The sequence below is a fragment of the Mustela erminea genome, chromosome 5 (genome assembly GCF_009829155.1).
Source record: "Mustela erminea isolate mMusErm1 chromosome 5, mMusErm1.Pri, whole genome shotgun sequence".
In the NCBI taxonomy this organism is placed as follows: Eukaryota; Metazoa; Chordata; class Mammalia; order Carnivora; family Mustelidae; genus Mustela; species Mustela erminea.
In genome coordinates this window covers 80,166,119-80,238,207 of record NC_045618.1, presented here as the reverse complement: position 1 = coordinate 80,238,207, position 72,089 = coordinate 80,166,119, and the positions used below count along the sequence as shown (strand labels likewise).

The 72,089-nt window shown below is 35.1% G+C and overlaps 1 long non-coding RNA gene across 1 annotated transcript; it reads left to right on the top strand.

Moving 5' to 3' along the window:
• The first annotated feature begins 17,175 nt into the window (after positions 1 to 17,175).
• On the top strand, positions 17,176 to 44,666 carry LOC116591231. Its single transcript, XR_004285892.1, has 3 exons — positions 17,176 to 17,363; positions 42,053 to 42,380; positions 44,587 to 44,666. It is a non-coding gene; the product is annotated as an uncharacterized LOC116591231 (long non-coding RNA).
• Positions 44,667 to 72,089: the final 27,423 nt, after the last annotated feature.

The window sequence follows — 72,089 nt, the reverse complement described above, 5'->3', positions numbered from 1 at the left end:
AGTAAGACACTGAAATTGAGAACCACTGCTCCTGAACCCTGAATTTTCAAATATTTAACAGAATACCTATTTCACAAAGTCATGGTAATCATATAAGGCAGATGGAAAGTTACCTAAAAAGTTTGCTCTTCTGGCACAGAGATCTTTTGTTATGTTGTAGTTTGAGGATCCTTTTCCAGACTTTCTTTCATTATTCCAAATGGCAAGGCTTTACTTACATCCCATGAGCTGATCTGGATGTGGGGACCATTTGCCTCAGATTAAGGCTGGGGGTCTAGATGACTTGGATTGTGCGTAGCCATACCACTGGTCCTTGACGTGTTGATGCTAATACTGCAGCAAAGCTGATTAGGCAGTGATTCACAATCTTTAAAATGGATCAAATTGAATTGGTGTTGCTTCAGTAAATATTTATTATGTGATTTACTCTCTTCTTCCTTTCTTTCTCTCCTCTCTTTTCTATTTCTAGTCATTCCTTTAACTCTCAGACTAAATTCCTCTTTTTTTTTATTTACACACTTCAAATGTTTGCAGATGTTGGCTTATTTTATACAGATTTCACTTAACCAGATCAGGATCTCTAGTTCTTTATCCTAATCCCAGCACTCTTGTCCCTCACTACTTGGCACAGTGGTGTTATGTCTTCTTCCTTTACATTTATTTTGTTTTCCAACTAATTTTCTTGTCTGGGGGTTCCTAAGCACCTACAAATAAGAGAAGTATTTCCATTAAAATGTCCCCAGTTCCTAGCCCCCTTGTTATAAAGACAACAGTTTCTCCTCTGTTCCACATCAGCCTTTCTGTTTGTAGTTCAAAATAGCTTTGACCTTTACGGCTGTGCTGTCACACTGTAAACTCATATAATAATATTGAACTTGGATCTAGCACTCCATGTTTTCATAGCATTTTACGATTATTGATTGGTTATTTCACACAATATCCAAGCAAAGCAGTCTGGATGGGTCTGGACAATAGTAATTTTATTGATGAGGAAACTGACAGAAACACTACCATTTTGTCTAGCTATCAGCAGCTTAGTGGCAGAAAGCATAGAGACATGCCAAGTAGTGCTGCTTTCATTCCACTGAGTGGATTATTTATGAGAGAGGCATTGCCAATGACCGAGCAGACCTTTTGTGCGTGTGGAAGTCAGATGAGATAAAACGTGCATCCTGGAGCCACGTGGCCTAAGTTCAAATCCAGGCTTCCCCCTTCCTAACTGGGTCACCTTGTGCAAGTCTCTCAAGCTTTCCCATGCCTCAGTTTCCTAATCTATAAACCAAAGGAGACTACCTTGTTCTCTAGTTATGAGAAATAAAGGAATGGTGATGCTCTCAGATCAGCACCTGGAAAACAAGTACAGATTAAAACATGCTAGTTATTTTTCTATGTTACCTGTTTCTTTTGCTTTCTTAATTTCCTCTGTAGGCTGATACTAATATTTGGTGTCTTTCAGGAACTATGTTCATTTGCATTTTTCAAAACTAATGCTCAATTTTAAATTCTTCCCTGACTGCCCTCTGTCCCTTTTAAAAGAATTTAGCCAATGTTTCTCTGTTCCTCCTGGCACTTGCAACCAGCCTTTGCTCTCTCATTATTGTTCCTGCATGGCTGGAGAGTCTTTCTTGGTATTGCCACCTTTTACCAGCCACTCTGTCTTCATAGGCTACAGTGAGGCTACAGATTCATTTATTCATTAAAAAAAAAAAATCTAATGAGCGCATTTATGCACTACAGATTGTTCACTCTATAAGGGCTACAGCATTGCACAGGATAAATAAAAACATTTGTTTCCTGGAGGTTTTGATCTACTGAGATTATATCATTTCTTTATAACTCCAAAGAGTATATGACAGAGTTTCAGCTACATTCAGAGTTTCTTATATCAGGAACTTCAAGTAACTGGATGGATAAAAAATGCTTGTAATTACTGAAATTCCTGCCTGGAAATGCTAGGAGTGTGGCAGGCAGATCTAGATACTAGAACTATACCTATACATATACGTTTCTTCTGAAAGTCTTATCATCCAAATTGGTTAAGACTAACCGATAAAAGTTTATATTGTATCCTAAAAGTGACTCTGTGTGAAAGGTCACTGGATAGCAGATGAAAATCCGATTATAGATAGTTCATAAGAGTATTTACGAGTATTAATACTGATTTCTCATAGACACAATTGTCTGCCTCATTTTCTCATTAACATACATCTCTTGTAATATTCTGATGTAAGTTCTACATCAGCACAAATTCTTTCCTCTTTATCACATACACATACAGTATTTTTACCCGTTTCTACAGAACATCCTAAACTTTGCACTTGTCCACATTCTTTGTCATTTTTTTTAAAAAGATGCTTTGCTAGATCAAGGTCAAAAGATTTTTCTCAGAGCTTATCTTCAATTCATAGAAGATTGTACCCTCTTTCTTATTTTGGTTAGGAAGTGAGTGACTGGAAGTTTGAATAGCAAGCCATATCTTCATTGAGAGAGTGAGTATATAAGATGATTCATTCTATGCAGGAATGTTTACATTATTTTATTACGGTGGTTAGTAAATCATAATATTATTTATTTGAGTTTTTACTATGTCAACGGTTGTCATCAACATTTTACATGAATGATCTTTTCTTTTCACAGTAACACTGAAGTAAATACTCCTATCAATCTCATTTTATAAAGAAGGAAGCTAAGGTCATGCATCCGTGGGTGGTGGAAGGATGACTCTACTCTAGGAATGTTTTAACATTATAGTCTCTACTTTTAACTGCAACACCACACAGCCTCTCAGCTGATCTATTTTGAAAAAATATCTGGATTTTTTTTTTTCATAGCAGTGTATAATAATAGCTTTAAGACTTCTCTGTGTCATTCAAAAAGGTTTTTTTGTATGTAGCAGAGGTGAAATTAGAATTTCTGGTTTCTGGTTTTCTAATTTGCAAGCAGCTCTATGGATATTAAGTAGGTGGGCAACGACTAAATGATTTATATTGTAGTCCATAACTGGCAAATTTAAATTGGAGTATGTAGTTCAATCAAAATTCATATGACTAAAATATATGAGAGATAATTACTTTTGTGGCTACTTCCTACAATTATGTTTAGATAATGACTAAAATAAAACTAGGGTAAATTATTTCTTAAAGTGTATGATTTGGCTAATTTTAACTTAAAAGCAGATACAGCCAAAGATGGACATTTCTATCAGTGGATAACTAATGCAAAGGTCTTTCAAAAAGATAACTTCACCAGCATAGAACTAAACTGTAGATAAAGGCTCTGCAGAAATAGGGAAGATTTGGTATGTAATACTCTATACTTGCTGTAGTCGAGCATGTTAAACAATGCAAGGGTTGATTATTTTAGTGTTCATCATTTTAAAACAATGTTTTTGCATTTATAACCTAAGTGTTACTCTAACTAGGGACTAAGTGTTACTATAACTAGGGATATTGAGAATGGAGGAATACACAAGCTGTTGTTCAGTCTTGACCTTACCTCTTGCATCTCCCATTGAGAAAATGGATGCTGTCAGAGTTAAAATCTCTCATTTCTCACCCTGGAGCTATGTGAGTTGTACCTATCCTTACTGCCTTCTGTTCTCCACAGATAAAATATCCTTTCCTCTAGACAAGGCAATTCCTCTCTCTGTATATTTGATGCCACCCTTCCTGTTCCTCAGGCACTCCACTCCGTCACCACTTTCTACTGCCTTTTCTAGCACACAGGCAAGATCAAACATCTCCTATCTAGGAGTCGACAAAAAATGACTAAGCCCTTTTTAAACTCCATTCCCACTATAACCATAGCCTTGTCTTTCTCCTTTCCTTTACTAAACAGGGTTTTAAACAGTCTAGCCTTTCTTTAACACCTAAACCTATTCATTTCACAACTCTCTCATAATTGGACTTCCTTCTTCGTCACCCCACAGTTAGTAGTTTCCCTAGGACATTCACCTCCCAGTTGACAGAGTCATTGGGTAATTTTCAGTATTCATCTGTCTTACCTCTCTAAGGCTTTGGGCACTAGTGGTCACTCTTACCTTTATTTTCTTTTTTCCCTTAGCATGTGCCACTGACCTCTCCTGATTTTCCTCACTTTCTCTCCCTTGTGAAATCTTTCTCTCCCTACCTTCTAAAGGTGTTTCTGTAGTGTTCCATCTTCTCTCTTCTTATTTGAAATACTTTCTCTGGGTAATCTCATTGTTTGAGAAGGTTTTAATGTCCATTTATATTCTAAAGTCTCCCAAATGTCTTTTTTTTCCCCCAGAACTCTCTCCAAAATTCCAGACTCACTTCAAACTACACCACCCTAAGACAGAACCCATTATCTCCTCATCTCTACCCTTGTATCTCAACCGCATTTCATGACATGACTCAGTACTGACTCAAGTTGGGAATGAAGGAGTCATTGTAATTATCCCCTCTTCTTCATCCCACAGTCCAATGAATAGTCAAGTCTCACATTAATTACCTTTTGAATAACTCTAAAATATGTTCTCTCCTATTTATCCTGATTGTTACTGGGTAGGGTAGTTCTTGCCCTTTTCACCTCTCAGTGGAAAGTCTGCCTTCTAAGTTTCTACTCACCTCTATCATCATCCCTTCAGGATCATTATTTGCATTGCTGCCAACACAGTCTGTCCAAAACAATGCCACTTCTCTGCTAAGATTCTGCCAATAACTCCCTACTACCAAATGAATGAAAATGAAATTTATTGGCGATTGCTTGAGGAAGCATCTGGCCTATCCAGAACTCTGGGATCTTTTTAATAAGAGGAGGTAGTGTGGACTGACCATCAACAACCTTTAAACATAACGGTGATCTAGACTACGTGAGAGATGAGAAGGATGCAGCGGTGGAAGCACGGGACTCTTCCTGCCAAAGAAAAACCACGGGGAAAATCAAGGAGATAGGAATAGTGACCAGTACCCTAAACACCCAAGCTAAATGGGTAGGAACCTTGCTTCCTAGAAGACTGGATTCACACACAAATGGGTGATTTTTAATTTTTTTAATGTTGCCTTCTTTGTCAAGACCTAGCTTGGGTTTGTTGTCTTATAAATTCCATTACCCAAAGAGTATAATCGAAACTTCCCTTTGATCTTTTAGAACCATATCCCAGAAATTGAGAATGAAAGCTATCTATAGAACTCTTATCAAGGTGGACTGGCCCAGTATGGCCAAGAAAAAGATACATAAATGTTAAAAATTGCACTAGCCATAGAAGTTATTTGCTTGACAAGCTGATCACTTCATAACACAAATGCAAAAAAATATGATAACAATGAGTTAATAAATAAGTGAAAGGCCCTGAACAGCCATAATATATGTTTCAAGACAATGCAACAAGGTCATGGCATGTAACTGATCAGAGTCTCTCAAAGACTGTTTTAACTTTTTATATTCATAATAATTCTATGTCTCCATTATCTATTTTTACAGCTCATAGCAGAATAACAGAAGATCACTAGAGGGAGAAACTCTCTAAGGCAGGTTGCAGCAAGAAGGGACATTAGAGAACAAAGGCTAGGATAGAAGATTAATTAGACATTGAAACTCAAATATCATAAACTGGGGATGCTAGTGTAGAGGCAAGTAACCCCAGTAATATCCTTGTCCCTTTGAAAGTGGAGAGTTTCTGACATGGTATAATAGAAAAAGCGATGGATTAGAGTTATAAAGTTCTCTGTTCTTGGCCTAACCAGCAGTGAGATCTTGAGTCTTGACATATAAGCTCTGGTGGATCTGGGTGCTCAATTTTCCCATCCATACAGTGGTAAGAATAGACTAAAATGAATACTTAGCACATTTTAGTTTCATATTATGTACATGACAGAATATAAGAAAAGCATTTTGTAAATAAGAGTAAAAAGTGGCATTTTATTTCATGATCAGAATTACTCTTAATCATCTATTGTCTTTTAAATTAAGTGTGTTGTTAAAAAAAACTCTGCCATCCTTTTCTCATTCCTACAGATACTTTCTCCCTAGATGATCTCATTCAGTACCATGGTTTTAAATATTAACTATTTGCAATTGACTCAAACATTTTTATATACGGCTCCTGTCTTTCCAAATGTCATAGCCAACTGCCTATTTAACATTTCCACTTGGAGATACTCAAATGTAATTTGCCTAAAACAGAACTCTTAATTGCACCCTTACTACTGTTTTTCCTTCTATCTTCCCAATTCATTCAGTGCCAGTACCACACTTTGTTGCCCAAGCTAACAATGTAGGACTTATCCTTGATCTCACTCTTAACCACATACTCTATATCCAGTCCACCAGCCTGGCTTGTTAGTTCAACCTTTGAAAGTTATTTTGAGTTCATCACCTTCTGTCCATTTCCATTGCCACTGCCCTAGCAAGCCCTAGCAAGCCAGCATCATTTTTCACCAGCACCACCATAACAGGTCCTACATACTAGTTTGGTTCCTTAGTGACAGTTTCAAGACCGTAAATTAGATCATGTCGCTCTTCTTTCTACCTAATCCCAGATGTCCCATCATACTTAGATAAAGTTGAAGCTTTTTGCTCTGGCCCACAAGGTTTTGCAGAGTCTGGCTTTTGCCTCTGTCTACAACCTCATTTCCTATCACCTCAACACCAATTATGCTCCATTTACACTGGACTTCTTGCCCTTCTTCAAACACATGTGACCTCAGGCACATTATTCTGATTGGCCAACCTGAGTGACATATTCATTCCTATGGAGGAGAGATTCGGCCAAGTGATTAACAGGTTTATTGCCATACTGGCCTGATGGATTTGTCATCGTCAATATAGCCTGTGCCACCAAATACTACTTAAATGTTCAAGTGAAAGGGAGCCAATAAAAAATTACATGGTTAAAATTACATTTTGATTCAAAATCAATAGGTACAGGCAGAGCCAACATAAGTTTCTAATTAGGTACTTAAGTGGGCTAATACAGTCCTGTGGAATTAGGGTACTCACTTATGTCCAAGGATCATCTAATCATCGTTGACCAGTAAAACATGTCTGTTTTATTTTAATCTTTGTGAAGAGTTGCCAAGATTGTGGTCCTGTCATTTTGAAACACAAAAAAGGAAGTGTCAGGTTGTTTATGGCACTTGAACTTACAAAATCTTTTTAATAGTTATTTCAAGGGACCTAGCTACTTGTTCCTTGACTTTTATTATTTGATTATTAATCTTTTTATGACTCACATGTCTTTCTCTAAGAACTAGATATCCTTAAATTTCACCAACAAGGTTATTTTCTTTAAATGAAAATTGTAATAACTCTTTTCTTTTCATAGAAAGCTACATTCACATCTTGAATTTCAAGCATTTGAAATCCAAGTAAGTAATAAATAGGAAAAGCTACTAATGAAAAGTGTTATTTTTAAATGATAAATTCAAAGATCAAAATAAAATGATTATTCATTGTACTATACAAATAGCCCATCTTTGTACCAAAAAAACCCTTTCATCTTCACAACTAAATTGACTAAAAGGCATGGTTTCCTAGCAACATTCATTGTGTTTATGACCTTTCCTCCAATCTGAGCACACAGATGTGGTTCTGAAGCTAATAAATATACATCATCCAACCTAGACTATTCCAGTTTCCCTAGAACAGGTTGAGAGAAATAGCAAACCAAATATGAGAGCTAAGAAAATAAATATATATTCAAAACAATTCTGAACATTTTGATATGGATGAGTATATTTAGCTGAGGTTAATAAGTCAAGGAATAATCAAGTAGTATTTTATTGTGGCATTCTGACATGCAATTAGAACAAAACATATTTAGAACAAGTTATGATATAATGGGGAGGTTTTCCGTATATACCAAAAATATATATACTCCATCTCTCTGCATCTGTAATTTAGGATGTTAGACTATCTTCAGTCTTTTGAGAAACTGTATGTTTGTACACCATTAGAATTTGGAAAATGCTTAATAAAACAATGTGTTACATGTGTTTTAAGCATTCTCCCAAGACAATTGTATGAAAATCATATTCACAGCTTTATAGTAGCAAAAATCTAGGTAATACTTCTTATCTGTGTGTCTAATAACTGTATCATCTTATTACCTGTTTTTTTTTTTCTACAGGAACTCAGAGATGGCAAAGACATTAAGAAAAAGTACTCGCATTTTGTAACTTTCTTATATGTCAATTTCTGTATATTAAGCACTCCAACAAAACTATAGCAGAAAAAAGTCAAGCAGCACTGCATAATCTGTGTAAACTTTTGAAGAGAAAAAGGCCTTTCCTGCTGGCTAATTCATGAAAAGTAGAGGAGTTAAATGGCATTGAGCCATTGGTACATTTTCTTTGGCATTATCTAATGAATTCCTCCAAATTTATATGTTTTGTATATCACCACCACAGATGCAGGGTTTAGTGAGTTTTGCTTATGCAAAATGAAAATAATTACAGGGAAGCTTTTAAGCCAGATGTTGGAAATCGCTAGAGACGTGTTTGGGTCAGCATGTTTGACAGAGTTTACACAAGTGGCTACTCTAACTGGCAATTGACTGCCCAGTGGACAATTAGTAATATATCTTTCTTGTTTGCTAAGTATATATTTATTTCATTTTAAATAATTGTGTCTGTGGTTAAGATGGCAATAAGAGTGATAAATTCTCTATCTTAAATCTTTTAATAGGTATGAGTACAGTTTAGCCAAAACAGTAACTGTTTAAAAAAGAAATACTTTATTTATTCTGACATCCATATAAGATTTGTTTTGTTTACAAGTCAAAGGGATGATTTTTCTAACTGCCAAATCTTTGATCTCAACTTAAGAGTTAAAATTCCAGCTGTGTTCTTTATGACTCTCATTTTCATTGTCAACAGTGATGAAAAGTCTACAGTTAGGACACAGCTGAGGGTTGTTTTCTTTCTTTCTTTCTTTCTTTCTTTCTTTCTTTCTTTCTTTCTTTCTTTCTAATTCTTGTATTTTTGTTATGATCAACTTAAAGTCTTAAAGTCATTTCAGTTTCTTTTTGATGAGAAAGCCCTTGGTTAATAAGCAAATAAATTATTCTTAAGCTTATTAGTAGTTATAGTTATCAAAATCATCCTGAAATTAAAGCCTGTAATTTTAGGTACATATCTAGGCAACTGACTTTTCTATTATTGTATTGGTCACTTACAAATCAACTTCATTATGAACTTTGCCATTATTAATGATCTAAAAATCTCTTTTATACTTTCCAGGGCCCCAACACCCTGTGAGATCTCAACCGTCAAATTGGAAGTGTCAGAAAACCAAAGGAATGAGTATTTGGCTGCCTAATTTCTTATTCCTTATTCATGATAGTCAACAACCTTACCCACTGTTTTCCTTTTCCCTCATTTTATTGACCTCACTTCTCCATTCAAACCATGACCCTACATCACTTACACTAGAAGGGATTTATTGACCTCACTGCTCCATTCAAACCATGGCCCTACATCACCTACACTCTTAAACTAGAAAGGAGAAGTGCAGGTTCAGTAGAGCTCCCATGAAGAACTAGAGAAACCTTAATTTCAGGCTAATTTATGTTCTTGGCATGTGTCTTTGTCTTTTTACTTATAGATCTGAAGAACTGAATAACCTAATTTTATAAATCATTTCTAGTCCAAAAACACTACAACTCTTAGAATAAAATGAAGTTTCCGTCATCTTAATGATGAAAACAGTAAACCATATCACCTGAGATTTCTTCTAACACCTAATTCTTTCCTTTTCTCTTTCCTGTTTACCCAAAGGCCTTCTTCACACTCTAGCTGTGCCACTCCAGTTAGCAATTCCCATGAAAACATTGTGAAGTCTGTGCTCCTGACATAATTCAATTCTCATGCCTCCTAAGACGTGTCAGAAGTATCATTATATAGTGATGGAAAGTGCAGGTGTTTTGAGGAAAAACAAAACAAAAACAATACAAATCCAGCTCTTTTGTTTGTAGCTCTAGGAACTTGAATAAATGACTTAACTTCTTAGAGCTTCAGATTCTACATCTATAAAAAAGAGATATTGGTACATATCAAAGAGTTGTGAACATTAAGTAAGATGTAATATATAACTCTAAGTAATAGCTGTTATTATTATTAATTACCCTGTGCTTTATTACTTCTCTTTTTCCCCGATTTCTTTAGCTAGAAAAAAATAAACTTAACCTTTAAGATTGATTTCAAATGTTATTTGATATTTCTTGATTTCTTCCAGTTTAGTGGAATTCCTGTATTCCCATAATAGTTTTAAAAATCTGATGTATTTTTTTTAGTTTATCTCCTTATCTTCTCACAACTGTAGCTTGGACGTTCTGCTGTTAGACTGATACCTTAACATTTTTAATCCTACTAAGCTCAGGGTCTTGACTATAGGAGAATCTCATTAAATATATGAATTTTTGACTGAATAAATCATTAATGAGTAAAATATAAAATATGCTCTTCATACTTCCTCTTCATGGCTTCTTCTGGATCAACTTAACTTCCATATAAAACCATGAATCTACTCTAATATATGGAATTTGACCCAGTCAGTGGAGAATAAAAGAGTTCTGGTTTAGGAAATCTGCATTAGGTCTAGCTGGCTATTTCCTTAATGATGAGCATGAGTTCTAGATCCCTTATTCCCTTAATCCTGTGACCGAGTCTCTACCTTCAACTGCGATTACAATGACGAAGTACCTGCACTGTTTCAGCTAAGCTGTGGCTTAAAATCTTTTATCGATAACCTGCCTAATATTGCATTTCTTCTATGCAGGGAACTCTGCCTAATTATCTCAATTCTAACTAAAGTTGGAGTTCTATCAACCTTGCAATCCCAGACCAGTTTCTAGGTCCTTTCTGCCTATAGCCATTTTATATGCTGCCAGTGCTTGAGTCCCTGATTCTCTTTGTCTGGCAGAACCCGACTCTAAATGTGGCTGCTTCACTGGTTTGCCTAATATTAAAAATCCAGACTTCTTACCAGCTCTTAGAATTCACTTTGTCTCAACTACTTGTCTCATTCCAATGAATATGTCTGATGTCTAGTCCAGAGTTCCTAGACTAATTGCATTTTTTTTTCTTTTGCCTCTCTTAGTCGGTTCTCTTAGTTGGAAATGTCTTTCTTAGGCATATTCACACATTCTCTCTTTCCTTTTCCTTTTTTCCAATCTAAGGCCACTTAGGCCAGGAAAAGCTTCTTTTCTTTTTTCTTTTTTTCTTTTATATGAGTCAAGACAGATGGTAATCATGTCTGCTAAACATCTATTGCAACATTTGAAGTGAAATTAGACATACAGATGAATCACTTCACCGCTATCTATTTAAATGCCCTTGGAAGTGCCAGGGACTCTCTTTCCAGATCCAGGGGTAGCCATCTTTATAGTTAAAATTCTTGAACCCACTTTTCTTCAAGGAATTAGAAGGAAATGCTTATCTAAATCCTAATTACATTTCTATTCACCTCAAACCCTTCGAGACAGGATCCATAAGTAAATAGCTTATTGTAACATTTGCTCAGGGATACCTCAGTCCTCCAATCTGTAGATGAAAGTTTGAGATGTCTTCATTATTGTAACTCTTGGAACGATTATGTGCAAACAACTTTAGACTTCTTCCCTTAGTGGAGAGGGGCCAGTGGAACTGTTTTTTCTCCTTCGTATTCTCACATTTACTCCTAGACAAAGACCTGGCCAGGAGGAGTCGTTGAGTAAAAGCAGAGTCACATGGTTAAAAAGTAGATGTAGAAAATGAAAAGTTCCCTATACATGAGAAGGTCACGTGCTAGGGAAGGGAGAATAAGACATTCTAAATAGGAAAAGCTAGCAAAATAGATGAGAAATAAGATAATGGTTGCTTTGCACTCTGTTGACATTAGCTCACATTCATACCACCTATTTGAAAGGGAAAAAAAGAGCAACAATCACATGGTGTTGTTTTGAATGTTTAGTCATACCAACAGGAACTTCTGCCTAATAAATGTGTCAGCATTTGGGGACCAAATTTAAATTCATCATGTGTTTGGGCCATATTTATTTTACTCATTTGTGTATGTTTAGCTAGCACCCCATAGAGATAGTTTTTGAGGCTCTTCAAAATGATAATGTGGATTAAACATGTTAGAAAATTTTGTTTCATTCTGCAAAGTCAAGTCACAGAATCACTTCTGTAGGAAGTATTCAGTCTGGTTAATCTGGAAAAATTTACGAGTTTAATTAGCTTTACAACAAACTCAACAATGGTATGTAGGTCATGGCCCCCAAAGTCTAATTTATTTTGTGTATTATTTAAACAAATCACATTGTAAGCCCACAGGGACTAGGATTGGGGGTATTCTGTCATTTTGCTTCTAGTGCTAGGAAGGAAATTGCCCAAGAGGGACAATAATTCAACCATTTAAACTATAAAGTTAAATGAAGATTAAAACTAGAAAGTTTTGATTCTTCAAAGTTAGATATAGTCAATCACACTTTAAAATGTTTATTATTAAGTTAGATAAACTATAAACATATAGAAACTATCCAATCTATTATAATTTATGTTTTTATGTTCAATAAAAATCCAATTTAAAAGAAGTTGGATTAAAATGACTGCTGACAGGACCAAAGTAGACCAATCCCTCAACCCTTGTTTGGTGACAATAATAGATGGGATATTGGTGATACTAGTCATACTGTGTTTTTTGTATAAGTTCTAATTTTTAGTCAATTCTAGATATAAGCTGCAAAAACAATAGAATTTGATTATAGTAAAAGCCGTTGACTAGAAAAAAAGTGTGGTAAGGAAATATAATTAGATATTTTGTTTCTGAACAAGATTAAGAAATAAAGCAACTTATGCTCTTTTAAAATGCATTTGAAACTTGCATATGGTATATAGGGTTTTTTTTTAATTTTAATTATTTATTAACATATCATGTATTATTAGCCCCAGGGGTACAGGTCTGTGAATCGCCAGGTTTACACACTTTACAGAACTCACCATAGCACATACCCTCCCCAATGTCCATAACCCAACCACCCTCTCCCTACCCCCCTCCCCTCAGCAACCCTTAGTTTGTTTTGTGAGATTAAGAGTCTCTTATGGTTTGTCTCCCTCCCGATCCCATCTTGTTTCATTTTTTCCTTCCCTACCCCCCAAACCCCCCCCCCCCATGTTGCCTCTCAAATTCTTCATATCAGGGAGAACATATGATATGGTCTTTCTCTGGTTGACTTATTTCGCTTAGCATAATACCCTCTAGTTCCATCCATGTCATTGCAAATGGCAAGATTTCATTTCTTTTAATGGCTGGGTAGTAGGTGTACAGGTTTTTAAGATTAACTTACTACTACATTATCCTACAAACAGACAAAGAATGTTTGCTCCTATTGAAAATTCAATCATCGTCTAGGGGATATATCTTTTTTTTTTAATTTAGTTTAATTTAAATTTTTTATGTGTTCCAGAATTTATTGTTTATGCACCACATCCAGTGCTCCATGTAACAACGTAAAAATGGCACCTAGAATCTACCAAAATGATTTCAATAAATGTCACAGATGGTTATTGGAACATGTGTCTCTTGTTTCCTTTTATTTAGGGGGAGAGTTGCCTATAAACCTTTAACTTCATATTGTATATTTTGCTCATTAAATGGTCCAGTACATTAGAATCAGATGGTCTTGGTGATTTCTCAGTTAATCCTTAGTATGTGTTAACAACAGAAAGGAGTATATTTAAACATCTTCAGGTATTAACATTTCTTCACTTCCCATGTTATCCAGTACTGACATTGATGCACTATATATTTACAGCAACACAGTTCAAACTGCAGTAACTTTTTTTCATTTCTGTGTATCTTCTTTATCATTTTAGTCTAGTTTTATTATTTCAATGATCATTTATATGAGGCCAAACTCTTGATACCTTCATCCTAGTAAGCTCCAAAGTCTCATTTTCAAGTGTCCAGAGAATATCTTCCTTTAGATGTCCCACAAATCTGTAACCCAATATGATTAGAATGGAACAGGTTATTCTCCATCCCAAATATTTTCCCTTCTGTGTTTCTGGTTTATTTTGAAGTAATCACCTTAGTTCAAGATAAGCAAAAATTATAGTATGATTAATTAACAACCAAATCTCTCTCACAACTCTTGCTATCTCTTCCTGGACATGGGTAAGATCTAATATGTAGCTCCTGCTTCCTCACATGAACACAATTGCATTTCTTATCTCCTGGTTCCAACCATCTTCTACCCTGTGGTTATATTGTACTTCCAAAAGCACAGCTCTGATCACTTCATAAAACTCTTCTAACACTTTCAAAGTCTCTCCAGGGAAAGTAGCATTTGAGATTGACTTCTGAAGATAATATTTTCTTAGAGGAGGTAAGGGCATTCCAGACATTAATGTGAACTGAACTCTAAAAGAGCCTACAGTGTTTAAGGACTAGTTATATAGTTTGATGTCTCTAGAGGGTAGACCAGAAAGAAAAGGGTGCACAAAGAGCAAGCTTAGGATTTTTCTTTTGTTACTTCCTTTACCTCAAATCTTTTTATTTTCCATATCCATATGTCCAGTCTGCTCAAATGTCCCCTTCAAGACATTTTTCTCCTGCTACCAACTGTAAGTAATCATTTCTTTCTCCAGATGTACTCTGTATGCCTGCATATTCCGTGGTAGACACTGTGTATGGTCTTCATGATCATGGTGGTGCAAGAAGCTGTCTACAGGGGAAATGTGTGTCAAGTCAATTTGTTCATTCCCTAAAGTTACTTTTCAAATGAAAAAAAATGCAGTCATTAGAATTTATACAGTGAATAACCATCATCTTTGTAGGAAAGAAATTAGTAAACATGTAAGTCTGACCTAAGATAAACTGGGACTTTAAAAAACTCAAAATATTTTTAGTGAAAATTTTAAAATTTACACATTATATTTTAGTTTTACAATCCCAAAATTTTTAAAATTTATGATTTTACACTTCAGTTTTACATAAATACTAAAGAAAATTTTGTAGAAATGATACATTTCAGTAGTAAAACCATTAGAAACTTTTCTTCAGGTTTCCATTGATCATTTATTATAAGTTGTTGAATAAACCTTTAAGGAATTAAATTCATATTAGAAAAGAAAGAAACATTTCTGAATACAGAATTCAGTCTAATATAATAATGATTATCATTATGTATAAAGTATGAAATTTTATCCTTTTGCATTACTTTTCTTTCCATTTTTGCATTTAGGTTTTCCCTGTGTAATATGTTGGTTTCAGTTTTTGAATTGCTTTGAAATAGAATGTTCTTGCTGGGTTAAAATAGTCCTCTCATTATACTGCAGAGTAATTCAGTGTCAGGAATGTGAAGCTATAACTTATTTCCCATGTTTAATCAACCCTTGGTTATCTCATACCAGACTATTCACACTTTAGGGAATTGTGCTTCAACATTTATCAGTAGTGCTTGTAGTATATGCTCTGCTGAAAGCACATATCCAGCTTTGTTGGTTTTTGTTGTTGTTGTTGTTGTTGATCCAATCTCTCTTCCTATTTTTATTTTACATTCAGCCTGCAGCACAGTACAGATATAACATAATTATTTAAACAAATGTTTCAACCACAGGAAAGTTGAGAGAGAAAGAGAGTAGCTCTGATTTTAAGTGCTACTCTGATTCACATCGTCAGTTGATTGAGTGGTGAAGGCAGCCAGGAACAACTAAAGGAATAAGAAACATATATGTTATACATATCTTACTGCCTCCTCAAGTGACGTAACATGTATGGAAATGCTCTATAAATTGTAAATAATTATCCTAATATAGTGCACAAAATAAGCACAGGGCTCTTCCTGAATCAGAGGACATTATGGTATAATAAAACAAGCCCTCGATTTAGAATCTTAAGCTCAAGGTCTGGGGCCATCCCCTACCACACACAAGTTATATACTCTGGGAAATATTCTTTTTATTTTATTTTATTTTATTTATTTATTTGACAGAGATCAGAAGTAGGCAGAAAGGCAGGCAGAGAGAAAGAGGAGGAAGCAGGCTCCCCGCGGAGCAGAGAGCCCGATGTGGGGCTGGATCCCAGCACTCTGGGATCATGACCTGAGCCAAAGGCAGAGGCTTTAACCCACTGAGCCACCCAGGCGTCCCCACTGGGAAATATTCTTAACCTCCAAGAGCACTCTAAACACTCAACATCTCTTGTTCTTGCCTAGCCTCTTTCCCCCTTTCTTTAGTTGGTACAACATTCTGACTTTCCTTGAGGCACTTTCCTCCCTGCCTGTTAGGGTGGAGCTGACCCCACTTCCCTTATACAATCAGTGGGCTCAAGACCCATACTAGCCAGTTATTCTCAGTTATGTTTCAGCTCAGAACTACAACTGGAATTACTGGAAAAGAGATGTGAGATGTCTGGAGAGGCTGGTAGCCATCTTGCTCTTTCCGGGAAGTACCTGCCAGAGTACAACAGAATACAGAAGGCGTGACAGAGCAGGTGACTCAGTGGCCTGAGGCTGCTGTTGGATGCATAGCCATAACTAGGAAATGGATGCCTTGCCCTTTCCAGTATATGAGTAAATAAGTTACATTTTAGTGCTTAATCTACTTCAAATGCTCTGTGCAACTTTCACATGTTAAATAAGGGCAATGGTGCATTGTAGTGCACAAGAATGCAATTTGTGAAATTTTTATGAAAAATGAAATAAATAAAGGAAAAATTAAAATGTGTTACAACATTTAGCTGAAAACTTGGCCCATTTTAAAATAAATAAATAAATATATATTAGCTGTTTAGTAAAATCTAAGCCATCATTTAAATAAAAACTAGTATAAAAATAATATTAGTTCAGACAATCACTCCAGGATAGATTATTAAGAATTAAAAAGACATTTCCATAAAACATATTTTTAATGAAAGCATTGAAGGAATGTTAATTTTGTTCAGTATTTTTTCCTACCTAAAAAGCAAAAGTAACAGCAATATACCTTTCCTTCCTCTGTACCTTCCTTTAAGAGTTGCCTTATCTCTTTGTACAGTCTAACTTTTGGAAGGACTGGTGTGCACATCAGGTTTTCATTTTGTCAACTCCAAATTATTTCTTAATCCAATTAAGTATAGTTATAAAATTACATGAAGTTTTTAAAATCTTCAACTTAATGGAACTCTCCACTTCATATGACATTTCTTCTTAAATATTCTTGTGTCTCTTACTCCCTTGTTGATTTAGAGGAGACAAGTGGCCATATTGGGGAACCCAAGGAGCAAGAAACCATGAGTGGCCTCCAGGAACTGAAACCAATAAGAAACTAAAGTCTGCAATACTATAAACACAAGACCAACTGCTACCTGTGTTTAAAAGAGGATTATTACACTCCTAGTAGAATGGCCAAGATCCTGAACACTGACAGCACCAAATGCTGGTGAGTGCGACCAGAACTCTTATTCAAAGCTGATGGGAATGCAAAATGAATCATTTTGGAAGTCCATTTGATGGTTTTTCATAAAACTAAACATTTTCTTATCATATGATCTAGCAACTGCACTCCTTGATATTTACCAAAAGGAGATGAAAATTTGTGTCCACACAAAAACCTGCACATGAATGTTTATAACAGCTTTATTCATAATTGCCAAACTCTGAAGAAACCAAGACGTCCTTGAGTAGGTGAATGGGTTAATAAACTGTACGTCTAGACAATAGAATATTACTCAGGGTTAAAAAGAAATAAGCTATCAAGTTATGAAAAGATATGGAGGAAACTTAAATGCATGTTACTGGATGAAAGAAACCAACGTGAAAAGGCAATTTACTGTACGATTTCAACTATATGACATTCTAAAAAAGGGCAACACTGTGGAGACAGTAAAAAGATCAGTAGTTGCCAGGAGCTGGTGTGGAGCAGGAGGGATGAATAGGTAGGACTTGAAAGATTCTTAGGGCAGTGAGAATACTGTAAATAATATTGTAAGCATGGCTATACATCATAATACATTTGTCCAAACCTACAGAATGCACAATACCAAGAATGAACCCTCATAAAACTATGGAATTTGGATGATCAAGATGTATCATTGTAGGTTGATCAATTATAACAAATATAGTTTAGTTGGGGATGTTATTAATGGGGGGTACATGTGTGAGGGAAGAAATGTATGGTAAATCTCTGTATCTCCCTCTCAATTTCATTATCAACTTAAAACTGCTATTTTTTAAAAAAGTCTTAAAGAAAAGGAAAAAAAAAAAGTTGGTTCTCCAGGCAAGCCACTGATAAGAGCCCAGCCCTGGTAAACACCTTGATTGTACCCTTGCAAAGAACCTAGTTAAGTTGTGCCCGGAATCCAGATTCACAGATACCATGAGACAATAAATACATTTTTTAAAAAGATTTCATTTATTTATATAACAGAGAGGGACACAGCGAGAGAGGGAATACAAGCAGGGAGAGTGGGAGAGGGAGAAGCAGGCTTCCCACCAAGCAGGGAGCCCAATGCATAGCTCGATCCCAGGACCCTGGGATCATGACCTGAGCCGAAGGCAGATGCCCAACCATCTGAGCCACACAGGTGCCCCAATAAATACATTTTTTGAAGTCACTTAACTTTGTGGTAATATTGCTATATAGCAATAAATAATACAGATTTTGGTGGCCTTCTTCAGGGCCCGAAATATATTTCAAATAGGGTTTCATTGCACCTGGCTGGCTCGTTTGGTATAACATGTGACTCTTGATCTTGGTGGTCCTGAGTTTAAGCCCCATGCTGGAAACAGAGATTACTTATAAAAAAATAATAACAAATTATATTTTCCTCATGACTTTGGACATCCCATTTACATCTGGACATCCCATATATATCAAGTTTCTTTTCTATTAAAAATGTGGTATCCCTCAGGAGAGAGAATACCTTTATCCACTTCTAACATTACTAACCCTTCTTAGAAAATCTTTTCCACTTTCTTTAATTTAATTTGCACTAAGATGTTGGTTATAAAGCTTAGACTTCAATTTCTAAGAACACTACATCTTCAAAACTATACATCTGATGAAACTGAGACTCACAATTTTTAGTGACATTCATTATACCTTACAGAGAACATTATTAAAATAATTACTTATTATTCACTTAGTTAACAAAATTTCTAACCTGAAGTGAAATGGTAATGTTTCTTTGGCTATACAAGTATTTACAATAATCTTTTCCTTATCATCTTGACCCACACAATAATTCTGTGAGGCAGACTATTCTAGTGGTAATATCCCTGTTTATAAATTAGGAAAGGAAGACTCACCTAATAAGTAGCAAAGACAAGAGTTAACACCTGGTAAAGGATCTTAAGAAAATTATAACCTAATAGAAATGCATGAAATGCCAAAATTGGTGCAAGAAAAAATTACAAAGGTGTCAATAGACCATATAGAATGGTAATAAACAAATGAAATCAGTAGTCAAAGATGTCCCCTCTTAACACAAAATTATATATGGCATTATAGGTCAATCCTACAAAATTTTAAACAATAGTTCATATAATAGTTTATTCCTGATCAGGTTATACTAATACACAAAAAAGAATAAAAACATGCCAGGTCAATTTTTAAATCTTATTTATATTTATGCAATACTCTATAGGGAAGTTACAAAGAAAGGGAAATACAGGGTAATTATGATTAAAACACTTGATGTAAAAAACACTAAATAAAATAATAGTAAATGAACGCATCATCTAAAAATTATGAATCACGAATAGGTAGAATCAATCCAAGGAATGTATGGTTGATTTAACATCAGAAAATGTAGCAGTGTACTTTATTATACTAATCATCTAAAACAGAAGAAGCAGATAATTATCTCCTTAATCCAGGAAAGAAAACATTTTATATGGTTCAGCAATTACTTATAACAACACCCAAGGAGCTACAAATAAGAAAGAACTTTTTCAATGCATCAAGCATTATGTACCAAAATTCTACAATCAATTTATATTTACTGGGGAAACTCCAGAAGTTTTCCTCTAAGTTTAGTTCTAGAGGTCAAGGCCAGTGCAATAAAGAAAGGAAGAAAAAGACTAGGGATTTAAGAATTGGAAGGCAAGTGAAAAGAGAGACATTTTTTGGAATGATATGATCATCTGTCTATCAAAAAAAAAAAAAAATTAGAGGCACCTGTGTGGCTCAGTTGGTTCAGCATCTGGCTTTTGGTTTCAGCTCAGATCATGATCTCAGGGTTGTGAGATTAAGCCCTGCATCAGGTTCCACATTGGGCATGGAGCCTGCTTAAGATTCTGTCTCTCTCTCTCCCTCTGCCTGTCTCTGCTCACACTCCTTCTCTCTTAAAAAAATAAATAAATAGCTAAAAACACTGGAAAAAGCTATTAGAAAAAAATCAAACCTACAAATATCAACAACATTCATCTCAAGTAGCAGTAATTGAGTGAAAAATACAATAAATATAATGCAACATTCATAATAACAAAACATAACGTACATGATAGTTAACCTATAAAAATAAAACAAAATTTTAATAAAGAAAAATTGAGAGGTAGGCCACATCCTTCAACAGCTTATGTTACTCAGTTTATATAGATATAAGTTCTCCTAAAATTGACTGAAATCATAATCAAAACTCCAATTAACATTTCTTAAGAACTTTATATATTTAAATTTTAAGTAAATAAAAAATTTTATTACAAAATTTTAAAATTAAAATACTTGAATCACCAATTCAACATTATAAAGGGAGAATGGGACTTTCCTACCATATATTAAGACTCATTTCAAAGATTTGGTCAAAATTATATATAATGTAAAAATAAAAAATTATATATAATGTAAAAAATAAAAAAATTAAATGGACAAACTAGAGGCACATTTTTTATAACAAATGTGTCTACAAAATTAAATATTTAATAAATGTGAAGTCACAAATCAACAGGGGAGCATGGATTGTTGAGTATATGGTGTTCAATGCATGAAAAAAAACATAACCAGATACCTTACCAAAATCATATACAAAGGTTAACTTGGTTATACTAAAAACCTATGTTACAAAACACTGGTAAAAGAAAAAAGAAAATATCTATCTAAATGAGCAATGTTCCATGTTCATGGATGGAAGAGTCAATGGTATAATGATGCTAATTCTTTCAAAATCAATCTATTGATTCAATACATCTCAATAAAAATCTCTGAAAGCTGTTTTATAGTTATTGACAAAATAATTCTAAAGTTTATATGGAAAGGCAAAATAATTATATTATTCAACACAATATAATGAAGAACAAAACTGGAGACTCTCCCAACTTAAGACTTATTATAAAGCCTCAGTAATCAAGACAACATAGGACTGGAGAAAGAATAGACACATTAATCAAAGGAGAATAAATAGCCCAGAAATAGACTCACACAAATGTAGTCAACTGATATTTGTTAAAGATTCAAAGGCAGTTCAATGGAGAGAGATAATCTTTCCAACAAATGGTCCTAGACATTCAGATATCCAAATGCAAAAAAAAAAAAAAAAGACTGTAGACACATACCTATACTGTTTTTACAAACATTAACTCAATATAGAATCAAATATAAAATAGAAACCTATAAAACTTTTTAGAAGAAAATATAAAAAGAATTCTACATGACTTTGTGGTTGGTGATAAATTTTTAGGGAAAACAAAGCATGATCCATTAAACAACTTTTAAGTTGCACTTCAGTAAATTAAAAAGTTCTTGTCCTTGAAAAATACCTTCAAGAGAATGAAAAGATACAGATGAACTGGGAGAAAATATTTGGAAATCACATATCTAATAGAGGACCCGTATCCAAAGTATATAAAAACCTCTTAAAAGTCAACAATAAGAAAACAAACAATCCAATTAAAAAAATGAATAAAACATTTGAACAGACACCTCACCAAAAAAGATATACAGATGGCAAATAAGTATATGAAAATGTTTCCCACATTATTTGTCATTAGGGAAATGCAAATTAAGGCAACAATGGGATACAACTAAACATGCATTAGAATGGCTCAAATCCAACAAAGACTGACAATATCAGTTGCTGGCAAAGATGCTGAGATGGAAACTCATTCATTGCTAGGGGGAATGCAAAGTAGTACATTCACTTTCAAAGACAATTTGGCAGTGTCTTACAAAGCTAAATATTGCCTTACCATATGATCTAGCAATTACTGGATTTGATTTGAAACTTACGTCCACACAAAAATACAGCCCATGAATGTTCATAGCAACTTTATGAACAATGACCAAAAACTAGAAGTAATCAGTATGTCCTTTGAAAGGTGAACAGTTAAACCATGGTACATTCATACAATGGAAAACTATGCACCAATAAAAAGGAATAAGCTATCAATATACAAAGACATGAATGTATCTTAAGTGCATATTGCTAAGTGAAAGAATCCATTTTGAAAAGGCTCTATGCTGCATGATTCTACTAATCTGGTGTTCTGGAAAATACCAAAAAAATTGAGGCAGCAAATAAATCAGTGGTGGTCAAAAATTCAGGAGGAGGGGGGTGGGGCAGAGGATTATATAGGGAATTATTTAGGGCAATGAAATCATTTTGTATGATAATATAATGGGGGATACATGACATTATGCATTTGTCAAAACCAATAGAACTTCACATCACAAATAATTAACCTTAATATATGCAAATTTTAAGAAATTTAAGAGGTCAGGATGAAACGCAAAATGTGATAAAATAATCTAACTGTACTACAAAAGTGTGAAACAATCTCACTGAAGGAGATGGGTAAGAAGGTGTTGACCTAACTTTGGAAGTTAATGGAGTATGTAAGACTAAAGAAAAAAGTGCAGTAAGTAAGTACAATACTTTAGTTGATAGAATCATTTTCCATGGACCTACAAGCTAACGATTTTGAAGCATATACACATTTACCAGAATTGAGCAATTAAATAAATAGATGGTAGATAGTAAAGCCAGGTTTCTCATTATTGGACTAGGAAATTACAAATAAGAAAGAAGAGGAGGCTTAGAATGATGCTTGTGGTAATGGACTATAGTTGGAGACATCAGTGTAAACTCATGTTTAGCTCATATAGGTACACATGATCATATATAGAAATACTTGATACTATGCAGTCATCAAAAATCCCACAAAATCTTGGCATTTGAAACAACGTGGATGGATCTAGAGGCGTATTATGCTAAGTGAGATAAGTCAATCAGAGAAAGACAATTATCGTATGAACTCTTTGATATGAGGAATTTGAGAGGCAGGGCAGGGGGTTGTGGAGAGGAAGGGAGGGAAAAAATGAAACAAGATGGGACCAGGGAGGAAGACAAACTGTAAGACTCCTAATCTCAGGAGACAAACTGAGGGTTGCTGGGGATGGGGAGGAGGGATGGGGTGTCTGGTGATGGACATTGGGGAGGGTATGTGCTATGGTGAGTGCTGCAAATTGTGTAAGACTGATGATTCACAGACCTGTACCCCTGAGGCAAATAATACATTATATGTTAATAAAAAAAGAAATACTTAATTGCAAGTATCCATAGAGATTTTATATATATATATATATATATATATATATATATATATATATTTATATTTCCTTGGTTTGTCAGCTGAGAAGGCCTAAAACCAGTAACAGTCCAGTAGCAATGAGTATATCTAGTGCTAAGATACTGGTTTCTAACACCATTTTCCAATAAGAGGAACCGAAGCTCTACGGAGAAATGGCTGATTTGAGAACAGGGGCAGAAAATACTCAAGATATGCCTGGCACATCTTACAGTGCCAGAAAATAAGGAAGTACTGAAAGAATTCACGATGATTGGAACATGTCCAAGGGGTGTAAAAGCCAACTGAAAGAGTTCCCAAAGATCAAAGCTGGCAGAATTTGAGTATCAAAATACATAGTATTAGCTTATAACTCAATGTATAAATAAATACCCATAAGTCCATACCACTAAACATAAATGATTGAATAAATGAATAATAGGAGGAATGGACAAATTTCCTATATAGATGAATTCCAAATAATTTTTGTTAATAATTCACCCTCCATAAGATTGAGTGTAAGTCTCCACTTCTTGAGTGGTCTGAGCCCAATGCCCTCCTTTATAAAGGGTAGAGTATGAGTTGGGGGGGAGACAGTAAACTCCTTAGTGAAGAAACTTGATCAACACTGTATTAGCCAAGTGATTAAGGTTAACATCAACACTGATAAATCATTTGAAACTATTTACCCTTGATATAGTGTGATGAAAATGATACTTTATCATGGCAGTCTTCTTCCCCAAAACTTATAACCCCTACCTAAGCATGAGAAGAACATCAGAAAAATCCCGAGAGGGACATTTTATAAACACCTGACCAGTATTCCTCCAAATTGTTAAAACACGGAATGTCTGAAAAAGTATCTCAGCCAAGGGTCTAAGAAGATATGACCACTAAATGTATTTTGGTATCCTGGATGACATCCTGGAAGAGAAAAAGGACACTTAGTAAAAACTAGAGAAATCTGAATCAGGCATGAACTTTACTTAATGATAATGTATCAGTTTTGTTCATTAATCATGTCACTTAACATTCTAATACAAATTATAGAGAATACTGGCTGTGGGATGTATTGGAACTATGTGAATAGTTTCACAATTTTTCTTTATGTTTAAAATATTCTGAAACCAAAAAACATAAATTAAAAACACCCATATTTGAAAGGCAAGATTATAAAGTTAATCAAGTAAAATGTGGGCAAATATCTTTGAGACCCAAGGTCAGCAATGACTAAAAAACCCAGAAAAACAAAATTTAAAGAACAAACCATGAGGTGGGTGAGGAGGAGGCGAAATTCATTAAATCAATATTGTCTTTCTGTTCAATGATGGAAACTTTTTCATTTTTTTTAAAGATTTTATTTGTTTATTTGATAGAGAACACAAGTAGGCTGAATGGCAGATAGAGGGGTAGGCACAGGGAGAGGAGAAGCAGGCTCCCTGCTGTGCAGAGACCCTGATGTGGGTCTCTATGTGGGGCTCAATCCCAGGACCCTGGAATCATGACCTAAGCCAAAGGCAGATGCTTAATCGACTGCGTCACCCAGGTGCCCAGTGATGGTAACTTTAAACAAAGTTAACATACAGAAGACTAAATGCAGAAGATACTTTGTAATATACTACATATACAAAGGGTTAATTATAATATATAAGGAATTCGTACAAATAAACAAAAGACAGAGAACAGCTGTTATAGAAAAGCAGGAAAGATCATGACCAGGCAATTTATCTAAAAGGAAACCCCAAAATGTAATACACAGGAAGAAATGTTCAAAACCATGAATAATCAAATAAACATAAATTTAAATTATAATGTTATTATTTCATAGCTAAAAGACCAGAAAAAAACCCAGAAAACTGATGATACCACTGTTGCTGGTGAACTAGAGTACACACTGGGTAGAGATTGCTGATATATTTTAGCCAATTATAGAAGATGAATATCCTGTATTTCTGAATTTTTGCTCCATGGTATGTATTCTGAAGAAATTGCTAATATGCCCTACATGCTTAGTCAAATAAGTGTCCATGTTTGTTTATGAAGAGGTGACAGTAGAATCATTTGTGTGGTGAGAGTTAGAGGAGATCACCTAGATGGGCATCACTGGGATGGCTGAAATCTGCAGGGAATGAGTGCAGGGAGTGGATACAGCTGAAAAACAGAATGTTTAGTGAAAAATAAAACATAATTAAATATGTAATTCTATACCATTTAAATGAATTTAAATTCCCTCGGGGGAAAAATACTCATTTTAGCATGAACACATACAAACTAAACAAATCAATAAGAATAAGAGGGCCTAGTCTCTCATGGTTCACCTCCCCTTCCAATTTCCCCCAACTCCCTTCTCCACTCTAAGTCCCCATGTCCTCCATGCTATTTGTTATGCTCCACAAATAAGTGAAACCATATGATGATTGACTCTCTCTGCTTGACTTATTTCACTCAGCATAATCTCTTCCAGTCCTGTCCGTCCATGTTGCTACAAAAGTTGGGTATTCATCCTTTGTGATGGAGGCATAATACTCCATAGTGTATATGGACCACATCTTCCTTATCCAATCGTCCGTTGGAGGATATCTTGTTTCTTTCCAGTATGGCAACCATGGCCATTGTTGCTATAGACATTGGGGTACAGATGGCCTTTCTTTTCACTAAATCTGTATCTTTGGGGTAAATACCCAGGAGTGCAATGGCAGGGTCATAGGGAAGTTCTATTTTTAATTTCTTGAGGAATCTCCACACTGTTCTCCAAAGAGGCTGCACCAACTTGCATTCCCACCAACAGTGTAAGAGGGTTCCCCTTTCTCCACATCCCCTCCAACACATGTTGTTTCCTGTCTTGTTAATTTTGGCCATTCTAACTGGTGTAAGGTGATATCTCAATGTGGTTTTAATTTGAATCTCCCTGATGGCTAGTGATGATGAACATTTTTTCATGTGTCGGATAGCCATTTGTATGTCTTGATTGCAGAAGTGTCTGTTCATATCTTCTGCCCATTTTTTAATATGATTGCCTGTTTTGTGTGTGTTGAGTTTGAGGAGTTCATTATAGATCCTGGATATCAACCTTTTGTCTGTACTGTCATTTGCAAATATCTTCTCCCATTCCGTGGGTTGCCTCTTTGTTTTTTTGACTGTTTCCTTTGCTGTGCAGAAGCTTTTGATTTTGATGAAGTCCCAAAAGTTCATTTTCACTTTTGTTTCCTTTGCCTTTGGAGACGTATCTTGAAAGAAGTTGCTGTGGCTGATATCAGTGGGGTGCCTGAGTGGCTCAGTGGGTTAAAGCCTCTCCCTTCAGCTCAGGTCATGATCTCAGGGTCCTGGGATCTAGCCCCATGTCGGGATCTAGCCCCATGTCGGGATCTAGCCCCATGTCGGGATCTAGCCCCATGTCGGGCTCTCTGCTCAGCGGGGAGCCTGCTTCCCCCCTCCCTCTGTGCCTGCCTCTCTGCCTACTTGTGATCTCTGTCTGCCATATAAATAAAAACTTAAAAAAAAAAAAAGATTTGTTTTATTGGTTTTTAAAGCTATAGCTGCGGAACAAACCAAAGAGTACTTTCCTGCAGAAGACTCATCCTCAAAGGACCATTTAAAACAAAACAAAACAAAACAAAACAAAAAAAACTCTTCTGAATACTAATAAATGATTTTAATATATAGAAACAATTAAGATTTAACAAAAAGTTTTTCCTGTTTTTTCTTTCATTTCCCTTCATAAAAAATTCAGTCCAAAAGCCATTAGGGAGGTCCAAGGGTGAAGAGTCAATTGGGGGGCTGTGGTAGTCCAGCATAGGGTGTGTGGATCAAGTGTGTAGAGGGAGTGACTCCCAGATGGTACAAATCACACTGAATTGTCAGATCCCAGTCATTGGGGAAGGTATGCATGCAGGAAGGCAGGAAGTTGGCTGAGCACAGGTGTTGGTGCCATCCACACTCATAAAAATACAAATCAGGTTTAAAATAACTGGTGAAATAAGTCATATAAATGCCACATTCAAGTTTAGTAACCTGAGACAGACAGCAAAACCTTCTCATTTGCTTGGTAATTGGGAAAGATTTATAAATGTTTCAAAGCCATGGGTTCCCCTAGAACAAAGTGCTTACATATTTTTCTCACTCTCCCCTAGTAGCTACTTGCATGAGAAAACACAGACCAGAGGTCGGTCTGGAGGAACTTCCTCTATTGGTCCGACCCTGGAGAGAACTCTGATTCTTGGTTGAGATTTATTTGACAAAAGAGATGGTGCCAACCATCCCATGAAAGCATTTGGAATTTCCTCTTCCTTAGTGTTAATGTGCTACCTGATTATTCCAAAAAGATATCATGCCATAAAATGAAGAAAGAGGGAGACAGTATGTCTGTCTTAGTGAATTCAACAATACATGATTTATATATCTTGACATGTACTTAACCTCCTAACATTTTCTGACCATACCTCAGAATTTAAGTGATTTAAAGATAGTCTTTATGACAATATCTAATTATGAACTTTAGGAACCCATCAGGGCATTTCCTTATTTTTACCTAGAAAACAAGAACATCTCTTCAATAATCAAACATTTTGATGCACAGGAAAATTAGGAAATAAGCAATGGACACCTGCCATGGCTGAAACCAAGCCACTGCTCTTCTGTAGTTGGCTTAAAATACCAAGCATTGCAAAATAATTTTAGTGTTTACCCATATGTCTTTATGCATCTATGCATTCGTGTGCTTCCCTCTAAACAGTCCTAATGAAGTAGAAGTCTCTTAACAAGTGCTTGTTATATTAATTGAAGTGAACTGAACTCAAGATTTTTTTTGTTTTTTAATTTTCTTGTAGAAGTGCTGCTATTAAGCTTTTAAGAGGAAAGAATAATCTTGTATATCTTGTTGCGAAATGGGCACTAGTGTTATTTGTACCTCAGACTTATATTGGGAAAACATAGGCAGTAGTGAAGCATTCGTCTTATGATATATTGTATCATATAATACCAGGGTCCAAAGATTAAACTTCCTTTATCTTTCAGTATTTTTCTCTTATCTATTATTGAATTAACACTGATATGAAAGATACCTTCAGAAATCATACTGTACAAACTAGAGCTATTGCCTCATTTGAAAGCCAGATTGGCTTGGTAAATAACAACATGCATATAAAAATGATTTATGCATCTGAAGAAAATAAAAACTTAGATATTTTAATATCTCAACAGAATTTTTAAATGTGGCAATTTTTACTGTGCATTATCAGTCAATAAGAACAACAGCAGATTCTGGAAGTGAATTCTACAGAGTGGTATGACAATTACTGTTATATATCTCAGCAATCTTCTAATAAATAATATGAGTCTTGTTTGCATTTATCAGAGAGATCCTTAAGCAAATACCCATGTGAGAAAGAAAGCTTGCATATTTATAAGAGTAAATTTACATATAACTACACATAAAATATTCTGTTCCTTTGTAAAATACTTCTTTATAATTTCCATTAAAATCATCATGTAATTATACCAGAGATACAAACCTAACAAAAATTATGCCAAGCATTATTAGAGGGAGTGCTTTTCAATTGCAAGGGCATCTGTTCTGTGAGAATTTTCTGGTTTCAATTTCTGTTGCATTGAAAAAAAAAAAGAAGGAGAAAAATAAAATAAGGGCTTTGTCCCTTGCAAAGGACTACGTTCAAAGGTCACTCATCAGATTTATTTTTACACAGTGATGAAAGTGATTATAATAAAGTATTAAATTGTATATTTTATAAACAATAAACAGATCTATACAGAAAGAGGGAGGTTCTGTTACAGCCCGAGGGAATAAAAAGAACTATATCATAAACACATAGCATTGTTGATGCTTCAGCAAATAGTTTTTCACTCAGCAAGCCTTTGTACTCTTTCCTATGTTTTAGCACCTATGCTGGGCACTAGGGCTGTGGGGGCTGTGAGGTGGGTGGGTGGGGATGCCTGAATGCCATAGACTGCACTCCAAGAAAATCACATGAATAAGACTGAAAAGTAAAGTAAATAAATAATTGTTTCATAGTATAGGGTATTCAACTCAGGGACTTAGCCAAGTGAAGACCAACTCTTGAGGGATTAGTAAGAATAGTCAAGAAAATAATAAGTGAGAAAATTCTAGGCAGAGGGAAAATTTTACTAGAAAGTGGCTGCAGAGAGTAATAGGTTGTTATCTGCAAACCACAGACAACTGAGTGTGTCAGGAACTTAGGGTCAACATGGAAGAAGTACGAAAGGCAAAGATGGAGAAACAGATCTAGATGTCTTTGCAGGGAGCTTAGCTTTTGCTCTGAAGGGTCTTGGTGCAGTATTAATGTATTTTAAGCAATGATTTTCATTAAAATTTATATTTTAGAAAAATCATTCTTCTTAGCAATGGTTCTCAAAGTGTGATGTCTGGACCATTAGCGTCAGCGTCATCTGAAAACTTGTTAGAAGAGCAGTTCTCAGATGCCATCACAGACCTACTTTGGACCCAGTAAACCATGTTTTAGCAAGACCTTCAGGTAACTCCAGTATACATGAAAGCCTAAAAATCACTAGGGTAGGGCATGGAGTGGTGGGGGGCTGTTTCAGTAGAAATATTTTCAGCTCCCAGAAATTGAAAATCTGATCCACAGTAGCTCAACTGAAGAACTTTTTTACATCCAACACCAAGAATTCCCAAGAGCTACAGTCCAGGGATGGCACAGTGGCCAGATGATGCCATCAAGAACCTAGGCTCCTTCTAGCTTTCTACTTCATCATTCTCAGGATGTGACCTTTGTTCTTAGGGTTACATACTGGCTGTTTCACTTCCGGGCTCTATACTGCTAACCTCATGGAAAGGAAGTGGGACAGGGTCAGAGCAATAAGATTTGTCTTCCTGTACTTTGTTCTTATTTTATGGTAGAATGAAACAAAAATGGACTCCTCTTCAGGCACTTCTTATCAGTGAGAACCATATCATGCGCCTCTCCAGTGACAAAGGTCTAAGTGTGGTAAATAGGAATGAGCATCCAGTTAGTGAGCTCTCCTTTATTGGGGACGCATTTTTTCCTCAGCTAATAGCTCCATGAAGTACATATATTTTAAGTTGTCTTTTACAGAAAGAAGAAAATAAAACTTGAATTGTGAAGCCCTAATATCCTTGCTAGATCCTTAGCAATCTTCAATTATTAACCACTTATTCATGCCAGGATTCCTCTGTCAGATCCCTAGGCAGGGATATTAGAGAGCTTCTAATATGTATATGCCATTTCATTAGAAGAGTGTAGACCATGTGAATCCATTCTTAGGAACTTGAAATTACATTTGGTCTAGACCAAGGCTGGATGTCTCACTTTTGTCTTAAAGGCTGACAAATGCACACAAATAAAAACACACAGTTGAATCAATAATCTTTCTTTACCTGTTTCTCTATAGCCTTTTGCATGACCTTCAGCATTGGTTTCAAGCACGAGACAAGTACAATTATCATCACTTATTAGCTAGAGGAGCTGTTGTGATGAAAATGAAAGTCATTTACTCTTAGAATCTGACATTTGTACACTAAGCAATTTGCATATTGGTGGAAAGTGAGAATCCCAACTCTTTTCTTTTCACATTTCTCTTTCAAGCATAATGTGAGCAATAAAAATTTAAGTTGCTTAATGTTAGTCGAAGGCTGCCAGGAAGAAAATCCCAAAGTCCTGTGCTGTGGGTCCAACCTGAATCTATCACAGGCTATGATGATTAGTGTTCCTGGCTTAGGAATCGGGAAGAGGAGAGATAGGAGGCTCTGAGTAAACACTATTTAATCAAGAAAACAAGCAACATCATGAATAGTCTCTGGTGAATAAATGCAAATACCTTCAGAAATATGTTGTCCTGGACACAATTCAAAAGCATTTGGGAGACTAAAACCTTACATGTTATAATTACACACATACACTGACAGGCGGGATGAACATAAACAACAGCACTAACCATTGCTCTTTAATTGAAATAAAGACAATTTAAAAACTTCATATCACTGAGCAAAAGGCAAGAGTACCAACTTCAATTTCAAAATCATTATCAATAGTGTATAACACATTGTCAAACAAAAGCACTTCTCTTGCTGTGCAGTCTGCTCCTATTGGCATTTGGCAGTCTGAACACACAGTCATGCTATCTAATGCTCATATTTTCCAAACATAACAAAAGGAGAAAAAAATTCTGCAGATTATTAGAAAATATTAGCCAGCACGAATATCAGTGGATCCATTTCAGCGAGTTTGGATAAGAGACAAACCATAGGTGACTTATTTAATCATTGTTATACTTCCACGTATATTCAATGAGGTATGCTTTAACCAGATATACTTAGTGGAAAGATAAGGAGTTTTAAAAGAATATTTTATCTTCAAGTATGCAAATATTTCATTATGCAAATTTTTGAGAAGAAAACAAAAGGCAAAAGAAGAAAGGAGAAAATACTATGGATTTTCATCTAATCAGTTTTGACTCTCTGCTATGTGCTAGCAACCATATGAATTTGTGGATATTTGACCATTTTGCTCTTCAGAACTTAACGATTTTTTTTATGGCTCAAGCTATTACCGAGTGCATTCACATATACTATTTTACTAACAGGAATATATATTACTATCCATAGCTTTGTGGAAGAGGAAACTGAACTTGACCAAATCATAGAATTTGTGTGTAGGGATGCTAGATTTAAATAACAGAGTATTTCCTCTTTTTTTTTTTTTTTTCCATCTTAGTGGGCTTTCCCAAAGGATCTAAACCTCTCCCAAACAATTCTCAGAAACAAAATGATGAGCAATTTACCTTTTCCATGTAGCACAGTCCGGGTTTTTATTCCCTAGGAGATAAAAAGGGCCTCTCATGCATGGTCAGACACCAGTTAATATACAACATTTTCTCTGACACATTAGAAACAATAATAAACTTCCTCCTAGCATTCAGATGAGGTTAAGAAAAAAATTGCTCAAGGTGTTTGTTTAAGTAATAGATATAAAACATCTCTTAGATGAGTCCAAAAGCAAAAGAACTCAGGTGCCCAAATTCCTTAATCTGGACATTAAGAAAACCCTTTTTAAAAGAAAAAAAAAAAAAGCAGCTAAAATGTTGCTCTATGCATACTAGGCTTCATTACTTTATTTATTTTATAGGGTTCCTTTTTTTTTTTTTTTAATGTATCTGAGAGAGAAGGAGCCAGAGAGAAAGCACAAGCAGGGGGGGAATTCAGGTGGAGAAGAAGAAGCAGACTTCCTGCTGAGCAGGGAGCTAAACATGGGGCTGGATCCCAGGATCATGACCTGACCCAAAGACCATGCTTACCCGAATGAGCCACCCAGGCATCCCTGTTTCATGGCCTTAAATTAGAGATCTACTCTTGCTCTTTAGCACTGTCGTAAGCAGCAGGTTATACTCCCTGCTACTATGGGGAGTATAGGAGTATGAAGCAAGAGTGAGGGAAATGAAGCCATAAAAACTCTGCAAATGTTTGTTGAGTGCTGTTTATCTGCTTATGGACATTTGTAGAAAGAACTTTAAGAATTCTGTGTAATCCTGGTCTGGGAACTGGGGAGACATATGGATTCTCCTGGATTGGGCCATACTTGATAGCAATTAGTAAATTCATGTTTTATGAGTGTTTGAAATGATTCAATCTTGACATTAAACTAATTGACAAAAAAAAAAAAAAGTTTTACTTGGCACTAATACTGCCCTTGTTGCTGTTATTCAGCATTTATGTGTGATGTTGTTCTTGCATATTTTTCCATGGAGTTTTTCTTTCTTTTTTCCTTCATTCACTGATTAAGATTTACATGCTTTCCTGCAATTAAAAAGGCCACGTCTTTTACCAAACCAAATATTGAATTGAGCATTTTCAGAGATTGTCGTGTATTCAGTTTCCTATTTTAGGAGCCAGCCAAGATGACTGGTTCATTCAACCGTAATGTTCTTAAATCTAGTTTAACTCTTGAAGGCCACACATTTGTTTTGCTAACTGCACAATGGTTTTTCATTATTTCATATGTATCTCATAGTGCTTTTTGATATATATATATATATATATATATATATATATTCATTCATTCATCATACAATTTATTAAAGAAGTATTTCCCAAGTATCCATCAACCTCTCCCAATGAAGACCCGGCAGAGTGGCTGTTTGAGTGCACCACTTGCAACACTAACTGCCATGGGCTACCGCACTCTGGTTCTGGAGTCTAACAAGCTAATACTGTATTTCACCCGTGTAAAAGAAGTGCAAAGTCTCTTCCACTCTCAACCTTTTTATCTAGAAATCTCCAAGAACCTTTTCATCTTCTGATTTCCTTCCTTTTTCCTGTGCATAAACCACATTTCAGTATTTCTAATCTTTTAAGGAGAATCCTTTGCTTTGTCCTTTGGGCTGTAATATCGAAATCTAACTAGATTATAGTTCCTTTGATATAGCTTTCATTTCTTGGTTTTGATTTTGGTTTGAAAATTAGGATTAATAATCTAGCACAGGCATCCAGGTTACTCTGGGGCTGCCATATAAGAGTCATCCTCATAGGACAGGGCCAGAAGGGGGATGAACGCTCTAGAGAGTTCTTTAGTTCCACCCCCTCAAAGTCTTATTCTGTATTTTGTTTATAGCCAGAGAGCATGTCAGAGACACTAAAGGATTTTGTCTGTCATGGAGAGGCAACCTCTATCCCAACAAGAAGGCTCTGGACTCTTATCATAATCCTGGCCATAAACTGATCATCGCATTATAAGAAACACCACAAACACAAGGGATCTAATAAAACAAACAGATTCCTTAGTCCCTAGGAAACCTCTTCTTAATGGAGCAATGTGAAAACGGCACAGTTTGAATATCAGAACAACTTGTCCTTAACAATCATAAAAATAGTTTAGGGAACATAGCCCTGAAAGTAAATTGTGGGTAGCGATCTGGGGGAGCAAGACTAAAAGAATAAACTCTGTGGATGACAGGATCCTGCAAATTTTCTATTCTTATGATAGTGATGTGCCTCACTAGAGTTTCCACAATTTCTAAATGATTACAAGTAAAGATTATTAAGAAAATATGTTTTCGATATACCATCTTGGGAAACTAGAAAGATTTTAGTGCATTTGTTAGCATCAAAACCCATTTTTTCTATACTTCCTTTTCCAAAATAATGTGAGGGAAATACATCAAACATGCAAAAAGCTATGAAGAAATTACTAAGGACAACAGGAGTTCAACAACATATTTTATTATGGATTTCAATGTCTTGTTAATCTAAACTGAATTGAATGGTTTATAAAATCTCCTTAAAGTGGGCATATTTGTTTAATTATGCTTAAAAAATAAAACTGTAGCCCAACAACTGTGTGAGAAGAAAATGTGAAATTTTCAACTGTGCTTTTTGGACTCTTCCTCTAGGAGATAGAACAAATATTTTAAACTCAGCAGTTTTAATGTTTTGTGGTTAATAATCTTTGACCTTAAGATATGACATTATTTTTACTGCTGAAGAGAAAATCACAGATGTAGAATTTATCAATTTAACTGTATCTACCTGATTCGCATCCTGATTTTGAGAAATGAAACATTATATTATGGTGTCAAAATGAAAGGAAATAAAAAGGCAGCCTTAAGTGCATTTGGATAACTTAACTATAAGTCACTACAGTCAAAGCTGCTAAGATTTTGTAATTTTTTTTTCAGTTGGTAGATTTTTTTTTTTTGCACTTTACTATCTTTCCTAGTTTCACATAAGTACATAAGTGAGAAAAAGAACTATCCATTACAGAACCTCTCAAAAAATCATGTTTTGTTCATCTGCCAGACTTTTTCAGCAAATGTGTCTATGATGAATTTCTCTCTCTCCCCCATCCTTCTCTTTTATTCTATCTCTATTTGAGAAAATACAGTTGCAGGATTCGTCTTAAAGAATTTTTTTTTTTTTTTTTGTACTGAGAGATCTGGAGGGCCAGATGAAACATACTTATTACTATTTAAACTGTGTAGGAACAGGAAAATTTCGGAGAAGATGACATTTATTAAGACCAAATATTACACTCCCTTTCATTATTTTTTCTACTCATTCTTTGTAATGAGCTGTTTATTTTCCAAATTTCTTTCATAGGCTATTTTTGTGTGTGTATGTTGATATATATGAGAGTCTTCTATATAGTCCTATGGAAATAATTTTTAAAACTAAATTTTGTAAGCCCAGGAATTGTATCTTAGACCACAATCCTTAATTTTTCCATTCTTCCCATTCCAACTGGACCTACTCTTCACTGTCACCAAGGCCTTGTCCACAAACCTTCCATGTTCTCTTTACTCAATTAATCTCCTTTCACTTTCCCCCTCCATGCTATATCCTGAAATTGTGTCTATTAATCTTTTTCTACTGCAAATTTCCTTTTTAAACCTTATATTCTTACCCCTATCAATCCTTTCAATACTCATCTCTGCATTAATCCATAATCTTTCTTTCTCTTTCTTTCTACTGTATGGAGAATTAAATAAAACTATACAAACAAGAGAATTCACAACATTTCAAATATGTTATTACTAACAACATTGGTCTTTGTGGTCACCTCCTCAAAAACATCCTTTCAGCTTTACTTTTATGAAGCAGTTAAGTAGCCTCCAAATCTTTATCTGACTGTTTACCTGAATTTTCAGAGGAGCTACAAAATCAAAATGATAATGATCCAAACATATTTATTATACTCCTCTCAAATAAAAGATATCCACTGGATTTTCTCACACTTTCTTTTGAGATACCTGCATATTATCAACTAGAATATGAGGCAGAAAGAACAATGAATGTGTCTAAGTTGGAAACTTCAGTTTCTACTACAAAAAAATGTGTCTGGAATGATCTCCTTATGTAATCTCCAATGACAATGTCTTAAGTCACGCACTTTTCATTTCTTGCCTAGAATATTGCAATAGGTGCCTAATTCTTCTCCATGCTTCCAATCTTTGTCTTCATTTTTCCCCCCACATAACCAGCACATTTAATTTTCTATAACCTACCCACGTAAATTTTTAATGATTTCCTATTTTTGACAGCAGGGGTCTACAAATTTGGGGGCTATGTACTCCATTAGTAAAAAAATGTTGAACAGGTGCTACTACAAATGTACATATAGATAATTTACTAGTTCTATAATGTAAATATAGACTTTGTATGCTACAAAACATACTTTCAAACATTTCTTTAAATGAGATAAAATAACTGTAAAATATTAATATTTGATTTTTTCACCCTAATGTGCTATCTTGTATCACCTGTCAGGTTCAAGCATCCTATTTTGGAGACCACTGGTACAGTCCAGGATTTCAATCTTGGACAACTGACATTGTGGCTGGAAAATCTTTTTTTTTTGGTGAGGATTCTGTCCTGTTCATTCTAGAATATTTAGCAGCATCCTTGCCGTCTCACTAGCTATGGTGGCACTCTATTGCCAAGATATTTGTCTCCAGATATTACCAAGTGTCCTCCTGAGGGGCAAAATTGCCTCCAGTTGAGAACTGGTCTACATAGAGGATAAAATAGAAACAACCCAGCCAAATTTTTTAACCCATGTATGATCTCATACTACCTGTCCATCTTTGTCTCACACTACACCCTCCAGATATAGACCCTCCATTGCACATTTAACACCATTCCATCTTTATTCGTGTTATTATTTCTGTGCACATGCAGAAACCACTTTACCCCTCTTTCTTTGAACAAGAAACAAATAACACCTGTCCTCTGTAGAAGATGTTACTTCCATCACACTTGGAGTAGTGACATTGTACCACTGTCTGAATGTCTGTCTCTCTGCCTATCTATCTTCGCTCTAATCAATTCAGGTTTCCTCTAGATTGGCTAATTTTACCAATTTTCTGACACCTGAGCATAGTACCTGTCCCTTACTTATCTGTTCCCTGGTCCTGGGGCAATTAATGGTCCTGCAGAGTGGTCTTGGTGTGTGGGAGCCCCAGAAAGGAAGTTGTTGGGTTCTGAACTTAATCAGTTGATTGGAGGAACTGACTGTCTTCTAGTCAGGGCCTCCAATTGGGTCAAGACAGCATTTCAAAACAAAACCAACACAAACAAAAAACTCTACCGAACTATGTTATAGGGAGATAATGTATTTTCTTCACATCTTAATAAACTATAAATATAAGTATTTTGCTACTGAAGGGAAATCACACTAGGAAAACATGTTATTCTGATTAGGAAAAGAGAAAAAAACAGTATCATTATTATGAAAATATCAGAAATGGGAAGCTGAAACACCAAGGAAAAATTTGCTACCTCTGAGTTTTGCCTAGACCTAATTAAAATCATGTGTTTTTCTCATAAATGAGTGAAATATTGCTAAGGTTATTAAACTAGGATCTTTGATCTCTACCTCATGTTTATGATCTATTATTCTGAAAATGAATATTGTTATTAAAGAATAAGAGTAATTCTTAAATTTTATTGAGCATTTACTGTATGCCAATATGCTAAGCTCTTTACATGAGTTATCTCATTTAATCTTCATAATTCATAATTCATCTTCATAAATCATTCACTTACCTAATGAAATAAATATTTCCACTGCCTGGTTTAACTGATAAGATAATTAGACTAGGAAAGGTAATTAATGTAACTAAAGCCATTCAGTTTATAACAAGTTAGACGCTGCCTTCAAAGTCAGGTTTAATGGAATTCAAAGCCCATATTCTCAAACACTATGCCATAGGTTGTATAAATAGATGATTAATAGATGGTTTGTAGATAAATTGATAGATATATTATTAATTAATTAATGAACACACAGACATATTAGAGGAGGGAAACACATTGAAAATTTTGTTTCATTTCATCTAAGCATTCAATGTTATGATGGGAGGGAAGTGGTAAGCAAATACTTGTCTCTAGCTACTGTGAACATTCAGAAAAAGAAAAAAAAAGGAATACTTATGATTTAAAATAAATTCCTAAAAATCATCTGCATGTGTTATATTTGGTTCATCAACAGGGGAAAAAATAGACACATGCATTGAAAATGAAATATCTATGCTAAATGTCTTTGATACCCTGCCAGATTTACCCACAGAAGGTCTTGACTATAAACAAACAGCTACTTACACATGTATGACCCTGGAAAGAAGACTGAGTGGGCACAAAATGGTGTCTGTTTTATCTTGAGTTTTTGCTTCATTTTGAGCTGTCAAATTTTCACCTCCTTTCGCGGAAAAGAAAAACAGGAACTGTGGTTCTGCTTTTAGCATTGAAAGAAAGAGTTGCGTAACCATATCTAACTAGCTGACTTAGACCTTTCCTAATGGAGAGTTATTTTCCAAGGTGAATTACCATTTTGTGGCAGTGTGACAACTATCACTTCAATGAATGTAGACCCTTCCTACACTTAGTTTTAATCACATCTCAGTCAGATCCTAATATTTATTAACTATTCAGAACACCTCCGAAATCTTTAGTGTTCTAGCTCTTTTGGTTTCTCTTTTATTCTGAGAGGGATTGTGTTTTCTTGAAAATGGTTTGAAAGAGTTGTGTACCAGTTTATATAGGGTTGCAAATAAAAACCTAGGTTTTTACTCCTCTTAAAAACAGACCCCATTGGGGCGCCAGGGTGGCTCAGTTGGTTGAGCAACTGCCTTTGGCTCAGGTCATGATCCTGGACTCCCAGGATCGGGTCCCGCATCGGGCTCCCAGCTCCGCGGGGAGTCTGCTTCTCCCTCTGACCTTCTCACCTCTCATGCTCTCTCTCACTGTCTCTCTCTCAAATAAATAAATTAAATTAAAAAAAAAAAAACAGACCCCATATTCTCTATTCCTTCAATATCTCTCCATCCCCAAGCCAAAAAAAACCACTTGTTCAGTATTAAGACTATAACAGATGGTCAATAAATATTGGTTGATTGATTATACTCACAATGAATTTTTCCCCAAATAAAGATTTAGATCTTTTAATTATGATAACACAAATATCTAGCTACAAAACAGTGTCAGTCAATATTCTATCATCTACTTTCAATAGAAACATTTGTGTTTGCACTATTTTGCATGGAAATTTAAAAAAGAAAAACTGCTTATATAAAACAAACAAACTGATCTTTAATGTTTTCTCTATCTCCAAATGAATGTTTTATTTGAAAACAGCTTTATCGATTATTCAGAAATACATCTTAAATAGAATTTGCTTCAGTACAGTTGAAAAATTGAACTATTAACTATCCTAATTTCACTGGATTTTTGTTGTTGTTTTGGAGGGGGAGGGTCATTGTTTATGTAGCATTCTGAAATTTAAATATAAGGTTTTCTCATCAGGGTAATTGGTTTCCACTTTTGTAGATTTAATGAAGAAAAAGGAAAAAGGAAGGAATTAAGACAGGCATTTTAAGATATATTTTTAAGATCTATTTAAGAATTTATTATATTTTATATGGATAATGAGTCCCAATATATTTGGGCAAAAGTAAGAAAAAGAATTATTTTTTAATTTGTCAAAACAGTTTTTCATGGGAATCTTGGGGTCATATTACAAAAATACGGTTAGGTTAAATGTTCTTATTCGTTATGATGTGAAATATATTTTAAAAGCTAAGGAACGTTATGCATATTTTAAAAGTTCATCACCTGTTACGTCGATAATTAATTTGGCAGAGCAAATTCTAAAGTGACCCTGAAAGGTGCCAAGGGATGGAGGGTATACATGTGTGGCTCATTTTAGAAACTTACTCTCTTTAATTTAACACTCAAAATTCATTAAGACCTTCTGATTAACAGCTATTTAGGTTTTAGTGACTGCTATATGAGGATAGCTATGAAAATGGAAGACACCAATATTTTAAATTTCTGTCACTATGAGATTTATGATTATGCATATAAAAAAGCTGAGTTCTTTAAACCCACTGGCCGGTTTGATTTAGCTGTTAACACATGTAGCCATGAAACAACCAACCAGTCAGCAAATATTAAGTAATGTATATCGCATGCCTAGCATGACACCCTCCATCTTTGGCTTCACTTTCACTGCAGTTTCTTTATCTGTCTGGTTGTGTCTTTGTGAAATGGGAACAATGAATTGTCTTATTCTAATTCACAAGATAATTTACTTTAAGATTAAATAACATTATATTATTTACATATGGTATACCACATCATCTCTTTACTTGTAAAAGTGACATAAAAGACAATTGCTCTCATCATCTTTGTTGGAAAGAATTATGAAACTGGTTTTGCAGATTACCTCTTAAGCTTAGGCATTTGATTTCCAAAAATCCTATGTAGCAAGCTACATTTTGAGCTCCTTGCTAATACTTTTAGAAATTAATTCTTTCTGGAACCTTTGGCATTATAATATATTACCCAAAGTTAAATATTCCACAGTATCATTATAATTCATATTATTGTTTTTTTTTAATATTTTATTTATTTATTTGACAGAGTGAGAAAGATAGAGAATGCACAAGCAGGGAGAGAGGCAGGCCAAGGGAGAGAGAGAAGCAGGTTTCCCGCTGAGGAAGGAGCCAGATGCAGGGTCCATCCCAGGACCCTGGGATCATGACCTGAGCAGACGGCAGATGCTTATCCAACTGAGCCACCCAGGTGTCCCTCATATTATTGTTTATATATGTTACCTCCCTGAAAATATCTGTTCTGAGATGTCTTCTGGTCCCTCAAGATCTTTGTCAGGTTTGCACAATAAAATTTGAGGAACTAAAGAAACCAAAACTTATGCCTTAGAGAGAACCCCCAGTGGCTTATTGATACAAGCTCTCAGATTTTGCTCTGGGCCACTGTGAAGTCAGTTTTGCACCTCCAGGTATCTCTGACTTTTGTATGTTTTAGGGATCATTTTCAAAAGCCTTCTGAGTTTTCCTGAAAGAATGCCAACTCTTTCAGCTACTTATCTAATTTCCAAGCATATATGGATTCAATCTCAAACAGCAATTCAGAAGAGACTCCAAAGGAGAGAGAGTCTTTAGTGCAAGTGCCCGGTATCCTTTCACAGTCCCCTTCGGCAACTCAGCTGGCAGTTACCATCTGAGAGCGTGTGCTGGCTCACCTGGCCCCACCCTGTTCCAGGCTTGGCTCCTGCTTTTATTTACAGTTTTTCCTTGTCCTATCTCTTTACCTTGTTTACCTTGCATTATTATTCTGTTAGATGTATAAACTGTTTCAAATCATTTGTGAAAGAAGGCAGAGTATAAACAAACAAGACCCAGTGATATTACACATGGAGATATTTTGAGTCCTTCCAAGAAAAGGTGCAATTTAAAGTTCAAGGTAGTATTACAGGCAGGCTACAAATAAATGAGTTATGCTCCAAAACCACATTTGTAAGCAGTGCGTTGGAATTCAGACTTTTTTTTTTTAATAAAAACAGAGCTATAGTAATATTTTTTTCAATGTAAACAGTTGCCAGTTATCACACAACCTATTTAACCTGTGATATGACTTCGTAAACTTTATTTGCCCTGAAAAAACATAATTAAACAGTATTGCTACAATAAATGTTATTAAATAAATCAAGTGGAAAAGTAAGTCCTTATGTAATGTATTTATTTTCCTCCTCTTCTGGTCAGGAACTGTACCTGGCTTCTTACCACATTGCCACTAGGTAACATAATAGGAATGCATAGTGCTTCCGAAGTGTTCACTGAATGACGAAAAGAATGAATAACTGCAAGCAAGAAAACAGTTCCTCGAAGCTTGTAAAAGATTCTGGGTATTGTCAGTTACAGAAATCAATGACACCGATTCTGGTTTGTTTCATTGTAATGGAACACCAGACTTCCATTTCCTTGACCCTGGACGCCTTATGCACTGATAGACTACACTAGATTTGTTTGGGTGGAAGGGGAGAGAAAAGAAGTGAAAGTTGAAGAGAAAAGTGAACGGAATTTTTCTTAGGTAAGTATGTGAGATCTGGGGGAAAAGGGGAGAAGTAAGATACAAAGATATACATGTTTATAGGATTAAAAAGATTTCATAAAAAAATAAACTGACTTTTAAGTAAATTGTGGAGAAAGAAGTGGGAGCATTTTTGTATGATTCCTTTGAGGAGAAGGAAGGCAACACTAGTCAAGACTTTGATCTTGTAGGGTCCTCTACTGACCACAGTGAAATGGTACCATCACAGAAGCAGTTAGGTGCATAAATTTGTGTAAAGATTACAAAGATAAAGAACAAATTTAAGATGAGGGAAAAGAGAGGAGGCTATATCATACGCTGTCTGAGTTCATTAGGTATTAATGAGAATGTGTTCCCATTGCCATATTTATTATTATAGGAAAGGAAATTTTATTATCATTATCTGCTTTTCAGCAGAAAATGAATATTTTCAGCAGAATATATATATATATATGTATATATATATACATATATACTCCATGTTTTTCTTATAGCAGTACAAAACAGATTCAATTCGTTAAAAACACTTTTCATTTCATATTAATATTTAATATTATTTGAAGCCTAAAAAAGAGGACATTTGAACAGAGATTTGTCTGATCTGGTCAAGCTGATGAGCCTTCTAATCTTGAGTCTGAAGGTCAAGGTTAGAAGGCTCCTGAATGCCCAGGTTGTGAAATGGCATTGGCATTTGGTCCTATACTCCTACTCCTTCAACCCTCTGGCATTCCTCCTTCTCCCACGACCAAGTGCACACTCTAATTATGACTGTGCCAAGGAACCTATTCCGAATCTTTAAATCTGTGTTACTGAAGTCTACATTTGCAATATTTATACATTTTAAAATAGAGGCACCAAGTCATTTTCCTAAAATACACTGTTAGTGACAGAAGTAGGGCTAGTATTCTAGATTCCTTAGAATCTTATTTAACACTTCTAAAATTACAAATAATTGATAAACTACCCTATATTAAATAAATGTTGAAATAATCTTCCCAAAGAGGAAATAATTTTTAAATTGTTACATTTAGCAATTTGCCTGCCCTGTGAAGTTTTCTACTTATAAAATGAGTTGTTCATTTCACATTCAATGCCAAAAGTTAAAAATATTATAACTAAAGATGTATGAGTTAAAGAGATAAGCTCTCCACTTACTTTCAACTTCTATTGTAAAAAATTTTAAACAATTATGAATACTTCTTTGTGTGGGTAATTGAGATAGTCTAATACTGGTATAAGGCAAATATAGAGAAAATGAAAATTAAGAAAATATTCAGACTTTGATATTTTTATTTTAATATTATTTTTTAATCCAAAGAAATGAGAGGTAAACATTTCATCCATTCCACAAACTATTGCTACGAAGACCATCTTAAGATGCTATGCACTCTATTTTGTGCTCCTTGCATACAAATTCCTACTTCGAAATTAAAAAAAGATTGTAGTGCATTCCTCTGTAACAAGTCATTGAATCTTTTATATTTTTAAAGCATTTATTTCTCTCTTTTATAATATTATTTAAGATCATTGCGATAATTCTGCACACCTGACTCGGGATAAATGGCACCTATGCTATGAATGGAGGAGAGGGCACGATCAGTCTTTCCTTTGTGGTTTGATAATAAAACAAAAGAATACAGAACAGTAGACAATTAATTTAACGGATAATATAAGGGTGGAAAGAGACTCGATGACTTCATTTGTGTTGCTAGTTAAGAACAATTATTTTTGGGAAAACAGAAGGACAAAAACATTTAAAGCAATGAATTGCATTGCACAGATTTTAAAAAATAACAGATGATGGGCTTTCTTGAATGAACAATTATACTAAATGGAAAGAAAGGCAATAACACTTCTATGTCCTAAACATCTGAGTTATACCTCAGTGTCTAAAGTCTCTAATGTAATGACAGTATACCGCTGAAACTATCGCTGATTTAGCTTTTAAAAATCAGCAATTTGCTATTACAATCATTTCAAGATACTTAAAGGATGGGATCTGCATAGAATAGATAATATACAGAAAAAATATGCATATAGGTCTTTGAGCAGTAAGCAAGGTAAGGTAGAAAAATTGTTTAGAAAAAATCTTGCCTAGCATATTGAATTAATGTGATAGCATTTTGCAGTAACTTGCTTTATTCAGGGGACTCCTGCAAACTCTTTACTTTATTCTTTTCTCATTTCCTCTGTCTCTTCTAAGCAGAAAGAAGTGCCTGTGTGGTCTACATCTTTATTTGTCAAGTACTCATTTTGAAAACATATCATCAGAAGAGAAATATGGGGAAAAGAATAAAAATTATGTTTTATATATGAAAATAAAACTTTTGATAGCCTTGCTTTTTGTTACAGATTTAAGTATTAAGTACAGACTAAATATAAATGTGTTGTAATGATTAATGAGTGCTTTAATATATAGAAACTTTATGTGGAATCATATGTAAGGTGTGTTTCTGCATTTCCTATCCTATTTTTGAATTGTCTGCCATTACACAAAAAAGACACAAAATTACTGAAAGACAAGGCACAATAAAAATAATATAATTGTGACGAGGAAGTCTGTTTTTACTGTTTCTGCAAGTATACCCAGAAAAAAATTCTAGATTTGTTGTTTCCTTTCTAATCTCTTGTAACCTGATATTTTATAAATTCTAAGACTTGCCTAAATATCCCTAAATAGGTCATCCCTATCTTTATCCTCTGCTAAGTAGGAAATAAGCATTGATTTGTGACATGTATTTTTTTTAATATTTTATTTATTTATATATTTATTTATCTTTAATATTTTATTTATTTATTAAGCAGAGAGAAGCAGAGAGGAAACACTAGCAGAGGTAGCTGGAGATGAATGAATTTGTGCAACCACTTGGAAATACCTAAATTATTTTTCAGCTTTATTGAGATATAACTAACGTATAGCATTGTGTAAGCTTAAGGTGTGCAATGTAATGATTTGATACATACATATAATACAAAATGATTATCACAGTAAGGTTAACTAAAATATCCATCACTCTACATAATTACCTTTCTTTTTCTTTTTGTGGAACATTTATGATGTCTCTTAGTAACTTTCGAGTATACAATATTGTTAACTGTTGTCACCATACTATACTTTAGATTAGCTAAAAAATACTAAAGATAACAAGTGCTGGTGAGGATGTCAGGAAAAGGGAACCCTTGTGGACTGTTGGTAGGAATATAAATTGGTGCAACCACTTTGGAAAATAGTATGGAGGTTCTTCTGAAAATTAAGAAGAGAACCAGCATATGATCCAGCAATTCCACTTCTAGGTATCTATCCAAAGGAAACTAAATCATTATATCAAAGAGATATTTACATTCTGATGTTTATTGCAGCGTTATTTACAATAACCAAGATATAAAAACAACCTATGTGTCCACTGATGGGCGAATGGATGAAGAAAACGTGTAAGTATATTATATATAAAATTTAACATAGAATAAATAGAAATGGTTTTCCAAATGATGTTCTCATTAATATGGTTCCAACAGTAGAAATAAAAAACATTATTGTGGCATATCTGGTTCTGTCCCTAACCGGGGGAAGTTGAATAATGCACCATAGGCATTTTTGCATTTATAGTATAAATGATGATGTTTTATATTTTTTGAAGAAGAATTTATAGCAAATGGTGTTATGTATCTTGACTGCCTAAACTACCTGCTAACAAATTTAATGACTCATTTTCCATCACCATGTATTTATTTAGCAATTTTTTATTTTGTGCATACTAATCCTGTGATAAAGAGAGCAAACTTGAAAAGAGGGGTTCTTTTCCTGTAATTTAAGTATTTTCAGATCACTATAATAACTCTTAGAGTATAAATAGCATTTTTAGAAAATAAACATCTATGTTCCATCTCAAAGAAATTACTGTGAATACTTATTAAAGGTTTTCTGAGATGGCCAGGATACTTTTATCATCTAAGGATAGATCTAAAAGGAAGTAGCAGGATATATGAACCACTGGAGTTAGTTCTAATCTCTTATTACTAAATGATCACTTACTTCAGCTTTGGTAGACAGTATATACTGTTTCTGCTGCTATGATCATCAGTGAGCAAGTTAATTGGATATAACGGTCATCAGTTTTTCCCCTTTGGTAATAAAAGTAAAAAGACTCTAAGCAAAAACTTATTTAAAATAAAATTTTCCTAAATTTGAAGATGAGAATATGCTGTCTAAAAAATAAGAGGGGCAACAAGGTGGCTCAGTCAGTTAAGCATCTGACTCGATTTCGTTTCAGTCATGATCTCATGGTTGTGAGACACTGTGGGCTCCCTGCTAGGTGTTGGGCTCCCCTCCTTGAGATTCTCTCTCTCCCTCAGCCCCTCTTCCACCCTCTCTGTCTCTTCCTCTCTAAAAAAAAAGAAAAGAATAACAAATTGATGGAATGCATTGATCGTAAAAAAAAAAATAAAAAAATCCTTAGCTGTCTGGTATTCATAATAATAAAAAGTATCACTAATAAAAATACACATACTAGGGGTGCCTGGGTGGCTCAATGGTTAAGCCGCTGCCTTCGGCTCAGGTCATGATCTCAGGGTCCTGGGATCGAGCCCCACATCGGGCTCTCTGCTCAGCGGGGAGCCTGCTTCCTCCTCTCTCCCTGCCTGCTTCTCTGCCTACTTGTGATCTCTGTCTGTCAAATAAATAAAAAAAATCTTTAAAAAAAATACACATACTATTTAAAAAATAAATAAATAGCTATTCTAATAGATGTAGGGTGATAGCTGGATTTGACTGGCATTTCCCTAATGATTAGTGATGTTGAACACCTTTTCATGTGCTTGGGCATCTCTGTCTTCTTTATAAAAATGTCTATTGAATCCTTTGCCCATTTTTTAATTGGATCACTGGGGTTTTTTCCTGTTGGGTTGTATGAGTTCCTTATGTATTTTGAATATTAACTGCTTATCAGATATATGGTTTGCAAGTATTTTCTCTCATTCTTTAAGTTGCCTTTTCATTTTGTTGACTGTTTCTTTTGCTGTGCATAAGCTCTTTAATTTGATGTAATCCCACTTGTTGATTTTTGCTTTTGTTGCTTTACTTTTGATGTCATAGCCAAAAGAAAAATCTCAATGAAAGTAGAGCTTGTACTGAATATATCAGCAGAGATAAATCATAATAATATAAAGTCTGAAGATTGAATGTAAAATATGATACCATGCATACAGATTTGGGAAAACACACACTTAGGTGATTTATGTTTTAATATCACTAAATGTAAATGTATAAAAATATGTTTGTGGATGATAAATACCAAATCTAAGAGAGTGGTTACCTTCAAGGAGAAATGAGAGAGAACTTGATTGGAAGAGTGTATACAAGGTGCTTTGAATGGAAGGTATGTAGACAAAAAAGAAAAACTAAAGCAATATAGTCATATTTTGAGACTTGATCAAGATGGGCAAGGGTTACATGGGGTTTTATTACATTTTTATTTCATTTATTATATATTTTATAGATGTTATAATAATGTAATTTTTTTTAACACATGTGAAAATTTGTTTGGAATTAGAGGAACTAGTTCTGTCTCAAAGTTAATTGACCATAGAAATGTCCCAATAATGATGTTGTCTAGTATCCAGAAAAGTTAATAAAACAAAGTTTCATGAGGATTAAATATTTGATATGTGTGAGGGCTCTATATGAGCTAGACAGTGTGGGTTTCAAGCGTTACATGTGTAGATAGATAAGGATAGATTTTTATATGTACGTGTTTTTCTAAAGTTTCAGATAGTGATAGAGACACTTTTGCTGCCAGAAGAATTTCATGATAGTACCAAGCACAGTGCTGTACAATCTTTAATTTGTGATAAAAATATAAATACAAATAAAAATTTTTATCCTAAATAAATAATAAAAATGTTTTATTGCAATACAGTTGCATTTGTAAAGCTTTGTAAAGACAGGGGATTCAGCATTTGATATATTCACATGTGTTTTTTGCTCTTAAAGTATGTATTTTTTTTAAGTAACAAAAGAGCCAATAACTAATAGCATTTACAACTTAAAATGAAAGAAAAAAAATGGATTTTAGTTAACCATAAGCTTTATCCTGCAATTTGGGGGAAAAAGTAAGATGATCTTAGAATTAATTATGGGGCCTGTTATGTGATTAGGGGATTCAGATTCTTATTCTTATCACCACTCTATTATACATAGCCACCAGATTTTGTTCAAGCTGTGTGACTCTGGCTCTCATTAGCCTGTAGAATGAGAATTGGAGGTATAAGGATTGAGTTGGACTTTCTTTTCATTTTCTTTAAAATATTTTCTGATTCTAAAATCTAAGATTCTATTAGAAGTATAATATTCAGATTACAAAAATGGATATTATGTTGTACTATGTAATATTCAGAGTCTATTCAAGTTTTGTGTTTAATTATAAATGTCACATTTTTAAGAAATATTGAAAATTGAGATTGCCTTAAAAAGAGAACACTCAAGATGATATGATACTGTAAAATTTTGTTATATAAATTCAACGCAGAACCATAGTCCTTTTTCATGTGCCTCCAAATACATCTCTCCCCCTTCCAATGTCCTTTGTCTTGGTAACTTCCTCATTCCCCACCTATTCAGCCGGCTCCCACACCCACCTTGTGATCCCTTGATCATGGACCTTGGTATAACTGGCAGTCAATATAATCTCTGTTAGTTTCCACTACTGGATGGGACTGGAGATGATAGATGAAGAGTTTAAAGTAGGTCGTTATGGTCTTCATGGTAGTATAAGATCAATTTGTAATGTCTGACCATCAGATCTTTCACATTTTGAATTTTAATCCCCCCCATGTAACTCCTCTATTTCATTACTCCAGAAGAATAACTCTTTGAGATATAGTTCAAAAGGGCCCTCTTCCCTGACTTTAACTTGAGAAAGCACCAGACTCCAAGAATAAGGCAGTGAGGGCAGGGAGAGCAAAAGCTAGTCTGCATCCTAACTCATTACTACAACATTTTGGGTTCTCTCAAAGGCAGGTGGTGCCTCTCTCCATGACCTTCAATTGTAAAGACAACTTGGGTGTCTAAGTCCATATCACGCCACTCATAGAAACTGTCCACCCACCCAGATGAGACCTTTTTATTAAAACCAACTCAATGTTAGGAGATATCTCAAGCCTTCTGAACCAATGTTTTCTCTCTCTCTCTTTTTTAAAGATTATTTTTATTTATTTGAGAGAGAGCACAAGCAGAGGGAATGGTAGGCAGAGGGAGAAGTAGTCTCCCTTCTGAGCAAGGACCCCGATGTAGGACTTGATCCCAGGACCCTGGAATCATGACCTGAGTGGAAGGCAGATGATGAACTGAATGAGCCACCCAGGTGCCCCTGTTTTCTCTTGTTTGAAGTTACCATCTTTTCTTCAATTTACACATCATTTGCAGTCTCTAGCAGGGTCTGATAAACTTAAAACTTAGTGTTTCATGACTAATTTTCACATTCATGAGCCCTATCTTAATTTCTGATTAAAGCCTTTGTAAGCTACTGATCTTATTTCACCTCTCCCCAACACATTCTGACTTGGGGCCTTGTCTTTTGGGTCTTAGCGGGCCTCCTCCCCACAGGGATGGGATCTTCTCTGAACTCTGATAGTAGTTTGTAAACTGACAGGCGCCTAATTTACCCACCAAAGAACGCTGGACCATTTTTAGTGGTTGGCTATTTCATGGGCACCCAGTACTGCAATATTTTGTAGAAATACCCAGTCTCCACTTTGTTGTTTTCAATGTCATCCTTGGGGTGTCTGACGTTGTTTTCCCTTGGGTTATCTAAGATAATAATATTCGCTAACATTTATTAACTATTTCCTGTGTGACAACTGCTGATTTCAGTGTTTTGCATGTATTAACTCATTTAATGAACAGAAACTACATAAGGTACATACTCTTATTACTCATTTTACAGATGAAGAATTGATGCATGAGGAGGCTGAATAAATTCTTGAAAGCCACACTATTGATTCATGTCTCGGCCAAACTGGCTTCACTTACATTCTTACTGACAAGCCATTTTGGATTTATCCTTTGGTTTAGGGTCATAACAGATGAAACTCTTCTTTCTTTCCTTTATTTCACAAAAGATGAGTGTATGGATGGTGGAGGCTACCACTTAAACATAGGAAAATAAGAGATGAATCCTTAATGAATGATGCTGTTCCCAGGAACATGATGCATAGTGTAACAGATCCATACGTTGGCTTTATTGTTTTTGCTCTCCAGAGAGAGTGTCTAGTAGGTAGGAGCATCCTCTTAAATACTGGGAATTGGTAGTTGATCTAATTCCATTATTCTGCACCTTTCTTTTAAGAGTTTGGCTGCCATGGGGAGTTATCATTTGGTTCAATGCTGCAGTGTAATTTGATTTAGGGCAACTGGCTCCCGCCACAATTCAATAATCTCTTAAGGCCCATGTGCAAGTGCTTAACCAGACACAGAGAAGAACAGTAGTATATTAGCTATGATATTCATTTAGTAGCTTCAATAGAGACCAACATTTACTGAAAATTTTGACCTAGCAGGTGGTACAATGAAGTAGGTAGGATGCCTCCATAATGCCATTTACCTAAACTCTCTGTTGTTGTTTTAGGTTCTCCCTTCTCTGTGTTCTAGTCTGTGGCAAGGATGAAAGAGGAATTAGAGGGCAAAGTGTTTCTTTTAACGGCAGAGCTAAGAAGTCACACAGGTTTCTTTTGCCCACATCTCACTGTGAAGAACTTAGTCATGTGGCCATAACTCGCTGCATAGGAGGTAGGAACATGAGATCTTAACCTGGGCAACAAGGTGCCCTGCTAAAATTTATTTTATATTTATGTATATATTATTTATATTTATTTATATAATTAAGTATTATATTACTAAAGCCCAAGATGATTATTAGGGGTATTATTAGCCATATCAGCCACTAGCTGGGGCAACATGAATGTACTCTCACCATCGAATGGTCAACGAGTTCAGAAGTTTTCATCAGTCCTTTATATCAGATTTAAGTTGCAAAAGCCAAACAGACTCCATAAAGGTATGAAGGTTCATAGTAGAATTTTTACTCTGGTTTAATCCCATGGCTTAGCCATGGAGAGTGGAGTAGTAGTTAGTCCTGGACTCCGAGTAAGCCATATGTGTGTTTTCCAGCCCTTTTCTCTTGTTGTCTCCTTCTGGCTCCTTTCCTCACTCATAACACTGTGAGCCTGTTGACCACCTTCACTACCCTGTCTTTCTCTCTGGTTTGTAGCATGACAAGGCCCTTGTTCTTTTCAATTCTGCTACTAAAAAACAAATGGAGTGCTAATATTCTGAAACTGGAAGAGGCAGAGTAGGAGGACCTAGGATGATCTGGCCCTGGTATACTATCTAAAAGACAGGAAGATCTTTTCACTGCAGTCATGATCCTTAGGCTAGCCTATCTAGAATAACTTTTTATGCTAAATGGTTGAACGTCTTTCTCATAATCTTGAGTTATTTCAAAAGCTTCATTTCTGCTACATTAGCTTTTATGGAAACTAACATTTGGGAGAAAAGATTATAATCTCAGGTGTTTCACTAAGATGACTTTAAGAGATTTGATTTGTCTTTATTTTGTTAATAAGTTTTCAGCTCAGACTTGAGACAGTATCAGACTACACAATACCCCTTACATACAGTTTTTTTTTTTTAGTATTTTTTCCTCTATTCACTATTTGTTATTTTATCATGAATCTTTCCTCTCTTTCTAGTCTTTTTGTTTGTTCTTTTCACCTCCTTCTTTTAAGGTACATTGATACACTTAATCACTCTTTTAGTTTAGTTTTTATTTTAAAGGTGATTTTTTTCTCTTCTTTTCTAATTATTTCCTAAGGTCCATAGAACATTTCTGAGTATTTCTAATTCTGATTTATGGGTTTTTTTTTTAAGTATTGTAACATATTTTTAAAAAAAATTACTGTAGCATATTCTTGATGTTTTCTAGCTCATTTTTTTTTTTTTTTGAAGATTTTATTTATTTATTTGACAGAGAGATCACAAGTCGGCGGAGAGTCAGGCAGAGAGAGAGAGAGAGAGAAGCAGGCTCCCGCTGAGCAAAGAGCCCGATGCGGGGCTCGATCCCAGGACACTGAGATCATGACCTGAGCCGAAGGCAGCGGCTTAATCCACTGAGCCACCCAGGCGCCCCTCTAGCTCATTTTTAAACAGACATTTAGCTTCATCTTGTTTTCTGAGCTTATCTTTCTGCTGTGGGCCATTATTCTGTTCTTTATTCTTTTCCTTTGTATAATACTTTACATGGGATTTGACCTTGGTTCTTCTATGTTGCTCATTTTTTTATGAAATTAATTTGCCGAACTTCTAAAATGAGGCAGGGTTCAGGAAAGCTTTTCTTTTCTTTTTTTTTTTCTTATTTTTAGTAATTTTAAAAATTATGTTATGTTAGTCACCATGCAGTACATTATTAGTTTTTGATGTAGTGTTCCATGATTCATTGTTTGCATATAATATCCAGTGCTCCATGCAGTCTGTGCCCTCCTTAATACCTGTCACCAGGCTAACGCATTCCCCGACCTCCTCAACCCCTCCAAAACCCTCAGTTTGATTCCCAGAGTCCCTAGTCTCTCATGATTCGTCTCCTGCTTTGATTCCCCCACCCCTTCACTTTTCCCTTCCTTCTCCAAATGTCCTCCATGCTATTCCTTATGTTCCACAAATAAGCTTTTCTAACATCATAGTTTTCATACTGTTTTTGTATAGTGTTCACAAAGAGCCGGCTTGATTCCTGGGACTTTCCTCCTCCGCTTGATTTAGACCAGGCACTGGTAAACTTTTTTTCTGTAAAGGGCTAGATAGGAAATATTTTAGGCTTTGTAAACCATATGGAATCTGTTACAAATGCTCAACTCCACAAGCAATATCTAAACAAAAGAGAATGACTGTGTTCTAATAAGATGTTATTTATTTAAAAAAAAAAGAGAGAGAGAGAAGTGGCAGATGACTACACTTACCATGGTGAGCATCACATAATGTGTAGAATTGTCAAATCACTATGTTGTGTACCTGAAACTAATACAACCTTGTATGTCAATGATATTTAAAAATTTTTGTAAGTGAGCAGGTTGGATTTGGTTCACAAGCCATAGTTTACCTACCTCTGGTTTATTTTGCTCAATAGAAATATAATATAAGCCACAAATATGAAGCATATACATAGTTTTAAACTTTCTAGTAGTCACATTGGAAAAAATGGGAAAAAGGAGTGAAACCAACTTAATTTATTTTAAGTAACCCGTATATCAAAAATATGACCATTTTAACATGTAATCAAATATCTTTAAATTATCAGTAAGGTAATTTATGTATTTTTTTAAAAAATCCTCAGCATCTGTTGTGTCGTTATACTTACAGCACATCTGGATTCAGACTAGCCTCAAACTGCCCAATAGCCACATAGGGTTATTGACTACTTTATTGAATGGCACAAAGCTAGACCTTCCCTTTCCTCATCTGTGCCTTTTGTCCTTACTCCTCCTCAATATTTATTCCATTCCCTTAAATTTCTCCCCAGGATGGGGCCCTGCCCTAGACAAGAGCCCTGAAGAATTAGGTTGATAGTTCACAGAAGCTGTCCTGCTTCTGCCTCTCAGACCTCTCAGTGTTGACTCTTATATACACCTGGTTCTGGGAAAGGGCAAGACCACGTCTATTTTCAGGGGCTCTTCTCAATAAGTTTTCCAGTGAAGATCTAAAGGCTATCATGTGGTTCTTTTGTTCTTAAACACCTAGTTGCTTTCTTGCTTATCTTGCTATCATGCCTTGGAGCTATTAATAGTTTGTCTCCATGCATTTGCTCAAGGCTTGTGGAATATTTTTCCATCTCATTTTATTCACTTTTCTTCTATTTTCATTTTATTACTGTTCTCCATCTTTACCCACCATCTCTGATTCTATTCTCCTCTCTCTCCTCTTACAGTAAGCTCTTTAAGTCTTTGTATGTAAACAGAAATAAAAAATGAATTTTGTGAACCCTGTCCCCTCACAGAGGTGTAGTAAGAAGCATAAGGACTCTATGTCTATGAAAGCACGTGTGAACTCTAAATTGTTAGATAAATGCAAAAGAAATAATGTTATGGAATTCTAAAAGAGAAAAAGCTGTCAGAACAATAGACAAAGCAACTTTGGTACAAGACTTTCTATATCTTTTTTTTTTTTTTAAGTTTTTTTTTTTTTAAGATTTTATTTATTTATTTGACAGAGAGAGAGATCACAAGTAGGCAGAGAGGCGGGCAGAGAGAGAGAGAGGAGGAAGCAGACTCCCTGCTGAGCAGAGAGCCCAATGCGGGACTCGATCCCAGGACCCTGAGATCATGACCTGAGCTGAAGGCAGCGGCTTAACCGACTGAGCCACCCAGGCGCCCGAGACTTTCTATATCTTAAATGTGTTTTCTTTTTTCCTCAAATTTATATATCTGTCTAGAACATTAACTGTAGAACAATGCAAACTTTGTAAGAATGCGATTTTGAAAGTGGAACTTAAATCTCTCTCTCAGGGGCGCCTGGGTGGCTCAATGGGTTAAGGCCTCTGCCTTCAGCTTAGGTCTTGATCCCAGCTGCGATCGAGCCCTGCATCGGGCTCTCTGCTCCACGGGGAGCCTGCTTCCTCCTCTCTCTGCCTGCTTCTCTGCCTACTTGTGATCTTGTCTGTCAAATAAATAGATGAAATCTTTAAAAAAGGAAAAAAAAATCTCTCTCTCTCTCTCCACACACACACACACACATATGTGCACACAACACATATTGTTAGTAAAAGAATAAAAGTGACATTTTTTCCAGTGGCAAAGTAAGGTAAATAGGCACTACGGTAAGTTGGCATGGAAGAAAATAAGAAAATTTGGTGTAGCATCCAAATACCTTTTTAATAATACTGATTCCTTACCTTAGTTTTGCAACAGTGAAGGCCATACACAATTTTCTTAAGGTATGATATTTTGTAACAATAATTTAATTTTTACTTAGTTCCATTAAAAATTAAGTGTAATAAAGCCCTTCCTTCTTTGTGAGAAGGTCAGAAAAATTAAACAAAAACGTAGTACAACTCAAAAACCATCTATACTGTTTAAAATCATCTTGTAATTTGTGAAATACCTACTTCATTTCAGTCATCCCTTCTCCTGCCTAAGTTTGGGTGGAAGAAGGCAAAGAAATTTACCATGTTTTGGTTAGGTAAAATTTTTATGAAAGAAATTCCTTCAGCAACCCCAGGAGTCCAAGCCCTGTTATTTACCTGGTAAAAATTTCAGATCAAATAACTTCCCCTTGAGCTTTGCCATGGAAATCCAGGACAGATAATAAAACATAAGTTAATGCTCTATTGAAGCTTTAGCTTAATCAGCTAGTGAGACATGACTTTATGTCCCAACACTTTTTAAGGCACACGTTCATCTTAGGGGTTCATAATATTTTGTCTAATAAGAGCTGTGAACAAACGTTGCACTTCTATATTGTATTTTAGGTATCTCATAAATTGACCCTGCATTAAATGTAACAGGAGCATAAAGACATGGAAAACAGTATCTTGGTCAACTTTCTTTTTTTCTTTCTTTCTAGAAAGAGAGTGAGCAATCACGCAAGCATGGATGTGGAGGAGCAGAGGGAGAGGGATAGAGAGAATCCTAGCAGGCTCCATTCCCAGCAGAGAACCCATCATGGTTTTGTTGTTGTTGTTGTTGTTGTTTAAGATTTTATTTATTTATTTGAGAGACAGGGAGAGAGAAAGCACAGGCAGGGGAAAGGGCAGAGGGAAAGAGAGAAGCAGACTCCCCGTTGAGCAGGGAGCCTGCCAAGCTGTCAATCCCAGGACCCTGGGATCATGACCTAAGCTGAAGGCAGATGCTTAACAGACCAAGCCACCCAGGTGTCCCGGGTGGGACTTGATCTCACAACCCCGAGATCATAACCTGAGCCAAAATCAAGTCACTTAACTGAATGAGCCACCCAGGTACCACTCTTGGTCGATTTCTAATAGAAATTTTTATTTTTCGGGGCGCCTGGGTGGCTCAGTCGGTTAAGCCTCTGCCTTTGGCTCAGGTCATGATCTCAGGATCCTGGGATCGAGCCCCACATCGGGCTCTCTGCTCGGCGGGGAGCCTGCTTCCCCCCCACCCCCGCCTGCCTCTGCCTACTTGTGATCTCTGTCTGTCAAATAAATAAATAAATATGTTCATGAAAAGCCAATTATAAATCATTGACAAATTTGAGGGGTTGACTTCAGTTGTATAATTCTCAGAGACTTGTTATTTGTGGCTATACATCTAGAATATGTCTGAAACACAAGAATGTTAAAATTTAAAGTGTGTTTAATGTCAGAGAGCTAAGGGAGTCAAAAATAGTCAATATGTATATCAGCAATGTGTGTTTTTTAAAGCATTTCAAAACATTTAATACCAGAGCCCGGATGATATATTACTCATATCTGTATAGTAAAAAGTGATCATATCATAGAGGTAGCACACACACTATGAGATTTGGTAGTTGCCATGGTAACTATATATTCTTTCCTGAACAGAAGAATAAATAGCTACACACATTCCTTGTAATTTATTAAGCTGGTAATTTACAGTAGCTTTAAAGATAGTGTGCCTTCTCATTTTTAAAAAAAATCCAATGGAATATACCCATTTTCAACCTTTTGAATCTAATGAAGCAGAGTAAAAAAGTAATTTGCTTTGTACTTATTTATTGTTTATTTATTTTCATTGTTGGGTCTGAAGTATTAGGGAAAAAAATGTATATTTCCAAGTTACTTTCTGGTACTAAGGGATGGAGAATTTTTTTTAAAGTCTTTTTAATGCAATATGGCAGTCTACTCAAAAATATTTTTATAACAAATGCTTAAATAGTCCTTATTCTGTGCCAGACTATTTTCTAAGAACCTTATAAATCTTAGTTTATTTAATCTTAACTCATAAAATTGTAATATCTTCCTTTCAGTGTGGTTCTTTCTGGCAGTTAGGTCAATAGCAATAGCCAGACAGAGTAAAGTAGAAAAAGAAAAGTCAAATTCTTTGATGCCTTTTTTAAGGTCACTTATTCTCTATTTGTGTGGACAGTAAGGTATTCCATATCTAGTATAGAATATCAAATTTGAATAAAACTGTAAATTTACTTGTTTCCTTTGAAAAACACATTTTTACCCCTCTTCCTAGCTGACCCCGTTATTCTTCTCAGCATCTAATAACTCCATTTTGAGACCTTTGTATGTGTATTTTTTTCTACATAGCTTTTGATCTCTCTCTTTCATCTAGCTCATTTTTAAAAGCTTATATTAGGCCTTAGATACTTTTTCTGGTAGTTGGCATTCTTCTAAACTCTGAGAATTATTTTTATTTAATGACTGTTACTTGTATTTTGTTATTTTTATTTTTAAAATGTTGACAATATAGAAAAGTTGAAAGGGGAATCTGAACTAGTTGTACCATAACCTAAGAAAAAGTGTTGCCACCATTTTAATTTCATTTTAAATAAGTACATTCACTTACATATCGTGAATTGTACCTTGTACTGTATGTGTAACATATCTTGCTTTATTCAATTACTCTATTACTTAATTTTTTATGTCTCCATAAATATTTCTAATGGCTCTGTGGTGTCTTCTTATTACTGTTTGCTTATCCATTCCCTTATGGTTGGAAATTTTAATTTCTCCTAATTCTGTTCCTTTATAAATAATGTTGCTTTAATTGTCTTTACTCATGGGGCATCTGGGTGGCTCAGTCAGTTAAGTGTCTGCCTTCCACTTAGGTCATGATCCCATGGTCCTGGGATCCAGCCCCACATTGGGTTCCCTGCTTGCGGAGAGTCTGCTTCTCCCTCTCCCTCTGTCTGCTGCTCTGCCTACTTGTTCTCTATTTCTCTGTCAAATAAATAACATAAATAAAATCTTTTTTAAAAAATTGTCTTTACTCATAAGTCTTGTTTTATTTTTCACAATTTGTAACACAGATTTCCAGGAATAGAATTTAAGGATTCAGATATCCTGAATCCAAGCCCAGAGTTCTTTGAGATCATAACTTAGATTCTAGAGAAAAGAGAGGAAGAAGACATATTAAAGCTAAATTTTTAGTTCAGACCTTATGCTCCCTCACCATCCACACAGTGTGGGTTCTAAACAGAAAGAAAAGAATTAGAAGACAACATTAAGGGATCTTGGACAACGATTTTGCTTACTGGGTCCACCCCTCTATCCAATAATGCTCATCTGTAAATGGGAACATCTATTATGAGCATAGAGCTGTGAGCATGAATGAGGTAATGAAAATGAAAACTGCATCTTTGCCACAAGCATTTTTGCTGCATCACTAGTTGGCCAGAAGGTGATTTTGTTGTAAAAGATAAATAATAATAATAATAATTAGAGATTGACAGTTTGGGTTGACAATTTGTTGGTTTCAACTGGCTGACTGTTTCGTTTCTCCATTGGTGTAGTACTCCCATTTTCATATTATATGACTCTTAGCCTTCCTAATGATCTGCACAGTGGGGCAGAGTTTTGAACTCGGGTTTCTCATAGAACTTTGAAACGTGTATCAATGGGCATGTGACCATATGCCAAGAACAAACAACAGTGTGGAAAGGTTTTACGAGGCAATGCAAAGCTCAGTTATAAACATGCATCCTGGTATTTGAAAACTGATACCTCCCTTAAGAAAGGAAGATACTTTACCAAAAAAGAAACAGTGCGGTGCTGAGTGAGAAGAATTAAGAGGCAAAAGCCCAAACTAAAACAAACAAAAACAAAACAATATAAGACTACGAACAAAGGCCTGTGAAGACAAGTTTTTAGGTAAAATACACAAAATCAGTTATTTGCACAGTATTCCTATAAATCTACACAGTTTCAAAGTATTCAAATATTTTGTATTTCGCAATAAAACCTGTATAATTTTGTTATTCACTTTTTACGTTTCACTAGATCCTGTTTAATGTATGTCCGTCTGATTTTTCGTAATTTTGTCTTTTACGGCAAAACTGCCTTACGGCGAATTAGTTTTGCGGCAAGGATGCTAGCGGCAGAAATGCTTACCGTAAAAATACCGGACTCGAAAAGTTGCAAGGGAAGTTTGCAGTGCGTTCAGAGACCAGGTAGGTGGCGGAACTGAGGGGAAAAATGAGTCGTTTGTGGAAATTTTGATCAATAAGGAAATGCAAGGCCGGGATAAGAGCATCAAAATGAACACAGACTACGTGGGCCCCTAGTTCACACTTCTGGTTTAATGCGTTTCTATTCCTGACTTTTCTCGCTTACCTTCCAGCCTCCTTTCCCCAATTAAAACCTAGGTTTTTTCTTTAACAACAGCACTCATTTCCAGTGGCATCTATTTCTTGAACTCCCCCTGAGTCCTCAAGGCAATGCTAGGGGCAAAAGTCCTTGAGTTGTCCTGTGACTTAAGTAACGCTGTGCTGGGATTTTCACTGAAAGGGCCACCCATTATTTCTTACCATTATTCAGATATGCTTCACTTTCTAATCTGGTTCTTTCATTATTTGGTATTGCTGTTGTTTTAAAGATTTTCATTATTTATTTGAGAGAGAAAGAGAGAGCACAAGTGCGGAGAGAGGCAGAGGGAGAAGCAGGCTCTGGGTTTAGCCAGCTGGATCCCAGGACCTGGTGATCATGACCTAAGCTGAAGGCAGAGGCTTAACCCACTAAGCCACCCAGGCGCCCCTCATTGTTTGTTTTTAATAAATGTAGTATATGATCATCATAGTTATTGAAAACATAACAAAGTGTCTAAATGAAAGTAAAAGTCAAACCTCTTCCGCTTTCCCTAAGATTCTAATCTGCCTGACTAAAGCCTAAATCTCAGCAGATCTTGTTTTCTTTTAAGAATAATAAGCTTTCAGTTTTTTCCTCTCACTACTTAGTCTTTCTAGACCATTCAGATACATTTCTATCTATATTTATATCTATATCTACAGTGATCTATGATCTATGACAATTCATAGATGTATATTTAGGTGAGCAAGTTCTTTGCTTTATTTTCCAAATTAGCTCCTTCCACCTCGCCAACCATTTAGAAACTTTGAGCAAATATTTCATTTTCCTTCCATTAAAAAATGACATTTCTTCCTCTAAAATGCTTCTTTCTCCCAGCCAATATACATATCAAGTTTCTTACCTTATACATCCTACAATGGCCTTAATCTCACTCAAGACATTAGTGTTTTCTTTTTTCCCTACTGCCTTACTCCTTGTAAAAGATTTCTCTTGGTTTTTATTCCAGCATCATCCTTTCCCTCATTCATGTGGTAATAGTATTTCCCTCTCTTTGTAGAAATTTGTTCCCCTGTTAATGTTTTGGTTTTGGCTAAGCTTCCGAAGAGGAGAGCACCTGACATAACCTGAAAAGTGACACACAAACCCCTTTTGAAAACAGATTATTCCAAGAGTGGGCAGGTGAACCAAACAAGGCGAATCAGAGTTTTTGTGTGTAGTTCATGAATGGCTGCTGGGATATTGTGAGTTCAGGGTTGTCAGAAGCCTCTCATCCATCGAGAAAGAGAGAGAGAGAGAGAAATCTTCAGAGATAAGTAGAGCGAAGAGTTCAGGGTAAAGGGAGGGAGAGAGTTAACGAACATGTTTATGTCCCTTGGTTAGGAAATGCCTCAACCCAGGTTGTGGCACATGCCTTTTTTATCCAAGTTCACGTTTGTTTTCTCGAACATTTAACATTTCTCTGAATTATATTCTTTAATTCTTGATAACCGGGTCTGTGCTCTCTTGAGTGTGCTGAAATGCTCTCTAGATATTTTAATCGGCACTCAGAGTTTTCTTAATAGTCATGATCTTAACCCTTCAGTGTCATTTGACCATGTTTCCTATATTTCTGTATCACTTTAGATATTTTAATTAAATGCTTCAAACTTAATAAATGCTTCAAACTTACTAGAAGTTCTGGTGGAGCAGAATTCAGGAGGCTGCCTCCGCATCGTTGGTTTGAAAGTCATGCTGCTATGATGCGGATATCAGGAATCTGCAGCTGCTCCTGCTGCTCTTGCCACTGCCACTGCTACAAAGACCACCCACTGGCAAGGCTGGCAACTAGACACTGGAATATGGGGTCTGCCCACTGCTTAACAGCCACCAGTTACAGGAAGATGACCTCTGTCTCCCTTCTACCTTTTTAGATACTGTATGAGAACATCTAATAGAATGCCAGTCACATCCAGAATTGCCAGGGAATTTAGGAAATACAGGTTTTAAGTCCCTAGCCTTACGAGAAACAATGAGGACATTGAAAGTCCCAATCCAAGAAGCCTTACTAAAAAGAATGAGGACATTGAAAGTCCCAATCCAAGAATCTATTAAATCTTCTTTCTGACAGTTGCCTACTTCCTGTTAACGGTATGGCACCATCTTTTCTGTCCCCTTCCTCTCAGATGCTTCTAGTCTACTTCACTGTTCAGTTGTTCTCACCCAGTAAAAACGGGGATTTCTAGAGCTTTCACTCTAGACTTTCCCTTGGTTCCTCCAGAAACTGTCTCCATGCACTTCATACACTTTGGTTTCAAATATTATTTCTCTGCATATTTTTCTTACTTTGACTAAACACCGTAGCTCCAGGATGAATCATAGATAAGAAGTGATGGAATTTACTGAAAATATAGAAGGGACTGAATAAAGGGATCTGAAAGGGATGGGTAAAGTCTACAAAAGAGTCAGCTCTAAGTATGCTTATGTCCCTAAATCCAAATTAATATATTGAAAAATAAATACGAAGAAAGTATGGATGAAGATAAAGAAGTCATAGGAATTGTATCATTTGGAATTCTTTGGGCTCCAGGATTTTCTCTTTCCATTCTTCTACCTTCAGTCTATCAGTGTTGTCTCTGCCTCTGGTTGCAAGACAGCTGTAGCTGTGCCAGGCATCATTTGCAGGCACAAACATACCCATTGAATATTTATGGAGCAAAACCCTTTCTACAAAGACCTTAGGAGCCATCCAATGGTCAAAATCCATTGGCCAGGATTAAATTACATGTCTCTATCATATCACAAAGAAGGCTAGGGAAGTGAATATTTCTTTCAACCTCTATCTATATTGGAAGACAGACTTTTACAGCAAGAAGACAGAAGGACTGTTGGGCAAAAAACAATTGTGCCTGCCACTCTGTTCAAATTTGCAGGTTATATAAAATCAGGATGACTTGCAAATGCCTTGAATGATGAAGTCTGAACAGAATAACTGAACAGCCTTGAGTAATGTATCTAATCCAATATAGGTAATTATAAAACCTGCATTTGGAATCTAAACCTAATTTTGTTTGGTCAAAATATAAGGGGTATACAGGAATAAGGGGTATACAGGATAAAAAAGTACAAGGAGAAGACCTGGGTTATGACTCTGCAATAAGAATTTGTGAGTAAAAAAATGTCATATGCCTGCTCAAAAAAGTGAATTTAACTCTAAGGAACAATAACAAGTTTAAAAAGAGGGTGAATCAATTCTTCTGGATGGTGAACAGAGCTGACAAGGTATTTGAATGTGTGTGGGAAGGTACTGATAAATTAGACTATAGACAGAGTCTATAAAGACTGTCATTTACTTTGCGTAGCTGGACAGGCCTTGCCTGAATCAAAGAAAGAATCATGGTCCTGTTCAATGTCAGTCTTATATGTGTTTGGAGTGTCCTTCTAGGGTCAATTTCTAAGCATCTGTTTGCAAATCAGAATGGAAACCAGTAGTAAATTTATGTAGCCTACTGCTTTAGAAACTCATTTTTCTTCTGTGAATACAGTTTTCTATTCTTTCTCTTTACTAGCATAGGCTTCCATTTATTCCTCCTTAAAAAAATTTTTTTTTTCCATTTACTTTCTTCCTGAACTCTTTATTCCTATTTTACATCTAGTTTTTTTTCATCTTCTGTTTGCCTACCTTCTTTCTTCGCCTTGCCTCTATTCTTTTTTTAAAATTTCTTTTTCAAATGTATATTTTCATTGTCACCCATGTAAAAGATATGATCTCTCTTGCTTTGTTTTGTTTTGTTTGTTTGCTTCAAGTTTTTATTTAGATTCCAGTTAGTTAACATACAGTGTAATATTAGTTTCAGGTGTACAATTCATTGATTCAACACTTGCTTACATCACCCAGTGCTCATCACAAGTGCCCTCCCTAATTCTTGTCACTATTTTACCCATCCTCCTCATCCACCTGCCTTCTGGTAACCATCAGTTTGTTCACTATAGTTAAGAGTCTGATTCTTGGTTTGCCTCCCTCTCTCTCTTTCTCTTCTTTCCCTTTGCTTATTTGTTTTGTTTCTTAAATTCCATATAAGAATGAAATTATCTGGTATTTGTGTTTCTCTTATTTCACTTAGGATAATACTCTAGCTTCAACCATGTCATTGTGAATGGCAAGATTTCATTTTTTTATGGCTGAGTAATATTCCTGTGTGTGTGTGTGTGTGTGTGTGTACACACCACATCTTCTTTACCCATTTATCAGTCCATGGGCACTTGGGCTGTTTCCATAACGTGGCTATTGTAGATAATGCCACTGTAAACATCAGTGGGGGGCGGGCAGGGGGATGTATCCCTTTGAATTAGTATTTTTGTATTCTTTGGGAAAATACCTAATAGTGTGATTGCTGGATCATATGATAGTTCTATTTTAACTTTTTGAGGAAACTCCATAGTGTTTTCCAGAGTGGCTGCACCAGTTTGCATTCCCACCAACAGTGTAAGAGGGTTCCCCTTTCTCCACATCTTCACCAACACCTGTTTTTTTGTGTGTTGTTGATCTTAGCCATTCTGATAGTTGTCAGGTGATATCTCACTGTAGTTTTGATTTGTATTTCCCTGATAATGAGTGAATTTGAGCATCTTTTCATATGTCTGTTGGCCATCTATATGTCGTCTTTGGAGAAATACCTGTTCATGTCTTCTGCCCATTTTTTAATTGGATTGTTTGTCTTGGGGTGTTGAGTTTTATAAGTTCTTTGTATATTTGGATTCTAACCCTCTGTCAGATATATCATTTGAAGTATCTTCTATTCCTTAGATTACCTTTTAGTTTTGTTGATGGTTTTCTTCACTGTGCTGAAACGTTTTATCTTGATGCAGTCCCAGTAGTTTATTTTTTCTTAAGTGGTCTCTCTTCATTTTCCTCTACTCATTTTAACACTGCATCATTTTTTTGTGTTTGTTTTTTTTTTCTGGAAATGAAGGTGAAGTGTTTCCATTACAAGGTTGACAGTGACAGTCAGAAGAGGCTGATATTGCTATGCTCAGAATTTCTGAAATAACTAGAAAAAATATCAACAAATCTATATCCATCTTTGTTTAAGTTTACTTTTTTAGCTATTTTTTTTTTTGCATTTCTATATACTACTTACAAATTCTTCTTTAGGTAAGTATCTCCAATATTAGTTACATTTTAAATAGCTAGATTTTACTGTTACAAAGCCAGTTTGTTTAAGAAAATGACTGTGACATTGGCCCTCTATGAACTTGGGTGTGGAAGTAAACCAGGCAAAAGTTAAGTAAGCAAATAGGAAGAAAAAGAAAATGGGAAAGAGAGAAAAAAACTTCCTTCAAGGACAAGTTATGTATTTTTAGTATATGTTTTGTAGACTGATGGATTCCAGATTTGATTCCCTCAAGATTGAATTCTCTCTGAGACATGTGATATTCTGAGACATGACAATTAAAACATAGCACTTATCACTACATACCTTGCCATCGACTTGAACTATTGACAGTGCATCCTTCAGAGTAATGGTTCTCAACAGGAGTGATTTTTGTCCCCCAGGGGACATTTGGCAATTTCTAGAGACATTTTTATCTGTAACAGCTGGGGATGGGGACGCTACTGGCATCTAGTGGGAACAGACGAGGATTGCCACTAAACCAATACTTAGGACAGTTCCTCATAACAGAATTATCTGGCTCAAATGTCAGTAGTGCCCAGGAAAAGAGGCTACTCTTTAAAACAAGGCATTGATTCTATTGTTATAGAATTGTTAGAGGATATTAGAAAGTATTTGCTAAAAAAGAAATCCTCTTTATGTGTATAACAATTTTATACTCTTTCCTAATACCATAGTTGAAAAATGTATAAAGTTATTGGAGGGTTATATGTTAGACTTGCATCACATAAAACTTGACATACTTTATTGTCTTTCTCCTGTCACTTGATATAAGTTCTTTAAGGGTGGAGTTTTTTGTTATTGTTATAGTTCAGTGATGGCACATAATAGGTCCTCAATAAACATTTATTTTTTAAATAAATAAATGCCTAGGTAGGGTTAAGATACAATTTTTAAAAAATCATTTTGTTCCAGATAACTGTTTTCTGTTCTTCTTTCCTTTGTTCTTTCCTCTCTCCTTCTTTCTCTCCATTCCTTCCTCCCTCCCTCCCTTCCTTTAAAAGAAATTCATAGATGCCTTGGTATATCAGCCAATTGTTAGAAATCCTAACAATTGGTTAGCAGTATATCTATGTAAGCAGTGTATCTATAAGCAGTATATCTATGTACACACACACACACACACACACACACATTTTACTCAGTTTAGGAAATTCATAGGTATACTGGAGACACTCATAAACTCCTAGGATCCTTAGGTCTCAACTGAAAAATTAAAAAAACAAAACAAAACTGTGAAACCAGAAATGCTATAGTCAACCAAATACCTAGCTACTTTTAGGTGTGGTAAACCTATGAAATTCAAGGAAAAAATGATACTCATCAAAGTCAATCAACATTCTACCTAAACTGCTGAACTTCATACCTATAGAAGGGATCTCACTGAATTCAAAAATTATTTATAGAGACTTCAAATACATTTCATATAGCAGGTACTGCTTCTGAGTTCTTAAGTACTCTATAAATTGAGAAATACATTTTCCCACTTAATGTTTTTTTAATCTGTTTATAACAAAGATTATATATAAGATCTTGATTAATTGCAAGGTTCAATCAGACTTTCCTTATTTATGACCTGTTTGTAAGGAAAAGGCAAAAAGAGTGCAATATTTCTTCAGGAGATTATTTTCTATTGATGGGTGTCTGTTGACAGAATCCTTATCATTTCTTGCCAATTTTCTCAAAGAACATTGTGACAACTGCTCACAGCAGGCAGAGTCAGACTCCAGAATTGATTTTGGCAATCTGTATTGATCATATTGTTGATGATCTTTAAAACATCTTGCTATCCCAGACTTTACTTATGTCAAGGAGAATTAACAAATCTATCTGATATTGGTATGTTCATGCCGCTACCAAATCTTGAATTCCAAAAAAAAAAGCATAGGAAGTAGATTATAATTGTCATCAATATTTAAGAGTCATCTCTAGCCAAAAAGAATCAACAAGCTAATAGAACATTTTACAAAGATGCTGCTCCCATTTTATTCAACTGCATAATGACTTCACAGATTCATAAGTGACAATCATGGGAAAGCCTGTTTGTCTTTGAGCTTTCTATTTTGCTTTTGTTCTTCGTGTAAGAAACTGGAAAGGTGTTTGAAGGCCGCAGTAGAAGAAAAAGTGAAAGGAGAGGAAAAAAGGAAATAAGAGGCAAAGAGAAAATGGAATAGAGAAGTTTTTAATGTTTGCCATAGTTTTTCTGCTAAAATATGAAAAAAGAGATGTCAGAAAACTAGTAATAGGAAAATGAGAATTTGGAAGCCAAAGAAAGCTTTGATTTAAATAAATATATTTGTATCTTTAGGAATGTGTACATTTGTGTATATATATATATATATATATAATTATATTTGTCTTATGCTGTATTCCTTTCAAGAACACAAGAAAATACGTTTGTATGTATTTTATTTGTCTTCTTATGTAATTTTAATCTCACAGAGGGAGAAAATAAACTGTAGAAAGAATAAGTGATGAATAAGAAGTCACCCAGTCAGTGGGAAGAATGGAGAATATCTAATTCATTTGAAATTGAATTAATGATCTGTCCATTTAGTTATTTTAAGACATGAGAGATATGATATGTATTGAAACATAAGACAGTGCCAGGAATCTGATGGTTTTATTTCACTTAAAAACAAATTAACCTAAAGGGATTATTTGACTTTGAAATCCAGATTTCTTGGAAAAATAGCTTGCCAGTGTCCATTTCAAAGGCGGTTTAGGGTCTAGACTTAGACCACTTGTTCATTTGTCCATCCTCTGGATATGTTAGTTTGAGTCAAGAATGTCTTCAGCATGTGTACATTAAATCAGACTTGTAAAGTATATCTCAAACATTAGAGTTTTATGTTATTTCTTTTTTTCAAATGAATTTGGCCTAAAATGTTAACAAAATTGGAAACAGCTGTGTTAAGAAACTACTTTCTTTTCCATTTATAGTCTTGTCGACCAATATAAACTTCATCATTTTAGTGGAGCTTCTCCCCCACATCCAGATGTTATGGATTTCTCAATAATCCTCAGCAAAAATTGCCAAAACCAACAAGAAGTTTTAACATGTAAATTCAACACATTGTTTCATGCTCATCATGGCCTTTTCTCCATCAGCCCCATCCTCATCAGATTTCAGATGCTCGGCAGTTGACACAGCTACAGCAAAGGACTCTGAGTCATCATCTCATTGTGGGATGGGTTCCTTTTAAATTTTTTTTGTCTGATTCATGAACTGCTTTTTGAAAATCTAAAAATGGTTCATGAATTGCTTGGGAGTTGGCAAAAATTAATAATAATGAGCCCATTTTGAGTACACTGAAATGAACTGATTATCATTGCAAGCTGTTGCTAATTTGGATTCTTGATGGCAAGAAAGGGTCCTACAGGAGCCTTTTCACTTGCAAGTAGGACAGATTTCATGGTGTGGCAGAGAAAAAGCTTTTGTAACCTTTACCTCTGTGTTTCCTTTTAGGATTATGGGATATATAGGAATAACAGGGCTGTTATTGAGACTGGATTTGGGGGTTTTAGTCTAATCATCTGGGAAAATGATATAACCAACAGGCCATTCTAAACAAGTGGTAAAATGCAGACATGTCACTTAATCCAAGACTAGAGGTTGAGTGTTTTTGTAAATGTTAGGAGATGATGTTCTGCAGAATAAGCATGGGTAGATCTGGTTATTTTATCCTAATTTATTACTCTGATATTGTTAGTTTTGCTCATATCAGTTTCTAATCATTTTCTTCTAAACTTTCAAAGCTATTGACTTTAGCAGCATCCTTCAGTTGAATGTTTCACTGGGTAAAGTATATGTTACCTATAAAGTGAGAATTCCTCTTGCTTATGTTTCGTGAAAAAAAAATGTAGGGCAAAGTAAAGATTACACCACAGATATCCCTGAAATATCAGAAATGACATTTATGAAAATACCAGAAAGTAGTTTTGGCATAATTTGGGAAAATTTAAGTGAAGCAAATGGAAAACCAAAATGAAATGAAAATTTTGCCTTCTCATGAATTTGTGAAATCAAATATTTAAAAATCTTCTTTTCATAGTAATCATGTCTGTGTAACCATGTTTTCTGTTTTGAAACCAAGTAAGTTATCTTAGAAAGTAATAACCTATGAATACAAAATAATTATGAAAGATGTAATTTGACCTCCGGTTGAAAACACAATGGGATGAGTTACTTTAATTTGGAGTTGAATTATAATTTACAAAATACCTCAAAATAATTAAATAAACTTAGCACTTAGAGAAATCATACTATCCTTCAGCATGTTTTAGTTTTAGGGAAATTAAGTCTTTTGACCAAAACTGTTCTTTTTCCAGCTACATGTGGAAGGCAATGGAGATCTCTTGTAGTATTGGAAAAGTTCTGTTTAATATTACATTCAGAGCTCTGCTTCATTGTATAACTTAAAAAAATTCTCTGAATTGTTCTTGAAATTTTATTTAGATTACTTTTTAATCAGAATCAAGTACAATAAAGCTTTGAAAATAGTAAATCACCTTTGACAGTGTGCTGACCAGCCACAATTTAACTATAATATAAAATTTTTGGTATCAATATTTAGCAACCAAAATTCTCATATATCCTATTAAGAAAAACTAGAAAAAATACATCAAGTAAAACAAGAAATGCCTGTGGAAAATGTCAATGTGCTAGAAGACAGCAGAGTGAAGTTCTTGGATTAGAAATGGTACCTTTATTTGGTGTTGAGTAAAAATAGGCATATGAATTTTAGCCTTGGCAAGGTAATTTCAAAATCTTTATTTTATTTTTTTTGGTATCTGAGGTTTTACTATATCCAGAAACCCTCCTAGAAATCACAATTTAAAGCAGGTAGTGTTTCACTCTCTCCTACAGGATATATAAATGCCAAATCATGTTACAGTTTAATGTTGAAAACTGCTTTATTCTCAATGAGAGCTTTAAGTGTGAAAGAGAACCAGAAATATCACACAGCGCACACAGAAATTTAAATAAATTTACAGTATTTCTAAAAAAATGATTTAATAATTTTTAAAAATCGCCAGGGCCATGAGTTTAGCTGTTAATTTAAAAAACCTGAACACATAGTGCCATCAAATCTGAAGGCCAAAGCATTCCATCTTTATTTTAAGGTACTAGACTTTATCATGAGGCCGAATTGGGGGATATGGGCAGGGGGCATAGATAGAGAATGATCTGGTAATTTTGGCCTCTTTATTTCTACTCTGTGCCACCTGCTAGATACAACACTCCAAATCTGTTTTCTTCAACTCTTTTTTCTTCTTTAGTTTCCCTTAAAGCCAAATGATAGCAGGGAAAGAAGAGTGCATGGAAATTGAGGGCTTAGATAGAAAGAAACATTTATATTTAAAAGAAAATTCTGCTTTACTGTCTGACTTTAAATTTTTTTTTAGTGAGCTGTTAAATGTCTAAGTCCTCTGGAGAAAAAAGAATGATCCTTGCCATCTTTTGAGAACTAAAATTCATAGCTTTTAGAACTATCTCTAGTTGATTTTTTTACCTAAGAGATTGCTGAAAGAAAGAAAATATGAAGCCAACTATGATATTTGGTCTGTAGATCACAAAGGGTAGTCTAGGTGATCTCTTGAGTACATGAGATAAGGTTTCTCTGAGCAGAGGTTGAGACATCTGGGAAGCAAGAGAAGTATAGTGCCATAGAGACCTATATGATACTCTGAGTTACTGTTTTATAGGGAAAACTATGTATTTGCAAAGAATTCTTCTCTTTGACTCCATTCCTTTCCACGTCATCTCTCCCTTTTCACAGCCATCTTGTCATAATCTTTCTATGTCTTTGATTCTGACTCTACCTGTAGTCCTTCATGTATGGTCATTCCTTATCATTATATAAACCTACCAACTTGCCATTTTAGTGCAAGAGTCCACAAACTCTAGCCTACGGCAAATCTGACCCACTACCTTTTTGATTTAAGAATGAATTCTAAACTTAAAAGGTTAAAAAAAATTTTTTAAAGGTTAATATTTTGTGGCATGTGAAAATTATGTGAAATTTGAATTTCAGTGACCGTAAGTAAAGTTTAATTGGAACACAGCTAAGCTCATTCCTGAGGTGTTATTTATGGATGATTTTACATTACAGTTGCAGAGTTGAGAGTCTTGCTACACAGACTGCATGGCCTGCAAATCCTTAAATATTTATTATCTAGTCCTGTATAGAGGGAAAAAACCCAAAAACCAAAAAACAAAACCTACTGTCTCTTGTAGGGGTCAAAATAAAAGACTCCACAGTTTCTATTACTTCTCCCCGACAACCTTGCCTCTGGATTTCTTTGTTTCAGGAAATGGAAGCAACAGACTTCTCATAATTTAAGATGGAAATCATACAGTTTCTTGATTTAAGAGGTTTTAACCCATGCTTCTTTTCTGGGTTATAATATGTTTAGTTATCAATCCCCTACCAGCCCAGAGGATGAAGGAATCAATAAAACAACTATTTCCCTTTAATTTACCATGTTTTTAAAAAGTTGGGAGGCACTTCATGCATATCTGCCTAGCCCTCACTCCAGAAGACACTTATGTGCTTACTGTGAATCTACAGTTCATTTTAAATATGAAGACACACATAGAAAAAAATAAAAGGGTGGAAATATATATACTATGCTATCACTAAACAAAGGAAACCTTCAGTGGCTATATTAACATCAGCCAAGGTAGATGTCAGAATGTGGATATGAGCAAGGGTATAAAGAGTAATAATGATAAGAGATTGATTCATTTACATAATGTAACAATCCTTATTGTACATATCTAATAAATGATCTTCAAACTGCATGAAGCCAAAACTAATGGATGTGGAAACAGAAATAGACAAATCCCAATTATAGTCATAAACATATCAGGTCACTTTCAATAATTGAGATAAATAGAAATAAAATCAAAAAGTATAAAGACTTGATCAACCAACCAGAAATATGCCATCAACCAACCAGAACTAGCTGGTGCGTATAGAACAATACACTCAACAACAGAACTTTTTCAAATACATGTGTAACATTGGCTAAGTTCATATTCCAGGCCATTAAATAAGTTCCATTACATTTAAGAGGAATCAAATGATACGAAGTTTGTTCTGTGACCACAATGTTACCGAATTAGAAATCAATACAAAAACATATCTGGGAAATCCTCAAATATTTGAAAAGTAAATACTTCTAAATAGCTCATTGGTCAAAGGAAAATTATAAAATGTTTGATCTAAATGAAAATGAAAACAACCTGTCAAAATTCGTGGGATATCGGTAAAATAATT